Source organism: Arachis hypogaea, chromosome 4 (genome assembly GCF_003086295.3).
Source record: "Arachis hypogaea cultivar Tifrunner chromosome 4, arahy.Tifrunner.gnm2.J5K5, whole genome shotgun sequence".
NCBI classification, from domain to species: domain Eukaryota; kingdom Viridiplantae; phylum Streptophyta; class Magnoliopsida; order Fabales; family Fabaceae; genus Arachis; species Arachis hypogaea.
In genome coordinates, this window is record NC_092039.1 from 100,238,143 (window position 1) to 100,310,231 (window position 72,089).

General features: G+C 36.7%; 3 protein-coding genes across 7 annotated transcripts; 1 reads left to right on the forward strand and 2 right to left on the reverse strand.

The window, feature by feature from the left end:
* Positions 1 to 7,783: 7,783 nt before the first annotated feature.
* Positions 7,784 to 9,590, reverse strand: LOC112797050 (protein ZW2). The gene is made up of 2 exons (XM_025839797.3): positions 8,216 to 9,590; positions 7,784 to 8,046 (listed from the first exon to the last, which is right to left on the reverse strand). Exon 1 carries the CDS (start codon positions 8,980 to 8,982, stop codon positions 8,257 to 8,259), a length of 726 nt encoding a protein of 241 aa, XP_025695582.1. The 5' UTR covers positions 8,983 to 9,590; the 3' UTR covers positions 7,784 to 8,046; positions 8,216 to 8,256.
* A 4,061-nt stretch (positions 9,591 to 13,651) lies between these two features.
* Positions 13,652 to 14,605, forward strand: LOC112795076 (uncharacterized). Its single transcript, XM_025837036.1, has one exon. The coding sequence runs from the start codon at positions 13,652 to 13,654 to the stop codon at positions 14,603 to 14,605; it is 954 nt and encodes a 317-aa protein (XP_025692821.1).
* Positions 14,606 to 18,740: 4,135 nt separating this feature from the next.
* On the reverse strand, positions 18,741 to 25,883 carry LOC112797051 (phosphoinositide phosphatase SAC8). 5 transcript variants are annotated; one of them, XR_011881281.1, is made up of 21 exons: positions 25,606 to 25,883; positions 25,079 to 25,153; positions 24,456 to 24,583; positions 24,264 to 24,355; positions 24,099 to 24,156; positions 23,648 to 23,704; positions 23,455 to 23,488; positions 23,192 to 23,272; positions 22,995 to 23,101; positions 22,279 to 22,365; positions 22,102 to 22,179; positions 21,622 to 21,686; positions 21,364 to 21,462; positions 21,143 to 21,242; positions 20,947 to 21,055; positions 20,797 to 20,869; positions 20,593 to 20,686; positions 20,431 to 20,517; positions 19,856 to 19,927; positions 19,237 to 19,401; positions 18,741 to 19,109 (listed from the first exon to the last, which is right to left on the reverse strand). XR_011881281.1 is itself a non-coding variant. In XM_025839800.3 (21 exons), exons 1-21 carry the CDS (start codon positions 25,766 to 25,768, stop codon positions 18,982 to 18,984), a joined length of 1,854 nt encoding a protein of 617 aa, XP_025695585.1. In that variant the 5' UTR covers positions 25,769 to 25,883; the 3' UTR covers positions 18,741 to 18,981. The 5 variants fall into 5 exon arrangements, 3 of the variants coding, with proteins under 3 accessions (XP_025695585.1, XP_025695583.1, XP_025695588.1); XR_011881280.1 differs by having other exon boundaries at positions 19,856 to 19,936; XM_025839800.3 differs by having other exon boundaries at positions 19,237 to 19,303.
* Between the last annotated feature and the right edge of the window lie 46,206 nt (positions 25,884 to 72,089).

A 72,089-nucleotide genomic window follows, 5' to 3' on the forward strand; every position in this document is an offset into this window, starting at 1 on the left:
CCTGCGCCAATAGTTTTTGTTTTCTTTGCAATGATGACAACAAAGTTGTCCCACTTATTGTTCTCTTGGACCAATTTGTGGCCCAATTGATATCTATGCCACACAAAAATTATAATTTGATTTACCGAAAAAAAAAATTATAATTTGAGGATCACTCATTAATGTTTTTACTTTTAAGGACCAAGTTAAAAGTTTAACTAATCTGTAATCTATTTTTTTTTTTGGTGACTGAAATAAATTAAACAAAGAAAAACAAAGGAAACAAAACAAGGAACTGCTTAAATAGAGGGACAGTCCCGTTTAAGACTACTCTTAAACTCCTCCCAAGGTGAAAGAAGCTCCACATGCGAAAGTTGTAACTTCATCGCCATCTTTGCCATAGTATCTGCCACCGTGTTTGCATCTCTCATAATCAAACGAAAGTCAACACGCCAATTCCAATGCATGATATCTCTTATTTTGAGCACCAGTGGATCAATAAACCCAGAACCATCTTGAGTAACAAGATTAAATGCTGCCACACAATCCGTCTCACAAATAACATCTCGTTGACCCACATCCCAAGCTAAGAGATATCCTCTCCAAATAGCAAACAATTCTCCTTGAAGAATACTATTACTCTCAATCATTCCCAAACACCCCCTTTGCCAGCTCCCATTACAATCTCTAATAACACAAGCAAAACCAACACTATCACCCGAACCAAAATAACTAGCATCACAATTAATCTTAAAAGTACCAATGGATGGGGGATTCCAAAAACCATTTAGAGTAGAGGGAAGGGACATACGTTGTAATTCAAAAATATTTCTAAGCTCCTTTTCTGAAGTTAATGCCAGACAAATGACTTTTTCCGGAGGCCAAGTTTCATGGGGATTAAAGATGTCGTTATTCCTTGCTCGCCATATCCACCAAAGTCCCGAAAAGAACTTGAACGGGTGCTCTCTGCTATGATACAAGAACCAGTTCTTTAAATCCAAAGGATGACAAGGAATATCCAACCTTTGCCAGACAAGCTGAGCTTTTGGACAATCCCGAATACAATGTATAACCGATTCCTGGCTAGAAAGACATCTTGGACACCTATCCGATGACGACATCCCTCTTCTAAAGCGAAAACTTGCAGTAGGAAGAGCCTCCTTAAGACACAACCAAGCCAAAAACTTATGCTTTTCCGGAACAAGCTGACGCCAAAGCCAAAGCCAATTCTCCCTCTCCTCCCAACCAAACAGCTGCTTACACAACCACAAGTAACCATTGCGTGAGTCATAGACTTTGGCAGCAGACCCACTCCAATACCAACCCACTTCCGGACCTGCTTGTTCATCTGGATTGTAAGAGAGAATATTATCTTTCAGATTTTGAGATAAAGGAGAATAAAGAGTATCCAAATGCCACCTACCAACCGACCAAATATCCTGTATCCGGAGATTCGAATCAGAAATGTGGACATAATCCATCTCATTAGATAACCGTCCTTCTCTCCTCCAGCTAGAAAACCAAAAATTCTGGTTCAAATCTCCAATACACCAAGCAAACCCATCCTTCAACACTTTCCAAGCCTTGCAAAGACACCTCCAAATGGGAGAGTCCTTGTTCTTAGGATAACTAAAACAGTCATATAGAGATGATCGGTATTTGGCATCCAATAATTGGACCCATAGCTTGTTTGGCTGCTGGAAAAAAGTCCAAACTAGCTTCCCAAGAAGAGCAATATTTACACAATAAGGATCTCTAATCCCCAAACCTCCATATTTTTTTGGAGTAACCAGTACCTTCCAACTAACAAGATTCAATCCTCTTCCATCAACTTGTCCTTTCCAAAGAAAATTCCTCATCATAGACTCCAATTTACTAATGATTCCTTTGGGAAAAATAGAGACCTGCATCTGGTACGTGGGAATAGCAGCGGCAACAGAATTAACCAAGCAGAGTCTACCAGCCCGATTGAGTAAACTCCCTTTCCAGCTTGCTAGCCTACTCCGAATCTTATCCAGGACACCATTGAAAGCTGAACGAGTCACTCTAGAATGGCTAAGGGTAACTCCAAGATACTTGCCCAAATCCTGGACAAATCTGATAGAGGATACCCCAGTGAAAACCTCTTTCCTTGTTGCAGAGACATTCTTGGAGCAAAGCGCTTTAGACTTCTCCACATTAATCTTCATCCCAGATGCTTTGCAAAAAGTCTCTAAAACCAACATCACATTTTGCACTTGTCTTTTTGTAGCTTTACAGAATAGAAGCAAGTCATCCGCAAACATTAAATGGGATATTCTTGGTCCCCCTCTAGAAATAGCAACCGGCTCCCACAAGCCCAAATCAACCTGATGACTAATAAAGCATGCCAGTCGCTCCATACACAACACAAAAAGATAGGGTGACATAGGGTCTCCTTGTCTAAGACCTCGGCTAGGAGTAAAGCCATTTAGACGACTCCCATTCCAAAGAATAGATAAGGAAGAAGCAGTGACACAATTCATAATCAAATTAAGTGTAGGAATAGGAAAACCAAAGCTCTTAAGGGTATGAGCTAAAAACCTCCAGTCAACTCTGTCATAAGCTTAATCTGTAATCTATTTAAAATAGCTAGCTAAGTCTATCTTTTTTCTGAATTTGTTGATTTTTTATCCAAATTTTACTTTTCAATTATATTCATTTATCCAAACTTAAACAGTCATGGCTACATTCAAATGCAAAACAAATGCAGAACTCTCAACGCAATATTCATATATTGTATTGAATATAAATGCTTCTTTCAATTTTCATATCTTCACTCTTCGCTCTTCACTCTTCACGCAATAGCCAAATAGTATTGTAGTTTGTGCATCCCAATTAGGCTTCAATGCAGTTTTCTCATACTTTATGAATCCCCATTCGAGAAACATTTTCTGTTGTTTTGGAGATGCAAATCTATAATGCACTTCTTGTCACTTGCGCTTCCACTGGTTGGACCGCAATAGCCTGGCAGGTTTGTTCTGTTGGTGTTGTTGGCCTTATCTTCTTGGTGTCGTCGCTATACTCATGTTATTAGTAGTTTAGTACAGTCTCTTTGGCGGTAACTCCTTTTCCTTCGCTTGAAGTTTTCGATAGGGGTGACCACGGCTCTCGGATATCCAATTATACGTCTTAATTTAAACGGAACCAATTAAATTGATTTTGGAACTACCGGATAGTAGGGTTTAATTTAAACCAAATCAATGACTCTTTCTAATAATTGATTCGGATAATGATTTTCGGTTGCGGAATCCGAATCAACTCGTAAACTCGATCATATATTAATTAAATAAAAAAATTAAATATATATATGTCTTTTAATATGTTTAGATTTTAATGTCCTTAGTGTTTAATATGTTTGAATTTTAATGTGTTTTTTAATGTATTTAGTATTTAACATATTTAGATAATTTTTATTAATATTACATGTTTATTGTACTTACAAAATTTTTAAGATAAAAATTTGTTTTTTTATGAATATTTGTTTCATCGAATACCCAATTACCTGAATCGAACGAATCTATTTTTAATTAGTTTGATTTGATTCGTGTGCACACACAAAAAAACACAAATTTAAACCAAACCAAACCAAATCAATAATAATTTAATTAGTTTGATTCTAATTTCACCTTAAATCGGAATCAACCCGACTCTTGTTTACCCCTAATTTTCGTGATGACATGAATGGGGTGAAGGTAATTTCATTGCTTTTGGCTCTGTGGGTTTTGCCACTTATATCTATCAGAATTATCTTGATGATTCAAAAGCAAGAAAAAGACAAGCCCTTGAACCGAAATCACGCAATGATTCTTCATGTTGAGACTAATTAATTAGGAAACAACCAAAGATGCAATTAAATGACCCTTTTAGTTTTGGTTTTGAATCATTCGGTGCAGGTCATGGTTGCTTTAGATTTTACAGCAGGAGTTAGTATAGTTATATGGTTCTTGATCATTGTAGATTTTGATCTATATTTCATTTAGCTTCTAATAAATGTAAAGCTTATACTTTGTTTCTCAGTTAATTTATTTTAAAGTGCTCTTTCTTGGATGCTTTTGGTAATAAATTGAAATAGAAACTCGGTGATTTTTTTGGAAATGTCCAAAAGAAACGGAATTTCTTATGTTAAATCTTGTAAAGTTATTTATTCTTCCCACATTTAATGGGTTGACTTTATGGGCAAAATTACAAATGATGATGATACACAAATAAAAGGACCAATTCCAAAAAACCTAACTGAACAATTCGAAATAAAAATGTATTTAAACCTTAGCTTTCAACATTATATTTGTTTGGTTAGGATCTTTGAGACATATATACAGATACACAAATATATATATATATATATATATATATATATATATATAAAGATACATAAATTTTATAATGTGTTTGATAATAATATACAAGATACACATGTATAAATTAAATGTCAATTTTATCTTTTATGTCATATGTATTGGTAATTTCAAAAATAATCAAGAATAAAAATGTCAAAATTTGTGTCATATTTCCTATATATTATGTTTTCGTATCTCAGTTTTACGGAGGAATACTAAATACATGTATTTTGTGTCATCGTATTCATCTAAATCTGTGTTTCAGCAAACAAATAATAAATGTGTACCATCATGTCTAACAATTAGTGTCGATATCTCAACAAATACAGCCGATATAACATACATTCTCCAAAAGCAATATGCCAAATACTCCATCAGTACTCCCAACAATGTCCCAACCTCAGATTGACCATATGTGTCCTAATTGATGGGCATTCGCCTTTAATGTTATATATAGCACACATTCTCTCATAAGCAATATGCCAAACTACAGTATATATAAAAATCGAGTACTCGATTTACTTGTTAAAGAACCCACAGTAAAAGACTCCATCAGTACTCCCAACAAGATATGTTCCAACCTCAGATTGATAACATACAGGTGTGCCAACTACGTCAATTTGGCAGGTGTGTCTTAGGAAAAAAAATATTATGTAATGCTAATGAATATTAATGCCAATGAGTATTGATTCGCTGACAATACAATAACATAAGAATGAACACTTTACAACAATAATTCTTTAGTGTTGCTAGACTAGGATGGATTTAACTGTTCTCTATTATTTGATTGAATATTTCTGATATTTAGATGCTTAAAAATAGTAGTTGTTTTATCATTTGATATTTTTATGTTCTTCCAATCTCATTAAATTATTTGATGGCAATACAATTAACCACTTTACAATCAAGGATCTTTAGTGTTGATGGATTGACGTAGACATGGATTCAACTGTTCTCTGTAGACATTTGTTTGATTTTTAGATTTTAAAAGTGCATAATGCGATATTTGAAGATAGCAGCTACTTTATCATTTGGTATTCTCCAACTCTTCCAATCTTATTGAGTCATTTGATCTACTTTATCATTTGGTATTCTCCAACTCTTCTAATCTTATTGAGTCATTTGATGACAATACAATGACATAAGAATTAACTACTACTCTACAGCTAAAGATCTTCAGTGTTGTAGATTGACGTAGGTTACAATGGATTCAGCTGTTCTCTGTTATTTAATTGGAGAAATCTGTTTTGATTTTTAGATGCTTTGAAGAGAATAGCTGCTTTATCATTTGCCATTTGACTGTTCTACCAATTTTGTTTAACCATTTATGTTGTGCAGAGAGGAACCAAAACAACCTTTAGCCAAAAATATCAAACGATCTTCAGTGTTGGTGGATTCACGTAAGCTAAGATGGATTCATTTGTTCTCTGTTATTTGATTGGAAACATCTGTCAGATTTTGATTAGATACTTGAAGACAACAGCCGCTTTAACATTCCGCATTTTCCTGCTCTGCCAATCTTATTTAATTAGTTATATTGCGCAAAAGAACAAAAACAACCTTTTAGGCGAAAATATCAAAGGATTTCCAGTATTTGTGGATTGACGTAATCCAAAGGAATTTAGCTGCTATCTTTGACTAGACACATCTGACTGCCAATCTTATTTAATTAGTTATATTGCGCAAAAGAACAAAAACAACCTTTTAGGCGAAAATAGCAAAAGATTTCCGGTATTTATGGATTGACGTAATCTAAAGGAATTTAACTACTATCTTTGACTAGACACATCTGTCAGATTCTGATTCAGATGTTTGAACTTTGAAGACAACGATTGGAATTTTTCTGTTCTACCAATTTTATTTAGCCATTTGTGTTGCGTAAAAAGGAATCAAAACAACTATTTAGATAAAAAATATCATGCAATATCAATGTGTACTGATTTACAAGATAAGGAAATATATATATATATATATATATATATTTAAATTTAAAAATAAATATAAAATAATATATTATAAAATAAAAAATTATATTTTTTAAATTTTTGTTTTAGAAACCAGAGAAATTAATTATTAAAAATGATCATTTTTTATCAATATTATTAAAATTAATTTATAAATGTTTAAAAATATGAAAGATAAAAATATAAAAGATAATGTTATTTTTTTTATTTTATTTTTTTGTTGAAGGTGCTCCTTTTTTCTATTTTGTTTTTATGTGTCTTTATTTTGTTTTTGACTTTTCTTTTTTTTTCATCTCTGTTAACTATTTTTATTAAGTTGTATTTTTTTTAAATTAATAAAATATTTTTTAGTCAAATTTAATATTAAAATAATATAAATAATTATCTTAAAATAAATATTTAAATAATTAATTTAATATTTTAAACAATAAATTTATATAATTTAAAAATAAAAAGTTAAATATAAATAAACTTTATAATAAATAACTTAATTCTAAATTAATTAAAAAGAACGAGTGTACTCAAATTTATTCTATATATATTCAAAATATTTTTTTATATAAAATAATATTTTTTAGTTTGGTGTGTATACTTGTACCAATAGTCCAATATATTCTCTATACGAGTACATTGCTAAAAACAAACAAAATACTCATGCAATATGACATCTCTGTAGTCTCTTAGATAGTAAATTTTCTAGGCTTGTTTACTAACAAGTTTGTATGACCCATAAATTTTCAATCATCCTTATTCTATTGTTAAAAACTTGAGATTGAAATATTAAGATGACAAATAACAAATAGCATCAATATCTATGACAACCTTAAGCATTAATATGACCTAAGACATAAAAACATGTAAACAAGCTGTTTTTTTTTTTTTTTTACATAAACAACAAAGCTTGTTTAAAAGGATCTTTTGTCCTCTCAAATGCCAGTTGCCCGAAGCAATCTGCAAAAGAAATTCTCATAAGAAGGGAAGTAAAATATGGTAAACTTCACTCATAACTTGTCATATTAACTCATGAAATGGATCAAATCATATATGGTAAACTTCACTCATAACTTGTCATATTAACTCATGAAATGGATCAAATCATATATGTTACGTTTGGAGATAATCCCTAGACATCTCATTTGGAGATAAAATATTTTGTTTAAAACATGAATTTAATTCCTAATCACATGTTTAGGCTGAAAAAATAAATAAAAAATAATCTAAAAACATATTTATCTATTTAAAAAAGAATTATCCATGTCCAAATATTACCAGAGTCCTCCAGAATAAGCTTTTCTTAAAAGAAAAAATTTCTTTGTTTTTCTACTGTTATTTATATCATGTCTCAAAACCCAAATTTTCATATTCAATATATTCAACTATTTTACCCGATTCTCATATATATATAATAAAAGAAACTTATCCCATGCGGGGCACAACTAATTTACCTTTAAAACTTCAATAATAAAAATGGAGTTAGATAAGTATTCGAAAAGACGATGATTATATGTATCACCTCTGATATATTATATATTTACACAGGGGGAGAAAGGTGTTTATGTAAATATAATGACTCGAAATATAAACTACGAAAAACAAAAAAGGGCTAAAAGGAAAAGTGGGCGCAGCAACTGGTTGAGTTGATTGAGATCTTGGTTTCCTTGGAGTGAACCCTTGGCTTGAAGCTAAAGCATCCACTTGCATGGCCTGATATTCCTCATCATTTGCTGACTTCTTACTCCTTTGTCCTATTCATCATACAACCCAAACAAAACCATCTTTCCATTAAAAAAAAAAAAACCGAAGAAATTAAAAACTAAAAAAATAAAAACCTAAAATCAACATATAACCCAAAAAAAAAAAAGAAAACACCATTTAACGAACAAGTGGTCCAGCGGTAAACAACGAACAGCTCACCCAAAATTCTAATTATTTTTTTCAAGATATTTCATATGATTTCAATGATTTTGAGCAGCTGCCCTTTGTGCGTCCTTCTCAAACCCCAAGGACCTGATCTTAAGCTGAAGCTCAGCAACAGCTGTCAAGAAAGTAACCGCCTGATCTGCCCTCAATATCTGCAGCACATTTAATGCCGTATTTGTCCTCAGTTCATCCGCACTTGTCACAACGCTCTCCATTGCCGCACGAAGCTCGCTTGGAGGACCTTCATCTGCTTCTCTTTCTAATTCTCGGGCCTGCGTGGGCCTCGCGCGACTCAGACACGCCCTGCCATGGGTTCTCGCCGTATCAACGAGCGGCGGGCTTGCGAGGCTCTCGTGAGCCTTGGCCAGCTCGTCGTTGAGGTCTCTCTCCTTCATCCTCGTCTCCATGCTGAGCTGGCTCAGCCTGCGCCGTTGTTCGTTAGTCAAGTCGCGTACCGCCTGGTTCACGAGGTGGAATGCTTTTCCTGGCTTGAACCCGGCGATCCATAGGAACGACTTCTCCAAGGAACTGAACCACGGTGGCGAGAACACTAGGAAGATATCGCGTTGGGCGATTTTTGATTTCTCTTCGAAGTATTGCTCGTAGTGGCAGAGTACTCTGTTTATGAGTTCCATCTTATCGGAATCTCGGAGTCGATGACGGTTTTCCTGCGCAGTCAGAAGCTCTTGGTGGTAGTTTCTTTGGCGAACCATCCACTCTTCCAGGAAGGTAATGAACATCGCCGCATTCGCATCAGCCATTTGTGTTGTTCAAGAGACAGAGTATCAAATTCAATTATGGTGTAAGTGAAGTGAAGTTTGAAGAAAAGGAAGGTATGTGAGATTAGGCTTAGAAGGGAAGCATTGGCCAGAGAGCAGTAGTGGTTGGAATTTGAAGAGAACAAGGGTAATGACGAATACAGATTCATTTCATCATTTGGTAAGAGAAACAGGGGAAGAGGGGGAAAAAGGAGTGTTTTGTGTTATGTGTTGAGAGCACACAAGTGAGAGATACTTAAAGCATCAAATTACTTGGTGTGGTGGGGACTAGTTTCGGTGCAATTTGTCTTCACATGCTTTTGGTTTTGTTTTTGGGGTAAGTGTTGAATGAAGTCTTGATCACCTTGAAAAAAGAGAGGTGGCGCAAAGCGCTGAAAGTAAGGGGTAAGAGGTAAGAGGGGGGATGTGATTTTCAAGAGTTTGATGGGTAGTATTGGGTGGGCGATTGGGTTTATTATCACTATTTTGGGGGATTTTGGGATTTGAGATTTTGTATATCTAATTTACTATCTATCATGCTACATTAGAATATCATATTCTTTGTTGTTATTAGGGATGTTTATGGTGGGATGAAATCAGATTTATTTTGGTGCGAATCTAGATTTAAATATGGATAAAGTATCATTTTTATTTTTAATATTTGAGTTTTTTTTAAAATACTTTTAATATTTGATTTTTTAATTTATTCTTAATATATTTTATTTATTTAATTTTTATTTTTAATATTTTTAATTTGTATCAAAATTATTCTTAAATTTATTATTTTGTCTCTAAAAAATTATATAAAATTAATATTTAAGGATAATTTTAAGACAAATAAAAAATACTAAAACCAAAAATAAATAAAACTAAACGTAAGAATATGTTTTAAAAAAATATATAAATATTAAAGACAAAAATTAAAATAATTAAAATTTTCAAATAAAATAAAAACTTACTTGCATTCTATAATTTTATCTTTTTAACTAAACATTCCATAAAAATATTTGTTATTATCACATCTCTATTATTATTATTATTATTATTATTATTATTATTATTAGTAGTAGGTGAAACTAGTAATACCTGGTTCACGTTGCAATATCATCATAATATAATGCAAAAAAAAAAAATCCCAACAACATCACATATTGCATTAACAACTTCAATAATTTATGCATCATTCAATTAATTTTTAAAATAATTTTTAGCTCTTAGAATATTAAGAAATTACGAAATGTTAAAAAATTGAATATAATAAAAAAATTAAATATAAGATTTGATTGAAATTAAAATATAAATTGTGATTAAGTTTGTATAATATGTATTTGAGGGAGTGATGCTGTGGAGTGAAAGTTTATAAATTCGAAAGGTTGGAAGTCTATTGTTAATGTGGAATGACATATTATTTAAAATGAATAACTATTACAAAGGGGAGAAATAGTTATGTGGTTAAAGGAGTCCTGTTAAAAAATGAATTCAATTGTACTTTTTGTTTAATATATGGTGCTCATATTAGAATAGATAAACTGGCTATACAGAAAGAACTAAATTTTATAGTTGAACTATATCAAGTTTTGATATGTTATATGGGAGACTTTAATGAGGTTATTTAGATTAAAGAGAGAAAAAGTCAGGACAGATTAACAACATCGATAGAATATTTTAAGGCTTGAGTCCAAGATATGCAGTTAGTGAAATTACCGTTGAATGATCAAAAATTTACATAATTCAGAAGCTGCTCTTGCAGTAGTATTGATAGAGTTCTATTAAGTGTAGAATAGATTGAGGAGTTCCTAGAGATTCGATTAAAAGGTGGACCGAGAGGTTTGTCAAATCACTGTCCAATTATAGTTGAGAATTCCAAATTCAGAGGTGGACTACGATCTTTTCGAAACTTAGATTCTTAGTTTACACATGAGGATTTTTTAAGAATGGTTAGGGAGAAATCGAAAAATCTTGACTAAAAAAAGAATAAAAAAAAATTTTTTAAGTAGATCATCCATGAGCAATCAAAGAGGGACGATAACTGCATCCAATTTCTTGCGTTGCAGTTACCACGAGTACCATATTTTGCCAACCGGTCCGATATGCCATTAGTATTCTGATGGATCAACACAAAATGCAACTCTTAATTTTTATGGTTCTTAATCTCTACAATCTTTTGGAGAATAACTTTCTCTTCATGTTACATAGAAAAAGTTTCAATGACTTACAAGAAAGAACACATTTATTGAGTCTACTTCGCAGATAATATGATTGAAACCAATTTTTGAAGCCAACAATAATTTACACCAAATTTTATCTTTTAAAAATTTCTGTGTGAATGACACTCACACTAGACATCTTGCCAAATTTGTTATGGACTCAAAATTTGATTATTTAATTTAAAGAATTATATATAGAATAAATGGTGAATTTCGTCCTTAAAAGATCACTAATTTTTTAAATTGAACATCGAAATTTTTTTAATCAAATTGGTACTTCAATAAATTTAAGTTGGTCGCATTAGCTCTTCTATCGCTTCCATTGTTTATGGTGTCAGAATGAGAAAATAGCACGGAAGAAAAAGCAGGCTAAACTGAAAGAGAAAGCTAGAAAGAGTCGTCTGAAAAATAAGAAAAAAGTGTGTACATCAAGTTTCAAATGAGTTTTGCATCATGGAATGTTAGGGGGTTGGCGGGGATTGGCAAGTTAAGTATGGTTAAAACCTTTAGAAAGAAGTTCAATTTGCATATGCTTGGGTTGGTAGAGACAAAAAAAGAGATGGTAACTAAGTTTGATGTTATGCAGTTGTGGGGTAATGATGGGGCCGGGTGGGAGTTTGTGGAAGCGGAAGGGGCGTCTGGAGGGCTGTTGTTGATGTGGGATATGACAGTGTTTAAATCAAGTAACTGTTATAAGGGTGGTAGATGGTTATGTGTGGATGGAGTGATGTTAAAGAATAATTTTCGGTGTGCGTTCTGCTTAGTGTATGATGAGCATGATCGAGAGAGTAAGCTCGTTGTGTGGGGAAGAGTTGAGCTTCTTGTCAGGCTTATGTCAAGTCCCTCTTTGTTTTATGGGGGACTTTAATGAGATTGTTCAAGTGGAGGAAAGGCGAGGATCTACTTCGTTGCCGAGATCTGCAGTAGAGTTTAGATCTTGGATTCACGATATGGAGCTCGTGGACCTAGCTTTACCTGATCGTCAGTTTACTTGGTTCAGAGGTCAGTCATGTAGTAGGCTTGATAGAGTGCTGGTTAGTTTGGAGTGGTTAGAAGAGTTTCCTGAAACAAGATTACGAGGAGGCCCAAGAGGTTTGTCAGACCATTGTCCCATAATTATGAATGTCACAAGGTTGGGATGGGGGCCAAGACCTTTTCGGAGCCTGGATGCGTGGTTTACTCACGAGGGATTTTTGAGAATGGTAAAGGAGGAGTGGAGATGCCTAGGGGAGATGCAGTTGATGGACAAGTTGAAGGCTTTGACGCTTCCACTGGGCAGGTGGCATAGAGAGAACTTTGGTAATTTGGATAGGAGGATAAATAATTTTGAAGAGGAGATCCGGAAAGTTGATGATTTGGTGAGCAATGGAGTTCATGATGGAACCATGGAGGCTAGAAGAAAGGCACTTGTGAGCGCTTGCAAAGTATGGTATGTCAGGAAGGAAATACATTGGAAGTAGATGTCACGATCCAGGCATGCTAAGGAGATGGATAAAAATACTAGATACTTCCACAACTTAGCCTCGACTCGGAGAAGGAGTAATCGAATTGATGCCTTAAGAATCCATGGACGCTTAGTGCGGAATCCAGCTCGAATCAAGATTGCTATACGGGACTTCTATAAGGAGCTGTACCACCAGGAGAAGTCACCAAATATTGGATTTCGGGAAGGCATGGTAAGAAGAATAAATGGGGACGAGGCAACAGAACTGGAACAGATACCGAGTGCGGAAGAAGTAAAATCTGCAGTGTGGGACTGTGAGTCAACAAAAGCTCTAGGATGCGATGGATATAACATGAACTTTATTAAGAGGTGTTGGGCAGAAGTTGGGAGGGAATTCACGGATGCAGTGTTGGGGTTCTTCCATTCAGCAGTGCTACCGGCGGGGTCAAACGTCACGTGGGTGGCGCTGGCACCAAAATTTGTTGGAGCTACAGTAATAAAGGATCTTCGACCGATCAGTATGGTGGGTTGTGTTTATAAGGTCATCTCTAAGGTGCTGGTTCGAAGGATGCGGAAGGTGATGCCGGACCTGGTAGGCGAGACTCAGACTGCTTTTGTACAGGGTAGGAAATTTCATGATGGGGCTTTGATTGCTTGTGAAACAGTGCACTGGCTAAGGTCAAGGAAAAGAAGCTCAGCGATAATTAAACTGGATTTTCAGAAGGCTTATGATAGGGTCAAATGGAGCTTTGTGGATTTAGTGCTGCAAAAGATGGGCTTTACAAAGGCAGTAGCAGAGAAATTGATTTCCTTACAAAGACGATTCTTGTAGAGTACAGAGGATGGGGGGAGCGGGATACCACTAGTGAAATGGGATGTAGTGATGGCCCCTAAAAAGGCAGGTGGGTTGGGAGTGGGAGATGCGGTGGTTCGAAATACAGCTCTTCTTTTCAAATGGTGGTGGAGGTTCTCGAAGGAGGAGTGTCTCTTATGAAAGAAAGTAGTGTGCTCTTGTAATAACATGAATCCGTCTGAGATGCTACATGGTCAACCTATTCCTTCAAGAGGGGGTCCGTGGAGAGACATTTGTCAGCTACAAATTCGAGAGCCACAAATCAGAGAGCAGATGATTAGAGGCTTGTCAATGGAAGTGGGAAACGGTAGAACGATCAGGTTCTGGGAAGATGACTGTTTAAATGGTGGTGTCTTGAAGGATTTGTTCCCTAGACTCTTCTCGGTTTCAAACCTTATAGGATCTGTTATAGGTGACTACGAGTTCTGGGATGGGTTAGAGTGGATATGGAGCTTTCAGTGGAGGCGACAGTTGTTCCAATGGGAGTTGGAACTCTTGAACCAACTCCATGAGAGACTGCGTTCAGTTAAGCTAGTAACAGAGAGAGATGATAGGGTGGTTTGGAAATTTGATAGAACTGGTATCTTCTCTACTAAATCCTTTGTGCAGGTCATGCAGGATGCAGTCCTTCCGGAGGAAGTAACAAGCTATAGCTTCACTAGTGCTATTTGGAGGGGTTTCGTCCCACCAAGAGTCGAATTATTTTCTTGGTTTGTTCTGATTGAGAAGGTGAATACCAAAGAACGACTGTGCAGATTAGGGGTCATTAACCCGCTTGATAATCTATGTGCCTTATGCGGTAAGTCTATTGTGTCTGCTTTTCATCTGTTTCTTGGGTGTGAGGTCACATGGCAGGTGTGGGGTGCTTGGCTTTATGCTCTTGGACGAGAATGGTCTGTCCCAGGTACACTAAAGCAACATTTTGAGAGCTGGACGACTGTTGCACCACGAAAGGATGAGAGAAAGAGGTGGTTGATTGGATTCTTTGCTGTAATCTGGACAATTTGGTTGGAAAGAAATAATCGGGTGTTCCAGAATAAAGGATTAGCAGTTCAGGAAATCACTAATAGGTCCTTTGTGTTTTCCAACGAGTGGATTGGTGGGGCATCCTTTGGTTGTTGATGGCAATGCCGAAGATGACTCGGGATTGCGCTACCTGTTTCAGTTATTAGTACTCTTTATTTTTAGTTGTACTTATGGCTTCTGAATTCTGTATGCTCCATCTTGTGTGTTGAGCTATTTATTTCAAAAAAAAAATACACACCTGAAAGTTCTAATTGATGTGATCAGTGTAGTATTACTTAACGTGTCACATTAGTAAATTTTAACGTTATTAATAATAAAAATGACGAAAAAACTAATGTGATTAATTTAAAATCTTTAAAAAATAAATTAATTTAAAAAATATTTTTAAAAATTAATTCAAAAAATAAATGTTATTTCAGAATTGGACTACTTACGCATTATATATATATCTCGTATTCTTTCGAGAAATTTCACCCGTCAGTACTAGAAATAAACAAATTTATTTACCATTTAACCAATTTAATGTTGATTCAAAATTAGATTTTATTAGCTATCTATTAAACAGTCAAATTTTAAAAACATACACTTTTATATATTTAAATAACATAACTTTATTTTGTTTAGCCCGTTGGAATTTATAACAGTAATGATGTGGTGGGGGCATTGTGACCCATGCAAGTGGCATGCAACCCTTAAAGTGCCGCCTTTTCAGGCATTCTTGGTTTCATGCCATGTAAGACAGAGAAGTGAAGGAAATGGAGCCGAATAAGAAAGAGAAAGTATAAAAATTAAGTGTTAGTAAACTCTTTCTTCTGTTGTGGCATCAAATATTTCCTCCACATCTGAATTTGCCATGAGGTGGATAATGAAGTGATGAACCTTCTATTTTAATGTATATCCCTATAGTTACGACTTTTTTTTGTAAAATACAAAGTAACTATTGAAAGTGTCATAATGTATAATATTTATATTACTACTATTTGATTTTTTATAAAATAGTAAATCCACAGAAAGAGCTACTTTGAATTCCAAATTGCCTTGGAACAAGGTAACACCTCTTTAGTCTAAATTAAATAATATACATCATTTAATGGACCGAAAACTAGGAAAAAAAAATAGATACCATTTCTGACCAAAGCCATCATGTATTCATGTCACATTTGTATTCATGATAGTCTTAAGATTCTATTTTTTAATAAATGTATATATATTGGATTGCCTTTAGCAATGTAAATAAATATCTTCTTATACAGATCATATTACCAAAGTATGAGAAACCGAAACTGAAAATATTATATAATGCTTTCCTAACTGAGAAGGAAAAGGAAAAGAGAAGAAAAAAAAAAAGACATTTTTCGTTTAATTGTTGATGCACATCCGATGATATCACTCAAAATTAATATGCTTGAATCATCAAAATTTGTTTTCACATGACTAGATTCCCCCTTGGCGGTGAACACATTAAAAGAAAATATTTTTAGGAAACTGGTTACTACTTACTAGATTCTTCAAAATTATATTTTATGAACAACACTAAGCAATTAGTTTTTTGAAAGAAAAATTCACACAAATGTAATAATATTACTAAGTAAACAAATAAACCCCATTATTTTATATAATAATATAATTACTGTAAATTTTATCGCATATTCTAGTTACAATTTTTTCTAATTTTATAATATTGTTTTTCTATTATATTACTGATTTAGTTAATTTATGTCTTAAAAACGTATTTTGATAGTATAATAATAATAATTTTTGAAATTTTTAATAAAATATTTTTTTATAATATCCTTACTATGAAAATAGCAAAATCCTATATTTTATAGGTAGCAAACTTTCCCTTTATGATTAAGAAGATAAACCTTCTGTTTTAACCAAGATTCTCCTCTGCAAAATGTAAAATAATAATAAAAGAGAAAGGGTCTTTGTTCTGTTCTTATCTTTGGGGCTAAGCATTAGCATAAGTTGTCCCCTACTTTTCTTCTTTTTTGGTACAGTTAACTTAGTTATAACCTTTTGATTAGAAAATTTAGTCACATGAACGACGTTTGTTTTGAGATATTGAGATAAATATTATGAGATTGAGATTTAATATTATATTTATTGGTTTAAAAATTGATATTAAAATTTATTTTTGTTCTTAAAATTTTAGTATTTTTATACTTTTAAAAAATAAAGATACAGAGACTAAAATTTTTAAAGACAAAAACTGAAATTTTAATAATATTTTATATTTAAAATATTCTCATTTAATTAATTAATTTTAATTTTATCTTTTGTACAAATTAAATTAGAGTTTCATTCTTACTTTAATTTCTGTCTTCCACTTCACACCAAATATCACACCAAACAAAATATTAAAATTTATTTCAATCTCTATTTCTTAATCTCTATCTCTCGATTTCAGTATCTATCTCTTTACCAAATGTTAACTTAAAAACACCGTCCCCACATGAAAGATACATTTATTTGTAACAGAAGACCAGGAAAAGATTTAACACAACAATAATAATTCATCTGACTTTTGTAAGCCATTGCATTCGGTAGAAGAAAGACTGAAGTTATATCTTTTATGACATCATTGGTTTGGTGTCCTTTAAGTGTGAGTGTGTGTGTGTGTGAGAGAGAGAGGCAGAGCAATCTATTATGTCAATCAAAAGAATAGTTACCAACATTAAATTGGTTGAATTAGTTGGACACTTGTTTTATCTTAAATTCTTAACCTATGATTGCTTTGATAGTAAGTAATTATATAGAATAAGATATAGTGGAAGAGAGAGATATCACAATAGGGAATTTTCCATCCACTAGAACGAAGTTAACCACTTAACCTAGCAAATCTTAGTTGGCTATAGTTATTTTATTCTATCGTTCAGATATTATAAATGAATATTGGAATATCTAATTTTATGAAGAAAAGAAAACAGTAATTCACATTCCAATCCTCCCCACTTTTTCTTTTGGTAGGAAAATGAGAAAAAACATTTTAACGATAGTGAATGCATTGGTGCATAATATTCCATCCTTTTTCATACTGTATTTCACTTTATTCATTATTTTTGTTTTAAGTAATGGAACTCATGAAAATTCCTTTTCCTTCCATCATATCCCTCATTTTCCACCAATCCAAACATAGGTTAACTAAGTTTTGTTTTATATATATATATATATATATATATATATATATATATATATATATATACTATTGCCAGAAATTTACTTAAGCGATTAGTGAATTAGGCTTAAATCTTTTAACCAATGTCTTTGAAGCCTTAGACCTCAATAGTAGTGATGCAATATATAATAAAATCCTTAAAAGGGAAGATGGACATTGCACTTAACTTCTGAATAAGGATGGTTAAAACATGAAGGCAGTTAGTTAACTAGGAGACAAAAATAAAAGCATGCGAAAGCATGAATTTGGTCTATTTCACCATTTTGGTGCCTCTTTGCTGAAAATCAGCAAATGTTAGCAATCATGAGGTCATGGGCACAAGGCAAGGATGGGAGGGAGAGCAATTTTGGAAGATTGAGCATATTCGAGTTATTTTGAGACTGCTAAAGAACAAACCATTTGTGTAACACAAAAGATGATGCCAAACTTGTCAATACCAACTACACAATTTGATTATTACTATAGTAGAATTCAACAAAGTTGACAGAACATTTTTTTACCATTAACAAACAAATGTAGTTTTCAGTAAATTCTGAGAACATAAGAGAATATATGAAAAAGAAAGATAAGTTATCCTCAGTCCTCACATAGATTCAAAAGGTATGAGATAAGACATGAACTTAGCTATGTAACATGTTCAATCCCTTTGAATATCAGCTAAAAACACTCCATCAAGTAGACCATGTACCAAAGGAAAGCCAAGGGAATAATCCTATCCCAAATTAAACCGACATAATTGAAATGGAATCACTAAAAAAAAGTAAAAAATCCAACCATATACACCATAGTAGTGTAAAAACTAGAGAATGCCTTACTTTTTTTAAATAAGCCAAAAACCTTTTAAGTCTGAACTTAGCAAAAAGAAACTGATGTAAATCCATGGGGCAACTCATGATTCCTAAAAATACCAAAAAGCCTCAAAGATATCAAATTAGGAGATTATTCTATCCTTTCAATAGTTGATTTTGAATCCTAGAGAATTAGAAAAGGTTGGGAAAGCCTAATCACAACATTTCCAGCTTAGTCACAACAGTATCCACAAATGAAAATAGATTAGAAACAAAGAATTAATTTTGTATTCTGTATTTTCTTTTAAAAGAACCAAAATCTGGTCATCTCAATGGAAATCCGAGGTCCATGCTACACCAACTGATCAACAGGATGGATAGCTAACTATCAATCTTTACACAAATTATTTAACAGCATAAGCATTATATTTACAATATCAAATATGACAACACAAACTTTCTACATTCTGTTCATTGGAGGAAGCGAATAATAGTGATTACTTGTATTACAAGAGACCACACAAGCGGGGCCTTGAACAAAACTGCCTTCCATTAGCTTTGAGAATTGCCATAACCCCAGCAGTTATTCCAGCACAGATTGCAGTAGACACGTACTGGTGCACATTTCGCCCAACTACAGCACGAACGAGAAAGCAGCCACACACGTTTATATTATCAGAGAATAAAATAAAATAAAAAAGCAAGAAAAGTGTGCTTCAAGGACAATTTATTAAGGTATAAGAAAGACAAGACTACTATACCTTGCTGAACCGTCAAGGTTGTTGCTGTCAAACCACCAATTATCAACGCTGATGTCACCGGGAGGAACTGCATGGTAAGAGTTTTCTTCGTAACATGTCAATTCCAATGCCAATGAAATATTGTTGTTTATGCCATAGATGAAGTGTAATATAGTTATCTATTCCCTACGATGCACAAATATTTCATTTTTGATGAACTATGTGAATTGTATGTGGATATGCATGAAATTGGACTTCCTTATTTGTGACCAATTGTTTTAACTAAAAATAATGTTTATTTTATCTATTATTTAGAACAATTGATCATATTTAAAAGGGTAAATTACATTAACTTCTTTGTGAAATATAGGAGTACCAAGTGTCAAATAACTTGTAACTCAAGGGAGGTTAGTGTATGCTTCGATAAATGAAGGAGTTTTGTGTGTCATATCACCAAACCTCAAGGGAAATCAATGTAATTTACTTCATTTAAATTAGCAATTGAAAAAATCAGCATAAATCTTTTATTAAGATGAATATCCAGTATCTATATAAATATACATTTAATATTTTATTTAATATATGTTGCCACTTGCCACCTTTATATCTTTTCTGAACTTATTATAGTTACATATCGTACCGTATCATATTCAATACTTGTATTTGTACTTGTGAGACAAAGTGTATTTCCAGAAACTGCATTCAAATTGTGCTGCAATGGCTTGTCAAAAATTGGTTAGTTCGGTTTTAGCCATGTGCATTATATTTCGGATGAATGAAGTTATGGTGAGTTTATTTCGACATTTTTTATCCAAAATAAAATACTTTTCGGATCAATCTTTTTTCAATTTCTGTCAAAGCTAAAACAAGCGGCTTAGAATTTTTTTAGCTATATACAAAAATTTATCAAATCATTTTTCACAAAAGTTGAAACAGATGCTCCTTAATTGCATAATAATGCATCAAGTTTTGTCATGTAGTCAAATCAGCATGGTCATCACATATATGTCAACCAAGATCCCCTTAAACCAAAACCATCTTGGGTACAAGGGGAGAACAAGGAAATTCTTAAGATGACAAGTTTATATCATCTGAAACCAACTTAGAGATATGATATGGTCTTTAAAATGCAATTTCCATTTTTCTCAATTCAATACAAAATTGAAGGATTGGGAGGGTTTGAAAATAGAGAGAGTAAGTCTTGATGCTACTTACAGAAAAAGGATCAAAGCCATTCTGCCCGATTGGAGAAAGACTGTTTCGATTGACAGTATAGTGGCCACTTATTAAATCCAAAGCATCCTGCATGAGATGTATGAAACTTGTCAAAACACGATCAAGATTGAGTGGAAGATTGTGAAAGACAAATGAACTTGCCTGTCGAATTCCATCATGGAAATTGTTTAAGTAATATCGTGAAAGTGCACTCATCCCATCTTTAATCATTCCGAATATTGTTTGCTTTCCATACCTGCAGCAAAATATTCCAAAATATATCTGTATCGGAAGGAAAAATAGGAAAAGAGAATTTCAATACAGAAGTGGTACGAGTACTAGTAGTAGTAGTAGTATTTCTCATACCTCACTATGTCCCCTTTGAGGGCATGAGTCCCAGTATACTCGAGGCTTATTTCATCACCTTGTTCCGCCCACACTAAATATAAGAAATAGAATTCAAATAAGCAGGACAGTAATTCTAGAAAGACTAGAAGTTATCAAGGAATCCCTTACATGCTCTATACTTTCCATATTCTTCATCAAACATAGAAATGCACTCAGAAGGACTAAGCACCCCAATCCTCTGCAACTGTAGATTTAAGGCTTTCTGGGCCAGATAGCACTACAAATAGAGTAAAGACGGTCAAAACAATTGTCATATGTAAGCAAGTTCAAATCTTAGCAATTAATTAATCAATTATCAGCAAACCTGAGTAACATTTGTTCGATCAAGGGAATCAACACAGTTTGATCTAATAACTCCTTTCTGCTCCTCTAGTACATTTCCTTCTCTATCTATCAAGAAGTATCTGCTCAGCTGAAACAGCAGCGATTAAGAATCTGAACTATAGATTGCCAGCTTATCTGGGCTGTGGAAACTACCTATTTAACCCCCCCCCCCCCCCCTTTTTCTCTTTTTTCTGTAATCACCTTTGTTTCTCAGCATCCTCAGAGATTTGGTCATACAGGATTTCCAGATTATCAAAGTTTGAGTCCTTACAGTGGCCATGGAAATCAAATGGCACATATCTGCAGTAATCCATGTGTAAAAAAAAAAGGTTAAAAGAAAATATGATACAAAATAATCATCTCACCACAAAGATACAGTTTCTATTATACAATCAGAAGGAAATTCCATCATCACTAGAGCAATAAGTTTATGAGGAGAAAAGGATTCAACATTATCACCTCACGTTTGGCACATTTTTCATTTCAGCAGCATATGCTGCACTTAATTGACCTTCTTCGCCATGCTACAACAGTAAAATTAACAAAATATTGTTAAAAAGATAATACATAAAGTATCATGCACTTAGAAGGGGAAAATGGCAGCAGAGACTGGATGACGATTATGATTTAACTTCTAGGACATGATAAACCAAACTAAGCCAGTCCTTTTCCTGAATTCCCTGCATAAACTTTTGTAGGGAACAGAAAAGGGTGCTGAAAAATATGGAAATATTTAAACATGATATGATACAAAAGTCCCTTAACCAGCAACCAGTTTGAACCAAAACAGAAAGCTAAAGACATTCTTATCCAATCATGAATATCTTTGCCTCACAAGCATCAAGAAGCAGCAACATATATTTCGAATCACACTAGATCCGAAATAAATTTGTGACATTTTCATGGCTTAGAGTAGGAGGGGTACAGCTATAACTATACTTTTTCGGTTAGATCAATTGCTATTATCTCTCCGTATCTTTGTGATAGATCACTGAAATGACGCTCCACTACAAGTGGCTGAAGCACATGCGAAGGAGGAAAAAAAAGAAAAAGTTATTAGTATAAACCTCTTGTAGAACAATTGGAGTGAAAGCATCATCAAGAATAGAAATTTACCGTTTGCTCATGTTTAATGACACTAAGGTGTGGTTTATAGCTTAGATCAACAATCTGCTCCCACAGTAGAGGAATCGAGCCTCGAACCTGCAAAACAATTCGTTTAAGTACCAACTACAAACTAGAAGGTCAAAAAGTTGTTTGAAGATAAAAGGGTTTATATAGAAACTAGGATATCAAATGTCCATTAACCTTAGTTTCTTTTAAAATACTTGTTTACCTCCATACAACAAAAAACAAATGGTAAAGCTTTATATTCTTCAATTTGAATTAACTATATTTGAAGCTTTGGGCAAATATGACATTGAAAGTCCATCAGAAATATTTTAGAACATTTTATTTAAATGGACCTAACTTAACCATTCCCCTCCCCCCCCCCCCCCCCCCAAAAAAAAAAAACACTCAATCGGAAGATTGCCCAAGAAATTTAAAGCATGAAGTTTGCCTGATTGGACATTTGCTGGTGGCCCCACACAGCCACACCAAAGGATGGGCTCTCATATCATACTATAATAGATAAAATCAAACTCCACCCCAATAACTAGCTCAATGGGGAAGACTGAATATGCTATTATTATGAGCATTTCAACTATCTGCCTACCTAATACACGTTTTAAAATACTACATTACAACTCAGTAATATTGAAAGCATACATAACCATCTGTTTGAAGAAACTATTGAAAGAAATAACTGTAAGTTGATCAATGTATGATACCTGCAAAAATGAAGATCTGAATCGTTCAGTTTCAAGCAACTGTTCAGTTTCAATAAAATTGGCAGCATCACCTTCAAGGTTAGCTCCTCTTCTCCACATTCTTGTTCCTACACAACCATATTGCCATGTTTTAACAAGCTAAAATTTTATTATTTTGTTTATTGTTATAAGAAGAAAGCATCTTTGGCATATTGTACCTAGGCGTCGATTACATCTCCTCGAAACTAATGTTACCATCGCAAGTGAATCTTTTAGCTTCAGTTCTGCTACTTGGAAGCTTAAAACCACGTTAAGGTGGGATGTTATAGGATTTTGTATTGAATGCATTCTTACTAATTTTTACTATTTTATTTTACTAATGTTAATGAGAGAAACTTTATGCAGACAGCACGTGTGAGCTCACACACACACAACAGCACACTCAAACCTTACATACACATGGAAGGTGAAGGAAGGATATTTCCTTGTATTATGGGCACGATGAATCTGTCCAGCTGCAACCACAAAAACATTGAGAGTTAACGGGACGTGCCCTATAATCAAATTAAGAATGAGAAGACCATGTTCACTAAAACGTTGAAATACTCTCCATTTTGGTAAAAACAAAGACAATTTTCCTTCATAAAACATACAGTACAGACAAATTATCTAACCTTACACTCGATAAGCTCCTCTGAAAGATGTCTGTTCCAGATATATCTAGGGTCAGCCTGTAGTACAAAGTGGAAAAGGATACCAATATCTTTAGCAAGATTTTACTAATAAATAATTGAATTAAATGGTGCCATCAGGGACCAAGAGCATTTTCTTTGATCTTCCCTCTTCTAAATTAAATGAATGAAACTTCATGTGACATCTTAGAAAAAACTAATCAATGAAATAATAGATCAAAGTGAAGCATCTAAACAAAATGAAATAAGTTATACATGGAATTTCATCTGTAACGTACAACACAACTGAATTACACATGAATAACATGTTCATGGCAGAATGCTTCACTCTCAATAGAAATATGAAGAATACTTCAATTAAAAAGATATTGACTCAAGGATTGGACTCCGGATGACAACTATTTTGCAGAGATCAAGGATTATGTGGACAAACCTGCTTCCATAATGGCTTACTCATCCACCCTTCCACTAGCTTATTTCTTCTCTGCAAGCTGATGGATAAAATGAATTAAATCTTATGAACATCAATTTTGGAAAGATATCAATTGATGTGCTAATGATAATAACAAACTAGCAATTTAGATTATGTGATTCTTACTTCAACGTAATATCAGTTTCATACGAATAGTACAAACCCGGCGTTGACTCCACTATGTTCAATAGTGTCATGAAGTAAGCCTCATCCTTTTTCTGCGTAAAGTTATGCATATGAAACATACATATAAAACACTAATCACATGTATAAAATTGGAATGAAGCCTAAAAAACTTCTGACTAAATAAATTCTTACTTCCTGCCCAGTTGAAAACTTTAAAGCATCATTACAGGCAAGTACTCTCATAGACATCACACGATATACTGGATAGCCAAGGAAACTTCCAACTTCCTTGCAAGAGGTTATTACAACAACATACGTTCCTACACCAAGACACACATCATTGAGTCTCACTGAGTTAAAGCATGTAATGGTGATAGGGTAGTTTGGTTACTTCAGAAAAACAAATAGAATTAAAATGAAAATTAGTTCATCTCAATTATTATGATTATCTCATCATTGTTATTGATATCAATGGTCAAAACATGCATGACTAATTGACTATGTTGTATAGTTGTATGTATAAAGGATACCATTTTTTTTTTCACCGAAAACATTCAAGGTGGACAAAGATCCTCAAGGAGGATCAGGACAAAATTACATGTTAATAGCGGCAAATCAAGCATGGTCACATGCAAATATATGAATGAACACATGTAACAAATAAATTCAATTGCAAGTATAGAGCCTATCCATCCCCTTTTATCCGTTACTTCCTTGCATTAACGTATCTAGATAATCCAAAGATATACAAAAAAAAGTGACCGTGACAAGAGAAAGTATATAAGCAACTAAAGATAAATGCATATTGTACTTACCTACAACAAGTCTTATTGTTCCCACCACACCATAAATTGTTGATGTCCTTGAAGGACTTCCAGAGCATATCTCATCTGCAATTTCATTTTATTTTATTCAATCAAAATGAAATGAAATTAAGATGAAACAGTTAACTTCAAAAATGCCTATAGAGTTGGCATAACCGTAGCTGAAATACATAAGCAATCAAAAGCGAACAAAACCAAACCTCAGAACTCAAGAAGAAGTAACCTATAACTAAAATGTTCATAAATGTGAAATTGGGATATTCCATTGAATAATATCAGACAAGATATTTTCCTTCTTTACATGATAACAACCAACAACACTATGCTCTGCAATGAAATGATCTCGTTTGTTTCTAATTCAAAATAAATCAAGACAAAAAAAAAAAACACACACACACACACACACAACAACCGTAACAGAATATTTCCTGCATTTTCTTCACAACCAATTACGCAACAGCGAAACTAAACATTAAAAATTGTTCAGAAAAAAAAAAGAAAAAGAAAGAGATTAATACCATCAAGGAAATTGATGTTCCCATCGCGGCGGCTAATCCAGAAGCCTTGATTGGGCGATTGAAGGGATTTGATGACAAACTTGTCCTCGAATTCGTGCAATTCGAGTTCATGATCTAGCTTGAATCTCTCAGCTGAACCCACCAAAGAGGGTTCAATGTCCATTTTTTCAAAGGGGGCTGAGAGAAAACAAAGAACGATGTTTAATTAACAATCCAGAAAACGCAATTTAAGGTATTTATAATTTCATTTGGCCAATCATTAAAGCCTAAAGGATTTAATTTTGAGAAAGTTACACGTAACGCTACCAACTTATTTTGAAATTGGTGACAATTACCATATCAATCATGCTACGTCCGTTATTAAAATAAACATAAAATACATATTAAAATATAAATATATATTAAAAATGAAATAAATTATACATATATTTACATAAAAATAAATAATAATTAATTTTAATGATTAATTTTAATATATAAATAATATTTTTGTTATCATATACTTTCAATAATTAAAATTACATGGCCATAAATTAGTATAAGCATAAATAGAATACTTTATAAAATATAGGTGTTGCTAATATATTTTTCAAGAGTAAATTTTTAAAAGTAACATTTTTGTACATATACTCATCAAGTATGTATTAATTGTAACCGCGGTAAAAGTAACATTTTTTACACTTATTTATTAGTTTTTTAGTGGAGATTAATCTTTTAAAAGAAAATAATAATAATAAATAGTTTGATAGTTTACTTGTAAATTTATTTTACCCTTAAGAAGCTCTAACGTGTACGAAAATAGAAATAAAATAAAATAAAATGAGATAACTGTTATGGAAAGTGAAAAGTTAAAATGTTTTGGATTAGCTAAGCCACGTGTTGAAGGAGCAAGTAAGACCTTAATACCCAATTTCAGTAATTTTGTCCAATTGAATCTTTAGGCAAATCTAAGAACTTAAGAACAAAACTTAGCCTCATCTGATTTTGTCTATATTTAACTTGGAAGCTTTATATCGGGATTCTCTCGTCCCATACAATGACACAGCTTACAAGTAAGTAATGCGCCGGTCTATCTCTATCAACGATTATGGTCGTGGTTTTTTTTAGATAAATAAAATAAATATTAAATTTACACGCATGGAATACTGGATTAGTTTACGATTATTCCCTCATATTTCGTCTTGAACATTAACAAATTTCTTATAAATATATTTTGTCCTTAACATAGATAGGATAAGTAAAGAATAATTAATCATATATTTAGTTTGACAGAATAAGACGAGTAAATTTTTATAGTAGTTTTGAGATTTATGTAAATATGCAATATCGTCTTTAAGATATTGATTTTTTTATTGTAGTCTGCCAGATAGAGTTTTGAGCACTTATAATAGTCTCTGGACATATTTCTAATAATGAGTCATCACTAAAGTGCTGACGTGGTGACGTTTTGTCATGTTGGAGGGATCTAACGGCTAGTTGAGCTGGCAAATTTTTAATTTGTACACATATTGGTCCTTCCCATTATATTTAACCCTAAATCTCCAAATTTTCATAAAGTTTATCTCTTTTTTTTGTTCATCGCTCTCTTCTCATTCTTTCGTCTGGGCTCTTGCTTATGTCGATGATGGGTGATGGTAGCATGATGAGCGGATAATTTATACGCTTTTTGGCATTGTTTTTAGATAGTTTTTAGTAGGATCTAGCTACTTTTTAGTATATTTTTATTAGTTTTTAAGCAAAATTCACATTTCTGGAATTTAGTATGAGTTTGTGTATTTTTCTGTGATTTCAGGTATTTTCTGGCTGAAATTGAGGGACCTGAGCAAAAATCTGATTCAGAGGCTGAAAAAGGACTGCTGATGCTGTTGGATTCTGACCTCCCTGCACTCGAAATGGATTTTTCGGAGTTACAGAAACCCAAATGGCGCGCTCTTAATTGCGTTGGAAAGTAGACATCTTGGGCTTTCCAGCAATAGATAATAGTTCATACTTTACTCGAGTTTTGATGACGCAAACTGGCGTTCAAACGCCAACTTCCTGCCCTATTCTGGCGTTAAACGCCAGAAATAGGATACAAGTTGGAGTTAAACGCCCAAACTGGCTCCAAAGCTGGTGTTTAACTCCAAGAAAAGTCTCTATACATGAAAGTTTCAATGCTCAGCCCAAGCACACATCAAGTGGGCCCCGGAAGTAGATTTCTGCACTATCTACCTTAGTTACCCATTTTCTGTAAACCCTAGCTACTAGTTTTAGTATAAATATTACTTTTTCTCATTGTATTAGACGTCTTGGTTATTCTGGTTCCCCCTCTAGGGCCGAAGCCAATGAACACCATTATCACTTATGTATTTTCAACGGTGGAGTTTATACACAACATAGATTAAGGTGTGGAGCTCTGTTGTTCCTCGAGTATGAATGCAAAGTACTATTGTTCTTTTATTCAATTCAAACTTATTCTTATTCTAAGATATTCACTCATACTTTAATCTGATGAATGTAATGATCCGTGACACTCATCATCATTCTCACTTATGAACGCGTGCCTGACAACCACTTCCGTTCTATTTGCAATAGTTAGAGTGTATATCTCTTGGGTTTCTAATCAACGATTCACATCGACTCCCCTCTGACAATGGGGCATCTGAATCTGAGATTAGAACCTTCGTGGTATAGGCTAGAATCAATTGGCAGCATTCCTGAGATCCGGAAAGTCTAAACCTTGTCTGTGGTATTCCGAGTAGGATTTGGGAACGGATGACTGTGACGAACTTCAAACTCATGACTGCTGGGCGTAGTGACAGACGCAAAAGGATAACTGGATCCTTTTCCAACACAAGTGAGAACCAACAGCTGATTAGCCATGCGGTAGCTGTGCCTAGTATTTATCACCCGAGACGAGAAATTTGACAGTTGATTAGCCGTGCAGAAACCGTAGAGGACCATTTTTACTGAGAGGACGGGAGGTAGCCATTGACAACAGTGATCCCCAACATACAGCTTGCCATGGAAAGGAGTATGAATGATTGAATGAAGACAGTAGGAAAGCAGAGATTCAGAAGGAATAACACATCTCCATACGCTTATCTAAAATTCCCACCAATGAATTACATAAGTATCTCTATCTTATTTTATGTTTTATTTATCTTTTAATTATCAAAACTCTATAATCATTTGAATCCGCCTGAATGAGATTTACAAGATGACCATATCTTGTTTCAAGCCGACAATTTCCGTAGGATCGACCCTTACTCACGTAAGGTATTACTTGGACGACCCAGTGCACTTGCTGGTTAGTTGTGCGGAGTTGTGAAGGAAGTGTTGAGATCAAAATTTCGTGCACCATAGCACTGCAGGTGGAAGCTCTATTCGTTCCCCATCTAACTGGAACCGGACGAGAACGCAAATAAGAGCAGAAGATCGGGATTGCCAGAAAGGTGCGGTTGTGGCTGCCGGTTAGTTCTCAGATGGTCTTGTACAGATTCGAATCTAAACAAACCATTTTATAGTTGCCCCAATTATAATGTGGGTTAGAAAAGTTACTTGTGTTGTTATGATTGTCCTTACCTCATTGTTCTTCTGTTGTTCTTGTTTGAAGTTTGATCGTTTCTTGGTTACAGACAAGTAGGAAGAGATGGTGTGACTTTTTATCTGGTCAGATTCTGGGAATGATGAATAGGTTGATAAGTCAGAATCTTGTGGTGATGATTATGAAGTGAAGGGAAACTTTGATTGGAGGCTTCGGAGTTTGGAGGAAGATGTCCGGATGCAGAAAGTGAGTACCTAGTTGTTAGTGTTAGTTGTATCTGTGTTGATGGTGTTGATGGTTATCCTGTATTGTAAATGATGAATGAGTTGGTAGTGGGTTTCCTATGAACAATAGATGTAAAAAAAGTCCTTGTTGATGGAATGAAAATGTTGTTTATTATGAAATTATTATTTTTTTATGTTTGTTCATGAAATTAACCAAAATCAGTAAATGAATCTGCTGGCAACAAAAGTGATTGAAAAACCACAAAGCATAGTGTATTAAGATAAATTCCATTGTTCAGTAAAAAATAGCAAATGACAAAGATAAAAGGTAGCCAAAGAACATGAAGCTGCTATGAATAGTTTCATCAAAAGCAAGACATCACAAAAGAAGCATAAAGGATCACAATTCACCATCTAGTCGTTGTCTATTGGAAAAGCCTAATTACACAAAACAGAAGTCCCTATACAGATTTATCTAATGTCTTCAATTCTTCTTTATTAGAGGCTTAAACCCTGGAGTTGGGACGAACTTCATTAAGTTGGCAAATTTTGTTGATGTTGCTAAAGACGCACCCTGCAAGGGATTCACTGTTGGAGAGGTTGTCAGTAGAGAGGATTTTCTTCTTAGTGATAGCTTCAAAGGATTTTTCATACCAGGATCCTATATAAAAAGAAGTTGGCATTAAATATAATTGAGTAGTCCACTTAAATCATAAAAGCATAAATATATAAATATTTAGCTACCTGTTGAGAATCTTCTGCCACAGAAGTAGTTGGCTGAGATATCTCGATCTCCAGGGGTTGTGAAACGGGATTGCTTTCCCCATCACCTTGGTCACCATCATCTTGGGGCTGCTCAACTTGTTGCTCAGGCGCAGGATGTCCTTCATCTTTCAGCCGCTTTGGTAGCAACGGCAGCATCAACCACCCTCTTCTTTTTGCAGCCTCTCTTTGTATGTCCCTTTTCACAACAGAAACTGCAGGTAAAGGTCCCTAACTACCTTTTTAGATGTACACCATCTCCACTGTTACTCAATAGTTTTAGATCAACTTTAGGCTTTTTTGTTCCAAAACCACTCTTCTCATCTACATCCATCCTCCTTTTCATCTTGAGTTTTCCAGGTTTTGTCTTGATTTTAGGGGCATGTGGCCTATTGTAGTCCTCTGCTTGCTCCCGTAGTGGTTGCCCAGGAATTGGATGAATGTGATGATTATACGTTTCTCTGTATGATTCCATCGTAAGCCATTTGTTCACATGAGAGAGGGCAGCACATGCGTGCACACACAGAATACCTCCAAGGTGCCAAACAGTGACATGAACCATGATAATTGTTATGCATAAAATAATTTCTATGCATCAGATAATTGTTATACACAAGCAACTTACCTGTAAGCATCCAAAATTGGCAGATACATAATCTTTTCCTATGTCCACGACATGGTTAGTTGGGTGTCCATGCACTTCAAATTTTTCATATCCGTTATTCCCGGTCCAGATAGGCTTCCAATTCTTAGACTCTTTTCTAACCTTCTCCAGTCTACTCTTTATAACCAGTGTGAGCTTTTCAATGTGATTGTTCAATTTTACCTTGTTCTTCGCAATGGTGCGCATAACAAACATTCTTACCTCCTCCAGCAATGTTATAATCAGCTTGGCTCTTGCATCCTTGATCTTAGCATTGAACACCTCACATGCATTGTTACATATGCTATCCAACTTCGGCTTATAGCTGAACAAGCTTCTGGTCCAAGCATCTATTGGCCACTTATCTAAATATGCCCATGCATCCTCATTTAGTCTTTTTATCTTGTTAAGTCCATCCCTGAACTCTTGATAAGTTGTTATCCTTGCACATTCCCACAAAAGACCCCGTAGCTGTAAGTCCTTCCAATTCTTGTTGAAATTTTTCCATAAATGCCAGACACAAAAATAGTAGTGCACGTCGGGCATCACCTCTTTCACCACCGATATCAGTCCCTCCCCATAAAAGTCCCTAACCTTTATAATCGATCCCCATAAAAGTCCCTAACCTTTATCCAACATACACATAACAGTTCATGAGATTAAGTATATAACAAGTTTACACGACATCCTGAATAATCAGACAACCAATTCCTATTAGTCACATCTAACAACAATCTTTTAATAACAGCACAATTTCATTCCTAATGAACCTATAATCATCAATATCATCAATATCTCATAGAATCAAATTAGCACAAAAAGTAAAAGTTCTCCATATTTTTTGCATATGTGATATGAAACACCAGTCATTATCTTTGTAGTAGCCCAAGTCCTGATGAAGCAACTTGGTGCGCGAAATTGTGAACAATACTTTTCACAACTCTCATAATCCCCGGTCATGAACCCCAAAAACTTGGTAGTTCAGTACCATGGCATTACACAACTTCGCACAACTAACCAGCAAGTGCACTGGGTCGTCCAAGTAATAAACCTTACGCGAGTAAGGGTCGATCCCACGGAGATTGTTAGTATTGAAGCAAGCTATGGTCATCTTGTAAATCTTAGTCAGGCAAACTCAAATAGTAATGGTGATGAACGAAAATAACACAAAGGTAAAGATAGAGATACTTATGTAATTCATTGGTAGGAACTTCAGATAAGCGCATGAAGATGCCTTCCCTTCCGTCTCTCTGCTTTCCTACTGTCTTCATCCAATCCTTCTTATTCCTTTCCATGGCAAGCTTGTGTAGGGTTTCACCGTTGTCAATGGCTACCTCCCATCCTCTCAGTGAAAACGATTGCATATGCTCTGTCACAGCACGCGGAATTCAGCTGTCGGTTCTCGGTCAGGCCGGAATAGAATCCATCGATTCTTTTGCGTCTGTCACTAACGCCCCGCCTGCTAGGAGTTTGAAGCACGTCACAGTCATTCAATCATTAAATCCTACTCAGAATACCACAGACAAGGTTAGAACTTCCGGATTCTCTTGAATGTTGCCATCAGTTCTTGCCTATACCACGAAGACTCTGATCTCACGGAATGGTTGGCTCGTTTGTCAGACGAGCACTCGGTTGTCAGGCGATCAACCATGCATCGTGCAATCAGGAATCCAAGAGATATTCACTAGAGCCTTGATTGCTTGTAGAACAAAAGTGGTTGTCAGTCACCTTGTTCATGAGTGAGAATGATGATGAGTGTCACGGATCATCACATTCATCAAGTTGAAGAACAAGTGATATCTTAGAACAAGAACAAGTGGAATTGAATGGAAGAACAATAGTAATTGCATTAATACTCGAGGTACAGCAGAGCTCCACACCTTAATCTATGGTGTGTAGAAACTCCACCGTTGAAAATACATAAGAACAAGGTCTAGGCATGGCCGAATGGCCAGCCTCCCAATGATCTAAGAACTAGATGTCCAAAGATGATCTAGAGATCTAAAGTGATCAAAAGATTTAAATACAATAGTAAAAGGTCCTATATATAGAAAACTAGTAACCTAGGGTGTACAGAGATGAGTAAATGACATAAAAATCCACTTTCGGGCCCACTTGGTGTGTGCTTGGGCTGAGCAATGAAGCATTTTCGTGTAGAGACTCTTCCTGGAGTTAAACGCCAGCTTTTATGCCAGTTTGGGCGTTTAACTCCCATTTTGGTGCCAGTTCCGGCGTTTAACGCTGGAAATCTTGAAGGTGACTTTGAGCGCCGGTTTGGGCCATCAAATCTTGGACAAAGTATGGACTGTCATATATTGCTGGAAAGCCCAGGATGTCTACTTTCCAACGCCGTTGAGAGCGCGCCAATTGGGCTTCTGTAGCTCCAGAAAATCCACTTCGAGTGCAGGGAGATCAGAATCCAACAGCATCTGCAGTCCTTTTCAGTCTCTGAATCAGATTTTTGCTCAGGTCCCTCAATTTCAGCCAGAAAATACCTGAAATCACAGAAAAACACACAAACTCATAGTAAAGTCCAGAAAAGTGAATTTTAACTAAAAACTAATAAAAATATACTAAAAACTAACTAGATCATACTAAAAACATACTAAAAACAATGCCAAAAAGCATACAAATTATCCGCTCATCACAACACCAAACTTAAATTGTTGCTTGTCCTCAAGCAACTGAAAATCAAATAAGATAAAAAGAAGAGAATATGCAATAAATTCCAAAAACATCTATGAAGATCAGTATTAATTAGATGAGCGGGGCTTTTAGCTTTTTGCCTCTGAATAGTTTTGGCATCTCACTCTATCCTTTGGAATTCAGAATGGTTGGCTTCTTTAGGAACTCAGAATCCAGATAGTGTTAATGATTCTCCTAGTAAAGTATGATGATTCTTGAACATAGCTACTTATTGAGTCTTGGCTGTGGCCCAAAGCACTCTTTCTTCCAGTATTACCACCGGATACATACATGCCACAGACACATAATTGGGTGAACCTTTTCAGATTGTGACTCAGTTTTGCTAGAGTCCCCAATTAGAGGTGTCCAGGGTTCTTAAGCACACTCTTATTTGCCTTGGATCACAACTCTTATTTCTCTATAATTTTTTTTCGTTTTCTTTTTCTTTTTCTCTTTTTTTTCTCTTTTTTTTTGCTTTTTCTTGCTTCAAGAATCATTTTATGATTTTTCAGATCCTCAGTAACATGTCTCCTTTTTCATCATTCTTTCAAGAGCCAACATTCATGAACCACAAATTCAAGATACATATGCACTGTTTAAGCATACATTCAGAAAACAAAAATATTGCCACCACATCAAGATAATTAAACTATTATAAAATTCAAAATTCATGCAATTCTTTCCTTTTCAATTTAAGCACGTTTTTGTTTAAGAAAGGTGATGGATTCATAGGACATTCATAACTTTAAGGCATAGACACTAAGACACTAATGATCACAAGACACAAACATAGATAAACATAAGCATAAAATTTGAAAAACAGAAGACTAAAGAACAAGGAAATCAAAGAACGGGTCCACCTTAGTGATGGCGGCTCTTTCTTCCTCTTGAAGATCCTATGGAGTGCTTGAGCTCCTCAATGTCTCTTCCTTGTCTTTGTTGCTCCTCCCTCATGATTCTTTGATCTTCTCTAATTTCATGAAGGATGATGGAGTGTTCTTGGTGCTCCACCCTTAGTTGTCCCATGTTGGAACTCAACTCTCCTAGGGAGGTGTTTAGTTGCTCCCAATAGTTTTGTGGAGGAAAGTGCATCCCTTGAGGCATCTCAGGGATCTCTTGATGAGAGGGGTCTCTTGTTTGCTCCATCCTTTTCTTAGTGATGGGCTTGAGGTCATGCCTTCTCAGTTGAACTGGCTTTCCTCTTGAGTTTCTCTTCCATTGAGCGTCCTCTTCACAAATGTTTATGAGGACTTGGTCCAACCTTTGATTAAAGTTGACCCTTCTTCATGGCCACAACTTCATAGAAGTGGTCTTGATGCACCCTTGAGATGAATCTCTCCATCTCCCATGACTCGGAGGTGAAAGCTTTTGCTTTCCCTTTCCTCTTTCTAGAGGTTTCTTCGGCCTTGGATGCCATAAATGGTTATGGAAAAACAAAAAGCAATGCTTTTACCACACCAAACTTAAAATGTTTGCTCGTCCTCGAGCAAAAGAAGAAAGAAGAGAGTAGAAGAAGAAGAAATGAGGAGAAAGGGAATGGCTTTGTATTCGGCCAAAGGGGAGGTTTGGGTGGAAAGTGGTTTGAATTTGAATGGTGAGGTAGGTGGGGTTTTATGAAGGATGGATGTGAGTGGTGAAGAGAAAGATGGGATTTGATAGGTGAGGGGTTTTTGGGGAAGAGGTATTGAGGTGATTGGTGAAGAAGAGAGAGAGTGGTAGGGTAGGTGGGGATCCTGTGGGGTCCACAGATCCTGAGGTGTCAAGGAAAAGTCATCCCTGCACCAAATGGCATTCAAAAACACGTTTTGAGCCAATTCTGGCGTTAAACGCCGGGCTGGTGCCCATTTCTGGCGTTTAACGCCAGGTTCTAGCCCTTTCCTGGCGTTTAACGCCAGTCTGGTGCCCTTTCTGGCGTTAAACGCCCAGAATGGTGCCAGACTGGGCGTTAAACGCCCAACAGCTAACCTCACTGGCGTTTAAACGCCAGTGGGTGCGTCCTCCAGGGTGTGCTATTTTTCTTCCTGTTTTTTATTCTGTTTTTGCTTTTTTCATTGATTTTGTGACTTCTTATGATCATCAACCTACAAAAAAGAGAAAATAACAAAATAAAATATAACATTGGGTTGCCTCCCAACAAGCGCTTCTTTATTGTCATTAGCTTGACAGAGGACTCTCATGGAGCCTCAGAAATGCTCAGAGCTATGTTGGAACCTCCCAACACCAAACTTAGAGTTTGAATGTGGGGGTTCAACACCAAACTTAGAGTTTGGTTGTGGCCTCCCAACACCAAACTTAGAGTTTGACTGTGGGGGCTCTGTTTGGCTCTGTTTTGAGAGAAGCTCTTCATGCTTCTTCTCCATGATGACAGAGGGATATCCTTGGGCCTTAAACACCAAGGATTCTTCATTCACTTGAATGATCAACTCTCCTCTATCAACATCAATCACAGCCTTTACTGTGGCTAGGAAGGGTCTGCCAAGGATGATGGATTCATCCATGCACTTCCCAGTCTCTAGGACTATGAAATCAGTAGGGATGTAATGGTCTTCAACCTTAACCAGAACATCCTCTACAAGTCCATGGGCTTATTTTCTTGAGTTGTCTGCCATCTCTAGTGAGATTTTTGCAGCTTGTACCTCAGAGATCCCTAACTTCTCCATTACAGAGAGAGGCATGAGGTTTACACTTGACCCTAAGTCACACAAGGCCTTCTTGAAGGTCATGTTGCCTATGGTACAAGGTATTGAAAACTTCCCAGGGTCCTGTCTCTTTTGAGGCAGTTTTTGCCTAGACAAGTTATCCAGTTCTTTGGTGAGCAAAGGAGCTTCATCCTCCCAAGTCTCATTTCCAAATAACTTGTCATTTAGCTTCATGATTGCTCCAAGGTATTTAGCAACTTGCTCCTCAGTGACATACTCATCCTCTTCAGAGGAAGAATACTCATCAGAGCTCATGAAGGGCAGAAGTAAGTCCAATGGAATCTCTATGGTCTCATTTTGAGCCTCAGATTCCCATGGTTCCTCATTGGGGAACTCATTGGAGGTTAGTGGATGCCCAGTGAGGCCTTCCTCAGTGGCGTTCACTGCCTCTTCTTCCTCCCAGAATTCGGCCATGTTGATGGCCTTGCACTCTCCTTTTGGATTTTCTTCTGTATTGCTTGGGAGAGTACTAGGAGGGAGTTCAGTAATTTTCTTGCTCAGCTGTCCCACTTGTCCTTCCAAATTTCTGATGGAGGACCTTGTTTCAGTCATGAAACTTTGAGTGGTTTTGATTAGATCAGAGACCATGGTTGCTAAGTCAGAAGTGTTCTGCTTAGAACTCTCTGTCTGTTGCTGAGAAGATGATGGAAAAGGCTTGCCATTGCTAAACCTGTTTCTTCCACCATTATTATTGTTGAAACCTTGTTGAGGTCTCTATTGATCCTTCCATGAAAGATTTGGATGGTTTCTCCATGAAGGATTATAGGTGTTTCCATAGGGTTCTCCCATGTAATTCACCTCTTCCATTAAAGGGTTCTCAGGATCATAAGCTTCTTCCTCAGATGAAGCTTCCTTAGTACTGCTTGGTGCATTTTGCATTCCAGACAGACTTTGAGAAATCATATTGACTTGTTGAGTCAATATTTTGTTCTGAGCCAATATGGCATTCAGAGTATCAATCTTAAGAACTCCTTTCTTCTGACTAGTCCCATTGTTCACAGGATTCCTTTCAGAAGTATACATGAATTGGTTATTTGCAACCATTTCAATCAGTTCTTGAGCTTCAGTAGGCGTCTTCTTCAGATGAAGAGATCCTCCAGCAGAGCTATCCAAAGACATCTTGGACAGTTCAGAGAGACCATCATAGAAAATACCTATGATGCTCCATTCAGAAAGCATGTCAGAAGGACACTTTCTGATTAATTGTTTGTATCTTTCCCAAGCTTCATAGAGGGATTCTCCTTCCTCTGTCTGAAGGTTTGGACTTCCACTCTAAGCATACTCAATTTTTGAGGTGGAAAGAACTTTGCCAAGAAGGCATTGACTAGCTTTTCCCAAGAGTCCAGGCTTTCTTTAGGTTGAGAGTCCAACCATGTTCTAGCTCTGTCTCTTACAGCAAAAGGGAATAGCATCAGTCTATAGACCTCAGGGTCAATCCCATTAGTCTTGACTGTGTCACAGATTTGCAAGAACTCAGCTAAAAACTGATGAGGATCTTCCAATGGAAGTCCATAGAACTTGCAATTCTGTTGCATTAGAGAAACTAATTGAGGCTTAAGCTCAAAGTTGTTTGCTCCAATGGCAGGGATAGAGATGCTTCTCCCATAGAAATCGGGAGTAGGTGCAGTAAAGTCACCCAGCACCTTCCTTGCATTGTTGGCATTGTTGTTGTTTTCGGCTGCCATGTGTTCTCCTTCCTTGAAGAATTCGGTTAGGTGCTCTAAAGAGAGTTGTGCTTTGGCTTCTCTGAGCTTTCTCTTCAAGGTCCTTTCAGGTTCAGGATCTGCCTCAACAAGAATGCCTTTGTCTTTGCTCCTGCTCATATGAGAGATAAGAGAACAAGAAATGTGGAATCCTCTATGTCACAGTATAGAGATTCCTTAAAGTGTCAGAGGAAAAGAAGAGTAGAAGACAGAAGTAGAAAATTCGAACTTGTCAAAGGAGATGAGTTCGAATTTTGCATTAAGGGATAGTGTTAGTCCATAAATAGAAGGATGTGAGAAGGAGGGAAGTGATTTTCGAAAATTAAGTAGAAAATTTGAAAACATTTTTTTTTTGAAAAACATTACTTAATTTTCGAAAATGAAAATGGAAAAGAAATCAAGTGATTTTTGAAAAAGATTTTGAAATTAGAAATCAAAATGATTTGATTGAAAACTATTTTGAAAAAGCTGTGGTTAAGAAGATATGATTAGTTTTAAAAAGATGTGATTGAGAAAATATGATTTGAAAAACATTTTAAAAAAGATTTGATTTGAAAATTAAAATCTTGACTAACAAGAAAAGATATGATTCAAACATTAAACCTTTCTCAACAGAAAAGGTAACATATTTGAAATGTTGAATCAAATCATTAATTGATAGTAAGTATCTTTAAAAATGGAAAGAAATTGGTTTTGAAAAAGATTTGATTGAAAAATTGATTTGAAAAAGATTTGATTTTGAAAAGATTTTGAAAACTTAGAAAAAATTTGATTTGAAAACAAAATCTTCCCTTCTAGCCATCCTGGCGTTAAACGCCCAGAATGGTGCACATTCTGGCGTTTAACGCCCAAAATGCTACCCTTTTGGGCGTTAAACGCCCAACCAGGTACCCTGGCTGGCGTTTAAACGCCAGTCTGTCCTTCTTCACTGGGCGTTTTGAACGCCCAGCTTTTTCTGTGCAATTTCTCTGCTGTATGTTCTGAATCTTCAATTCTCTGTATTATTGACTTGAGAAGACACAAATTAAAAATATTTTTGGATTTTTAATAATAAGAACAAATCAAAATGCAACAAGAATCAAATAACAATGCATGCAAGACACTAAACTTAGCAGTTTGCATACTACTGACACTAACAGGATGAAAATGCATATGAGACACACAAAACACTCAAGTCAATAGAATTCAAAGATCAGAGCACGAAAATTATCAAGAATTACTTGAGAATCCTTAATACACATGAATGAATGCATGCAATTGACACTAGACTTAGAACGAGACACTAGACTCAAACAAGAAATTTTTGAATTTTATGATTTTTTTGATTTTTTTGTGTTTTTCGAAAATTAAGTGGAAAAAGGTATCAAAATTCTTAATGAGAATTCCAGGAATCAGTGCAATGCTAGTCTAAGACTCCGGTCCAGGAATTAGACATGGCTTCACAGCCAGCCAAGCTTTCAAAGAAAGCTTCGGTCCAAAACACTAGACATGGCCAAAGGCCAGCCAAGCCTTAGCAGATCACTGCTCCAAAAGCAAGATTGGTAAAGATCAACAAGCTCTTGTGATGATAAGTTGAAACCTCGGTCCAATGAGATTAGACATGGCTTCACAGCCAGCCAGACTTCAACAAATCATCATGAAACTCTAGAATTCTTCTTCAAGAATTTCGAAAAAAATAAATACCTAATCTAAGCAACAAGATGAACCGTCAGTTGTCCAAACTAGAACAATCCCTGGCAATAACGCCAAAAACACTTGGTGTTGTTGCCGGATCTTGGCACTGATGTTTCCAAAAGCTTGCTCAAAACTTGAACAATCCCCGGCAACGGCGCCAAAAACTTGGTGCGCGAAATTGTGAACAATACTTTTCACAACTCTCATAATCCCCGGTCATGAACCCCAAAAACTTGGTAGTTCAGTACCATGGCATTACACAACTTCGCACAACTAACCAGCAAGTGCACTGGGTCGTCCAAGTAATAAACCTTACGCGAGTAAGGGTCGATCCCACGGAGATTGTTAGTATTGAAGCAAGCTATGGTCATCTTGTAAATCTTAGTCAGGCAAACTCAAATAGTAATGGTGATGAACGAAAATAACACAAAGGTAAAGATAGAGATACTTATGTAATTCATTGGTAGGAACTTCAGATAAGCACATGAAGATGCCTTCCCTTCCGTCTCTCTGCTTTCCTACTGTCTTCATCCAATCCTTCTTATTCCTTTCCATGGCAAGCTTGTGTAGGGTTTCACCGTTGTCAATGGCTACCTCCCATCCTCTCAGTGAAAACGATTGCATATGCTCTGTCACAGCACGCGGAATTCAGCTGTCGGTTCTCGGTCAGGCCGGAATAGAATCCATCGATTCTTTTGCGTCTGTCACTAACGCCCCGCCTGCTAGGAGTTTGAAGCACGTCACAGTCATTCAATCATTGAATCCTACTCAGAATACCACAGACAAGGTTAGAACTTCCGGATTCTCTTGAATGTTGCCATCAGTTCTTGCCTATACCACGAAGACTCTGATCTCACGGAATGGTTGGCTCGTTTGTCAGACGAGCACTCGGTTGTCAGGCGATCAACCATGCATCGTGCAATCAGGAATCCAAGAGATATTCACTAGAGCCTTGATTGCTTGTAGAACAAAAGTGGTTGTCAGTCACCTTGTTCATGAGTGAGAATGATGATGAGTGTCACGGATCATCACATTCATCAAGTTGAAGAACAAGTGATATCTTAGAACAAGAACAAGTGGAATTGAATGGAAGAACAATAGTAATTGCATTAATACTCGAGGTACAGCAGAGCTCCACACCTTAATCTATGGTGTGTAGAAACTCCACCGTTGAAAATACATAAGAACAAGGTCTAGGCATGGCCGAATGGCCAGCCTCCCAATGATCTAAGAACTAGATGTCCAAAGATGATCTAGAGATCTAAAGTGATCAAAAGATTTAAATACAATAGTAAAAGGTCCTATATATAGAAAACTAGTAACCTAGGGTGTACAGAGATGAGTAAATGACATAAAAATCCACTTTCGGGCCCACTTGGTGTGTGCTTGGGCTGAGCAATGAAGCATTTTCGTGTAGAGACTCTTCCTGGAGTTAAACGCCAGCTTTTATGCCAGTTTGGGCGTTTAACTCCCATTTTGGTGCCAGTTCCGGCGTTTAACGCTGGAAATCTTGAAGGTGACTTTGAGCGCCGGTTTGGGCCATTAAATCTTTGGCAAAGTATGGACTGTCATATATTGCTGGAAAGCCCAGGATGTCTACTTTCCAACGCCGTTGAGAGCGCGCCAATTGAGCTTCTGTAGCTCCAGAAAATCCACTTCGAGTGCAGGGAGGTCAGAATCCAACAGCATCTGCAGTCCTTTTCAGTCTCTGAATCAGATTTTTGCTCAGGTCCCTCAATTTCAGCCAGAAAATACCTGAAATCACAGAAAAACACACAAACTCATAGTAAAGTCCAGAAAAGTGAATTTTAACTAAAAACTAATAAAAATATACTAAAAACTAACTAGATCATACTAAAAACATACTAAAAACAATGCCAAAAAGCATACAAATTATCCGCTCATCACAACTCAAGAAACCATTCACATGTCTCTCTATTCTTCACTCTGACAATAGCCCAAGCAATTACATAGATATGGTGATTTGCATCTAACCCGACGGCTGACAAAATCTGGCCACCAAACCTTGTCTTCAGGATTGCACCATCCAAGCCTATCAACGGACGACAGCCAGCCTTAAACCCGTTTTTATAGCCACTTAAGCACACATACATCTTATCACAGGTAACTTCACTGTCTGGTTATGGTGTGGTACAAATTTGCACAGTAGAATCGGGATTGGTTTTTAACAACGTCATACCGTAATCCCGAACTATCCTATATTGCTCTTTCTCATCACCATACACCACACTTCTAGCATCCATTAATGCCCTTGAGATTGAGTTTTTATTCAGTGTCAAATCAAACCATGTCTTGAAGTAAGTTGTAGCCTCGCAGTGTCTAAAATTTGGATACTTTCTCACCTTCTTTACAAGCTTGCTGCATACGTAATTTTTGTTGGCAACCCTATTCTTGTCTTCTCTTGGACAAGTGTGGTCATCGTTAAAAGTTTTAATTTGCCAACACGTGTCCTCATGGTCTCTTGATGCATAAGCCACCCATAAGCACTCCTTGACCTTACACACTGCCCTACACCTAATGTTATCATTTTTTACTAGCTTTATGCTCCTACCCTCTTGGATTGTGTATTCCGTCACAGCTTCTCTAAATTTCCACTTTGTTCCGAACTTCATGCCGAACTCAAGATGCAGTTCTCCAAACCTTGCACCCCCCTAATCAGTGGACATGCCTCTTCAGAATCATATCCTTCTTTCAACTCATCTTCTGAATTTGAAGGAGTATTCATCTCCTCTGAATGCCAAGAATTGATGCCATCTGAGTCAACACTTGGGTCTAGTTGACGGAGGAAAAATGTCGGTAATGATTTTCACAAAAATATCACGTTGCAAGTATAGTTCTAAACTGACAATTAAACCTCAATCAACGTTTAGATTGTTGTCACTTAAGCAAACCCAATAAAATTAACCGAAGTATTTAAACCTCGGGTCGTCTCTCAAGGAATTGCAGGGAAGAATGGTTATTATTGGCTATGAAAAGTATATTTTTGGGTTTTGTAATAAGAAACAATAAAGTAAAATGACAAGAAAATAAACTAATAACAAAGAAAGCTCTTAGCAAGGAAAGAGAATTAGAAGTCCTATCCTCATTATCATTATCAATTGTGATGGTAAATGTAAATTGCTTTCACTTAGTTATCATCTAACAAATGAAGAAAAGTCAAGCGAGAAAAATTGACTTAAGTTCACAAGTCTGAATCAAAGACTAGATTTAGTGAGACTCAAGTCATCTAACAACTTTCAATCACCAATCAACAAAAGAATTTTGATAACTCAAGAGTCTCTAATTAATCAATCTAAGTCAAGAACATAAAAATCTAAATTAAAATCCACCCAAGCATTTTATCAAACACTTAGAAGGCATAAAATAAAAACATAGAAAATTGAAAAGACATAGGAAATTCTAAGACTAACCAAAACAAAGAAATAACCATAATAAAGCAATTGAACAATAAGAAACATGAAACATAAATTGCATTAATGAAAATTAAGAGTAACACATGAACTCATAAACTATATTAGCAAAATAAAGGAATCAATAAGGGAAGTAGATAACTAAAGTGTTAGAACAAATAAAAATAAGAGAAAACTAAATGAAAATAAGACTGAAACCTAAACCTAAGGAGAAATTGGAAGAAGAAACCCTAAACCTAGAGAGAGGAGAGAGGAGAGAGCCTCTCTCTCTAGAATTCTACATCTAAAACCTAATATGTGTATGAATAAAAAGTGAATGATGGATGATTTCTCCCCTGATTCGTCCCACTCTGCAGCTTCTAAACTTCATTTTCGGGCATGTTACGCTTGTCAAGCGTACGCATTAGCCATGCGTACGCGTCGCTGAACGAATTCCTCATCATGCGTACGTATTATCCACGCACGCGTTGCTTGCCTGCTGCACCGGTCATGCGTCCATGCGTACGCGTCGAGGCTAGCTTCCCAAAACTTCAATTTCTTGTGTTCCTTCCACTTTTGCATGCTTCCTTTCTATCCTCTATGCCATTCCTGCACTATAAATCCTGAAAACACTTAACAAACATATCACGGCATCAAATGGTAATAAGAGATATTTAAAAATTAGCGATTTTAAGGCCAAAGAAGCATGCTTTCAATCATAGCACAAATTAGAAAGAAAACTTAAAAACATGTAATTTACATGAATAAATGTGAGAATAGTTAACAAAATCCACTTAATTCAGTACAAAATAAACCATAAAAAAGTGGCTCATCCCTAGTCCATCCTCTACACCTTCAGCAGCACTACCCACAAATCCAAGATCAATTTCATCATCGCTCACCTCCTGAACTAGATCGTCGTCTTCAAGCAATATCTTCTTCTTCCCTTTAGACACTGGATTAATATTTTTGGAATGCATGTTTGCTTGTACCATGTTTCTCCTAATCCTACTCCCAGCTTTAGCATCATTCCTTGCAGCATCAGAATTATAGAAACTTTCTTCATCAAGGCCTGGCTTAAACAGGCTATCTTTTTCACTGTCACAGGAGTCAGAAGACACTTCAAAGAGAACTTCATTGTTAAACACTTTTCTCTTGAATCCTCTAGCAGCAGACCTTGTATAGGGTCTCCTGGAAATACTTGATTTCTTGGACATTTTTTATTTGTTGCTCTTATCTGATTTAGTGCTCTAACTGGGCTTGGTGAGCTGGCTGGTTGTGGTGGGCATGGTGGGTTTAGTGGGCTTAGTAAGTTGGATAAATCTGTTGGGCTTCGTTGCTTTGAGGGGATTGGTTGTCTTGGGAGGGTTGGTTGTCTTGGGAGGATTAGTATTTTTTGTAGGCATCTTGGACTGATTTGGAGTCCTTAACACTGATAGTGGCTGTGTGACTTTAGATGTAGTGTGAATTTTCTTTTTAGAGTGTGATGGTTGTGTTTGCCATGGAGATGTCTTGTTTTTAATGGGACTAGATTTGCAAGAACTATTGGGTACAGAATTTGGGGTTGAAGCAACTATGAATGCATTAGTCTCATTGAGTGGGGCACTCCCATCAGCATCTGTAGTAGTATTACACCCCTTCTCACCATCATCAGCCAAATATACAACTGTGTTATCTCCCTCTAATACCTCTGGCACTGACACTCCATACTCGAAATATACATCAATCACTCCCTCATTTGTCCTAGTACAATTCACCATCTCTCTTATCTCTTTGTCACTGTTTACATTTCTCAACTCATTATCCAAGCCTTTTTCAGGAACATGCCACCAGCAATGTTTTATGTCATTGTACCCAAGCTTCTTATAGTAGTTTCATATAAAGAAGACATCAAGAGTATCAGTCTCTAGATCACTTACATTGGTCGAACCATCATCATAATTAAATAATCAATATATCACAAAAATTTAACATAAATTCAATCAAACTCAATCAATAATCAATCACAACATCAATTCACTTATCCAATATAAATGTAACCGGTGAGTGATGAGCGGATATTTTATACGCTTTTTGGGGGTAATTTCATGTAGATTTTAGTATGTTTTAATTAGTTTTTAGTAGAATATTATTAGTTTTTAGGCAAAAATCATATTTCTGGACTTTACTATGAGTTTGTGTGTTTTTCTATGATTTCAGGTATTTTCTGGCTGAAATTGAGGGAGCTGAGCAAAAATCTGAGTTAGGCTGAAAAAGGACTGCTGATGCTGTTGGATCCTGACCTCCCTGCACTCGAAATGTATTTTCTGGAGCTACAGAAGTCCAATTGGCGCGCTCTCAACGGCGTTTGAAAGTAGACATCTAGGGCTTTCCAGCAATATATAATAGTCTATACTTTGCGCGAAGATAGACGACGTAACTTGGCGTTGAACGCCAAGTTCATGCTGCTGTCTGGAGTTAAACGCCAGAAAAACGTCATGATCCGGAGTTGAACGCCCAAAACACGTCATAACTTGGAGTTTAACTCCAAGAAAGGCCTCTACTCGTGGATAGCTTTAGTCTCAGCCCCAGCACACACCAAGTGGGCCCCAGAAGTGGATTTCTGCACCAATTATCTTAGTTTACTCATATTCTGTAAACCTAGGTTACTAGTTTACTATTTAAACAACTTTTAGAGACTTATCTTGTACCTCATGACATTTTCAGATCTGAATTACATACTTTTGACGGCATGAGTCTCTAAACTCCATTGTTGGGGGTGAGGAGCTCTGCAGCGTCTCGATGATTTAATACAATTCCTTTGTTTTCCATTCAAACACGCTTGTTCTTATCTAAGATGTTTATTCGCGCTTAATTATGAAGAAGGTGATGATCCGTGACACTCATCACCTTCCTCAATCCATGAATGTGTGCCTGACAACCACCTCCGTTCTACATCAGATTGAATGAATATCTCTTAGATTCCTTAATCAGAATCTTCGTGGTATAAGCCGGATTGATGGCGGCATTCATGAGAATCCGGAAAGTCTAAACCTTGTCTGTGGTATTCCGAGTAGGATTCTGGGATTGAATGACTGTGACGTGCTTCAAACTCCTGAAGGTTGGGCGTTAGTGACAGACGCAAAAGAATCAATGGATTCTATTCCAACCTGATTGAGAACCGACAGATGATTAGCCGTGCTGTGACAGAGCATAGGAACGTTTTCACTGAGAGGATGGGAAGCAGCCACTGACAACGGTGACACCCTACATAGAGCTTGCCATGGAAGGAGCCTTGCGTGTGTTGAAGGATTTCAAGGAAGAGTTGAAGTTCAAAGGATAAAGCATCTCCAAAACTCGAACATATTCCCCATTACTGCACAACAAGTAACGCTATTATTCCCTATTATTTTCCTTACAATTTTAAATACTTTGACTTCTTACAATTAAATCCAAATAACCTTGTTGACCTCCTAACTAAGATTAATAAAATAAACATTGATTGCTTCAAACCAAAAATCTCCGTGGGATCGACCCTTACTCACGTAAGGTATTACTTGGACGACCCAGTGCACTTGCTGGTTAGTTGTGCGAATCACAAATTCGTGCACCAAGTTTTTGGCGCCGTTGCCGGGGATTGTTGAGTTTGAACAATTGAAGGCTTATTTTATTTCTTAGATTAGGAATAATTTATTTTTGTTGTTATAGAGTCATCAAATTTTGATAGGATAGTTTCTTTTCAAAAATTTCTCTTCAAAAATATTATTTTTCTTAATTAATTGTTAATTTTTCGTGAGTTTAGTGTCTTATTCTAAGTTTGGTGTTAATTGCATATTTTATATTTTCTCTAAAATTCTCGTGTTAGTGTTCTTGGTTCTTCCTTGATCTTCAAGTTGTTCTTGATAATTGGTTATGCCCTTTGGAACCTTTTTCAAAAATAATTTTTCTTAGATTTAATTTTGTGCCAAACTTTAAGTTTGGTGTTTTCTTGTTAATCTTTTTATAATTTTCGAAAATTTTATAAAAGTTTTCTAAAAATTTTAAGTTTGGTGTTCTTCCTTTTGTTCTTGGTGTTCTTGTGAATCTTCAAGGTGTTCTTGAGTTTTTCTTGTGTCTTGATCTTAAAATTTTTAAGTTTGGTGTTCCTTGGTGTTTTCCCTCCAAAAATTTTCGAAAATAAGGAGCATTAGATCTAAAAATTTTAAGTCTTGTGCCTTTTGTGTGTTTTTCTCTTTCATCATAAAATTCAAAATTCAAAAAAAAAATTTTATTTTCTAACTAATTTTAAAACTACATTTTCGAAATTTTTATATAAATTTCAGATTTCAATTTCAAAATTTTTTCGAAAAATTTTCACAAAATATTTTTAAAATTCTTTTTATATATTTCGTTTTTATTTATTCCACTTTTATAAAATAAATAAATTCAACATATAAATTATCTCTTGTATTCCATCATGGAAGTAAGTATGAATGAACAGTCCAAGAGGACTCTGGGGTCATATGCTAACCCCACTACTGCTTCATATGGGAGTAGTATCTGTATACCCTCCATTGGAGTTAGTAGCTTTGAGCTGAATCCTCAGCTCATTATCATGGTGCAGCAAAACTGCCAGTATTCTGGTCTTCCACATGAAGAACCTACAGAGTTTCTGGCACAATTTCTGCAAATTGCTGATACAGTACATGATAAGGAAGTAGATCAGGATGTCTACAGATTATTACTATTTCCATTTGCTGTAAGAGATCAAGCTAAGAGGTGGTTAAATGACCAGCCTAAGAACAACATAAAAACATGGAAACAGCTGTCAGAAAAATTCCTGAATCACTATTTCCCTCCAAAACGGATGACACAGCTAAGGCTAAGCATCTAAGGCTTCAAACAAGGAGATAATGAATCCCTTTATGATGCCTGGGAGAGATACAGAGAGATGCTAAGAAAATGCCCCTCTGAAATGTTTTCAGAGTGGGTGCAATTAGACATCTTCTACTATGGGCTTACAGAAAAAGCTCAGATTTCTCTAGACCACTCAGCTGGTGGATCTATACATATGAGAAAAACAATTGAAGAAGCTCAAGAGCTTATTGATACAGTTGCCAGAAATCAGCATCTGTACCTGAGCAGTGAATCTTCCATGAAAGAAGAAGCTAAAACAGTAACTGCAGAATTCAGTCCGGTGGATCAGGCTAATGAATTTAATCAGCAATTAGACTTTCTAACCCAGCAGCTAGCCGAATTCAAGGAAATATTACAGGAAACAAGAATGGCTAACAGAAATATGGAAGTGCAATTAAAGCAGACAGAAAAGCAACTGTCAAAGCAAATAGCAGAAGAATGTCAAGCAGTTCAATTAAGAAGTGGGAAAACATTAAATACCTCACTTCAAAGCAGCAGGAAACCAGGAAATGAACAATTGGTTACTCAAAATCCCTCTGAGGACATTCAGAGCCCAGAGAGGAATAAAGCTGGCGCTGAACGCCCAGACCATGCTCATTTCTAGCGTTCAACGCCAGAAACAAGCATGAATTCGGCGTTGAACGCCCAAAGGGAACATGGTTCTGGCGTTCAAACGCCAGTAACAAACAAGGAGGTGGCGTCTAACGCCACTCTAGCCCCCACCCCTGGCATTCAAGTGCCAGTGGGGGATCAGTCACATACAAGTGCTGATGACAACCCTTCTAAAAAGGCTTCCCAACCCACTTCTGTAGGTAATAAACCTGCAGCAACTAAGGTTGAGGAATACAAAGCTAAAATGCCTTATCCTCAAAAACTCCGCCAAGCGGAACAGGATAAGCAATTTGCCCGCTTTACAGACTATCTCAGGACTCTTGAAATAAAGATTCCGTTTGCAGAAGCACTTGAGCAAATACCTTCTTATGCTAAGTTCATGAAAGAGATCTTAAGTCATAAGAAGGATTGGAGGGAAACTGAAAAAGTTTACCTCACTGAAGAATGCAGTGCAGTCATTCTGAAAAGCTTACCTGAGAAGCTTAAAGATCCTGGGAGCTTTATGATACCATGCACATTAGAGGGTACTTGTGCCAAGCAAGCTTTATGTGATCTTGGGGCAAGTATCAACCTAATACCTGCATCTACTATCAGAAAGCTTGGTTTAACTGAAGAAATCAAACCAACCAGGATATGTCTTCAACTTGCTGATGGCTCCATTAAATACCCATCAGGAGTGATTGAAGACATGATTGTCAAGGTTGGGCCATTCGCCTTTCCTACTGACTTTGTGGTGCTGGAAATAGAGGAGCACAAGAGTGCAACTCTCATTCTAGGAAGACCTTTCCTAGCAACTGGCCGAACCCTCATTGATGTCCAAAAAGGGGAAGTAACCTTGAGAGTCAATGAGGAGGAGTTCAAGTTGAATGTTGTCAAAGCCATGCAACATCCAGACACCCCAAATGATTGTATGAGTGTTGATATTATTGACTCTCTGGTAAAAGAGGTCAATATGGCTGAGAGTCTCGAATCAGAGCTAGAGAACATATTTAAAGATGTTCAGCCTGACTTGGAGGAATCAGAGAAAATAGTAGAACCTCTGAAAATCCCTCAGGAAGAGGAGAAACCTCCTAAACCCGAGCTCAAACCATTACCACCATCCCTGAAATATGCATTTCTGGGAGAAGGTGATACCTTTCCTGTAATTATAAGCTCTACCTTAGAGCCACAGAAAGAGGAAGCACTAATTCAAGTGCTAAGGACACACAAGACAGCTCTTAGGTGGTCCATTAGTGATCTTAAGGGCATTAGTCCAGCCAGATGCATGCACAAGATCCTATTGGAAGGTGACGCCAAGCCTGTGGTCCAACCACAAAGGCGGCTGAACCCAGCCATGAAGGAAGTGGTGCAAAAGGAGGTCACTAAATTACTAGAGGCTGGGATTATTTATCCTATTTCTGACAGCCCCTGGGTAAGCCCTGTCCAAGTCGTCCCTAAAAAGGGAGGCATGACAGTGGTTCACAATGAAAAAAATGAACTGGTTCCTACAAGAACAGTTACAGGGTGGCGTATGTGTATTGATTATAGAAGGCTCAATACAGCCACCAGAAAGGATCATTTTCCTTTACCATTCATAGACCAAATGCTAGAAAGACTAGCAGGTCATGAATACTACTGCTTCCTGGATGGATATTCAGGTTATAATCAAATTGCAGTAGATCCCTAGGATCAGGAGAAAACGGCATTCACTTGCCCATCCAGAGTATTTGCATACAGAAGGATGCCATTTGGCCTGTGCAATGCACCTGCAACTTTTCAGAGGTGCATGCTCTCAATTTTCTCTGATATGGTGGAAAAATTCCTGGAAGTCTTCATGGATGACTTTTCAGTATTTGGAGACTTATTCAGCTCCTGCCTTAACCACTTAGCACTTGTTCTGAAAAGATGCCAAGAGACTAACCTGGTTTTAAACTGGGAAAAGTGTCACTTTATGGTGACTGAAGGAATCGTCCTTGGGCACAAAATCTCGAACAAGGGGATAGAGGTGGATCAAGCTAAGGTAGAGGTGATTGAAAAATTACCACCACCTGCCAATGTTAAGGCAATCAGAAGCTTTTTGGGGCATGCAGGATTCTATAGGAGGTTTATAAAGGATTTTTCAAAAATTGCCAAACCTCTGAGCAACCTGCTAGCCACTGACACGCCATTTATCTTTGATAAAGAGTGTCTGCAGGCATTTGAGACCCTGAAAGCTAAATTGGTCAATGCACCAATCATCTCTGCACCAGACTGGACATTACCATTTGAATTGATGTGTGATGCCAGTGACCATGCCATTGGTGCAGTGTTGGGACAAAGGCATGACAAGCTTCTGCACGTCATTTACTATGCCAGCCGTGTTCTAAATGACGCACAGAAGAATTACACAACCACAGAAAAAGAGCTACTTGCAGTGGTTTACGCCATTGACAAATTCAGATCCTATTTAGTAGGATCAAAAGTGATTGTGTACACTGATCATGCTGCTCTTAAATATCTACTCACAAAGCAGGATTCAAAACCCAGACTCATCAGATGGATGTTGCTTCTGCAAGAGTTTGATATAGAAATAAGAGACAGAAAAGGGACAGAGAATCAAGTAGCAGATCACCTGTCCCGAATTGAACCAGTAGAAGGGGCGTCCCTCCCTCTCACTGAGATCTCTGAAACTTTTCCGGATGAGCAACTCTTTGCCATCCAGGAAGTGCCATGGTTTGCAGACATTACAAACTACAAGGCAGTAAGATTCATACCCAAAGAGTACAGTAGGCTACAATCAAAGAAATTGATCACAGATGCAAAGTACTATCTTTGGGATGAACCATATCTCTTCAAGAGATGTGCAGACGGAGTAATCCATAGATGTGTGCCTAAAGAAGAAGCGCAGAAAATTCTATGGCATTGCCATGGATCACAGTATGGAGGACATTTTGGAAGTGAGCGAACAGCCACAAGAGTCCTCCAATGTGGCTTCTACTGGCATACTCTCTAGAAAGATTCCCGAGCTTTTGTACTTAATTGTGACAGTTGCCAAAGATCTGGCAATCTGCCTCACAGTTATGCCATGCCTCAACAAGAAATCTTGGAGATTGAGTTGTTTGATGTATGGGGTATTGACTTCATGGGACCTTTCCCACCATCATACTCAAACACTTATATTCTGGTGGCAGTGGATTATGTATCCAAATGGGTGGAGGCTATTGCAACACCCACTAATGACACTAAAACAGTGTTAAAATTCCTCCAGAAACACATCTTCAGCAGATTTGGTATCCCTAGAGTATTAATCAGTGATGGGGGCACTCATTTCTGCAATAAACAGCTTTACTCTGCTCTGGTACGTTATGGAGTTAGCCACAGGGTAGCTACTCCATATCACCCACAAACTAATGGGCAAGCTGAAGTCTCAAATAGAGAACTTAAAAGAATCCTGGAACGGACTGTAATTAACCGTAGAAGGGATTGGGCAAAGAGCTTGGATGATGCTCTGTGGGCATACAGAACAGCGTTCAAGACCCCTATAGGGACCTCTCCATACCAGCTTGTGTATGGAAAGGCATGTCACTTGCCAGTGGAACTGGAACACAAGGCATACTGGGCAACCAGATTCCTAAACCTTGATGCCAAATTAGCTAGAGAAAAACGTCTACTCCAGTTAAATGAGCTAGAGGAATTTAGACTCAATGCTTTCGAGAATGCAAAAATATATAAGGAGAAAGCAAAAAGATGGCATGATAAGAAATTGTCATCCAGAGTCTTTGAGCCGGGGCAGAAAGTTATGCTATTTAATTCTAGGCTCAAATTATTCCCCGGGAAATTAAAATCCCGGTGGAGAGGCCCATATGTAATCACAAGTGTATCACCATATGGATACATAGAGCTTCAGGATAATGACTCTAACAAAAAGTTCATTGTTAATGGACAAAGAGTTAAACATTATCTTGAAGGTAATTTTGAGCAAGACTGCTCAAAACTGAGACTTAATTGAAACTCAGTAACAGTCCAGCTAATGACATAAAAGAAGCGCTTGCTGGGAGGCAACCCAGCCAAATCACAAAATTTAATTTTATTCATTTTTCTCATTGATCAAGTTTTACAGGTAGATGCTAGAGTCTCTTCAAAAGGTGAAATAGCAATTGATTGAAGTCACAGAGTTACAGGAAAAATTGAAAGCTCACTGGTGTGAAAAAGCCAGTAAGAAACAATTTGGGCGTTGAACGGCCATAAGAAGCACCCACTGGGCGTTCAACGCCAGTAAGGGTAGCCATCTGGGCGTTAAACGCCAGAAAGGAGCATCCTCTGGGTGTTGAACGCCAGAAGGAAGCACCTTCTGGGCGTTTAACGCCAGATTGTTAGCATCCTGGGCGTTCAGAAAAACGCCCAGTGACAAAGGCCTTCCTGGCGTTCAACGCCAGAAAGATGCATCAGCTGGGCGTTGAACGCCCAGGAGAAGCAGCATTTGGGCGTTAAACGCCCAAAACATGCATCGTTTGGGCGTTTAACGCCAGGATGGTGGGAGGAGGTACAAATTCATTTTTCTTTATAATTTTTCTAAATTTTTATGTTTCAATTCATGATTTCTTGCATAAACATGTTTCAAAATATCATCTTTCAATTCCAACAATTTTAATCCTAATTTCTAAAAATCCATGTTTCAAAAATTTTAATATATCTTAATCCATAAAACCAAATTGTTTTCCAATCCAACTCTTTTAAGTTTGTTTTCAAAAACTCAGTTATCTTTTTATAAATCTTTTCAAAATTAAAAATTTAGATCTTTTTTTTTTAATTCAAATCTTTCTCTTTTTAAATTATATCTTTTTCTTATCATATCTATCTTTTATAAATCATATCTTCTATCTTATCTCTTTCTTATTTTCGAAATTTCCCACCCCCTCCCTATATATTGAATTCGGCACCCCTCTCATCATCATCATACCACACTTGCTCTCCTCCTATTCCTCTTCTTTCTTCTCTTTTGCTTGAGGACAAGCAAAACTCTAAGTTTGGTGTGTTTATCCGTGATCACAAAATCATACTTATTAAAGATCATGGCTCCCAAAGGAAAGCAAACCACCCCAAGAGGAAAGAAAGAAAGCATTCCAAAGCCACTTTGGAATCAAGGGAAGTTCTTAACTAAAGAACATTCAGACCATTATTACAAAATAATGAGTCACAGATCAGTGATCCCGGAAGTCAAATTTGATCTGAAAGAAGATGAATATCCGGAGATCCAAGAGCAAATTCGAAACAGGAATTGGGAAATTCTGGCCAATCCTGAAACGAAAGTGGGAAGGAACATGGTTCAGGAGTTCTATGCTAATCTATGGCAGACAGACAGGCAAAGAATAATTGGAGCTGCTCTCTTTGACCATCGGACCTTAGTCAGAGGGAAGATTGTTCATACCAATCCTGACAAGATCAGGGAGATATTTAAGCTTCCCTAACTGAAAGATGACCCAGACTCTTTTAATAGGAGAATGATGAGGGTGAATAAAGGTCTGGACAAGATTCTGGAGGATATATGCATCCCTGAAGCCAAGTGGACCACCAGCACGACTGGCGTCCCAGTTCAACTCAAAAGAGAAGATCTAAAACCAGTAGCCAGAGGTTGGCTAGATTTCATAGGGCGTTCCATATTGCCCACCAGCAACCGTTCTGAAGTTACTATTAAAAGGGCAGTAATGATTCACTGCATCATGCTGGGAAAAGAAGTAGAAGTCCATCAACTGATCTCATGTGAGCTATACAAAATAGCAAACAGGAACTCCAAGGACGCCAGATTGGCCTATCCAAGCTTAATTTCTATGCTCTGCAAGGATGCTGGAGTGAAGATGGGAATAACAGAGTATATCCCAGTTGAGAAGCCAATCACTGGAATATCAATGGTCAGACAACAGCAACAAGATAATTCAGCCAAGAGGAGAGCACAGGAAGCCCTCCCAGAACTACCCCAATTTGAATATTGGGAACATCTTGAGGCTTCTATTTCCAGATTGCAAGAAGCTATGGACCAAATAAAGGAAGAACAGAATAATCAAAGTAGCATGCTTTGCAAACTGCTTAAGGAACAGGAAGAGCAAGGGCGTGATCTAAGGGAGCTGAAGCGCCAAAAATTAATCCTTGAACAACACCCCAAGAATTAGAGGAACATTCCCTCCTCAAAACAAAAGGTTGTTGAGTTCCAATTTTTCTGCTTTAACTTAGTGATAGCGTTATTATTATAGAAATTCACCTTAGGAGATATATAGTAGTAGTAATCAGTATATCTATTTTGATTTTATTTCCAATTAAGCTATAATTTATTTTCCTCATCATCATCAGGCATGAATAAAGTAGTAGATTTTTTTTTTAGAATAAAGAAGTAATTTATATTTTTCGAGTTCTTAATAATAAAAATTATAATTAATTATGTGTGGTGGCAATACTTTTTGTTCTCTGAATGAATGCTTGAACAGTGCATAACTTGTACTTTGAATTTGATGAATATTGGCTCCTGAAAGAATGAGGAACACGAAAAATATTATTGATGATCTGAAAAATCATGAAATTGATTCTTGAAGCAAGAAAAAGCAGTCCATTCAAAAAAAAAAAGAGAAGGAGCAGTAGAAAAAGCCAATAGCCCTTAAAACCAAAAGGCAAGGGTAAAAAGGATCCAAGGCTTTGAGCATCAGTGGATAGGAGGGCCCAAGGAAATAGTTCCAGGCCTAAGCGGCTAAACCAAGCTGTCCCTAACCATGTGCTTGTGGCATGCAGGTTCAAGTTACAAACTTGAGACTGAGTGGTTAAAGTCGTGATCCAAGGCAAAAAGAGTGTGCTCAAGAGCTCTGGACACCTCTGACTGGGGACTCTAGCAAAGCTGAGTCACAATCTGAAAAGGTTCACCTAGTCATGTGTCTGTGGCATTTATGTATCTGGTGGTAATACCGGAAAACAAGGTGCTTAGGGCCACGGCCAAGACTCATAAAATAACTGTGTTCAAGAATCAACATACTACACTAGGAGAATCAATAATACTATCTGAATTCCAAGTTCCTATGGATGCCAATCATTCTGAAATTCAAAGAATAAAGGGAGATGCCAAAACTGTTCAGAAACAAAAAGCTACAAGCCCCGCTCATCTAATAAGAATCTGAGCTTCATTTAAAACTCTAAAATATTATTGCTTCTTAATTTCTGTTAAAACCTATTCTATTTATCTAGTTGCTTGAGGACAAGCAACAGTTTAAGTTTGGTGTTGTGATGAGCGGATATTTTATACGCTTTTCGGGGGTAATTTCATGTAGATTTTAGTATGTTTTAATTAGTTTTTAGTAGAATATTATTAGTTTTTAGGCAAAAATCATATTTCTGGACTTTACTATGAGTTTGTGTGTTTTTCTGTGATTTCAGGTATTTTCTGGCTGAAATTGAGGGAGCTGAGCAAAAATCTGAGTTAGGCTGAAAAAGGACTGCTGATGCTGTTGGATCCTGACCTCCCTGCACTCGAAATGGATTTTCTGGAGCTACAGGAGTCCAATTGGCGCGCTCTTAACGGCGTTGGAAAGTAGACATCCAGGGATTTCCAGCAATATATAATAGTCCATACTTTGCGTGAAGATAGATGACGTAACTTGGCGTTGAACGCCAAGTTCATGCTGCTGTCTGGAGTTAAACGCCAGAAAAACGTCATGATCCGGAGTTGAACGCCCAAAACACGTCATAACTTGGAGTTTAACTCCAAGAAAGGCCTCTACTCGTGGATAGCTTTAGTCTCAGCCCCAGCACACACCAAGTGGGCCCCAGAAGTAGATTTCTGCACCAATTATCTTAGTTTACTCATATTCTGTAAACCTAGGTTACTAGTTTACTATTTAAACAACTTTTAGAGACTTATCTTGTACCTCATGACATTTTCAGATCTGAATTACATACTTTTGACGGCATGAGTCTCTAAACTCCATTGTTGGGGGTGAGGAGCTCTGCAGCGTCTCGATGATTTAATACAATTCCTTTGTTTTCCATTCAAACACGCTTGTTCTTATCTAAGATGTTTATTCGCGCTTAATTATGAAGAAGGTGATGATCCGTGACACTCATCACCTTCCTCAATCCATGAACGTGTGCCTGACAACCACCTCCGTTCTACATCAAATTGAATGAATATCTCTTAGATTCCTTAATCAGAATCTTCGTGGTATAAGCCGGATTGATGGCGGCATTCATGAGAATCCGGAAAGTCTAAACCTTGTCTGTGGTATTCCGAGTAGGATTCTGGGATTGAATGACTGTGACGTGCTTCAAACTCCTGAAGGTTGGGCGTTAGTGACAGACGCAAAAGAATCAATGGATTCTATTCCAACCTGATTGAGAACCGACAGATGATTAGCCGTGCTGTGACAGAGCATAGGAACGTTTTCACTGAGAGGATGGGAAGCAGCCACTGACAACGGTGACACCCTACATAGAGCTTGCCATGGAAGGAGCCTTGCGTGTGTTGAAGGATTTCAAGGAAGAGTTGAAGTTCAAAGGACAAAGCATCTCCAAAACTCCAACATATTCCCCATTACTGCACAACAAGTAACGCTATTATTCCCTATTATTTTCCTTACAATTTTAAATACTTTGACTTCTTACAATTAAATCCAAATAACCTTGTTGACCTCCTAACTAAGATTAATAAAATAAACATTGATTGCTTCAAACCAATAATCTCCGTGGGATCGACCCTTACTCACGTAAGGTATTACTTGGACGACCCAGTGCACTTGCTGGTTAGTTGTGCGAATCACAAATTCGTGCACCAGTGAGAAATTACCAAAATTCTACCTCATACAAAATTAAAATAAAAAAAATTTTGGAGAAGTTTTTTGACCAAGTTGATGAAGTAGAAAATGTCAAAAATTATTTGTGCCTTCTAGAACTCCAATTGACCAAACTCAAGGAGAAGAAGAACTACATTACCGTCAATTTCTGCCTAACAAAAGTGACACCAATATATAAAGAAGAAAGATACAAACACTTTAATCATATTAGATTTTTTATTGAATTTACATATTACAAGAAATAAAACCCAGAAATTTGGTATCCATGAAGGACACGTTCTTTCTCACTCTCGGCATCTTCCTTTCTTTTTCTTGGAAGTTCAGTTCAGTGGTGAATGAAGGGACACGAAGATGGTCAATGATGATTATGATTAAGTGGCATTGGTTATATATATGTATACATGCATTATAAGTCACGTTTCATTTATTTTTACTTAGTCCCTTTCTTTCTTTTTTCCCAAATGGTTTCATTGATGATGATGATTAATTGGTGATAAGTGTGATTATTGACTAAGTGTCATAGATCATTAATAAGGGGGTTGGATGTCAAAGTCTAGAGCCGCTGAGTCAGCTATTCAAGTTATAAATATCTTAAATGGATAATTATGAAAAGTGGATATATTAAAATACAGGTAATAATATATTTAGGAGTTAAATATATATGAGTTACTAATATAAATAACATTAGTAGCTTAAGGATGAAAGATATTTGATGAAGTATTAGCAACTCTAAACTAATCAAAAAATACCGATAATTACTTATATCGACAAATATCGGACTTGATAATAATAATAATAATAATAATAATAATAATAATAATAATAATAATAATAATAATAATAATAATAATAATATCTAGACTCTATTATAATTATAGCATATAAAATAAATTAATATATATTATCATTTATTTTACTTTGAAACTCGGAATTGACTCATCGAACTAAAACTAATTGCTGAGAATAACATTTTTCGAAAAACATCGTGTTGGCATAAAAATTCGGATTGTTACATCTATCAATGTGGACAAGTTCTTGAAGAACACTGGCAGGGGCGATAATGTGCGGTGGCCGACTAAGATACAAACTTGATATAACGGGGGTGGGGAGGTTGAGCTAAGGAGGGAATGATGGTTGATGAGCGGATAATTTATACGCTTTTTGGCATTGTTTTCATATAGTTTTTAGTAAGTTTAAGCTACTTTTAGGGATGTTTTCATTAGTTTTTATGTTAAATTCACATTTCTGGACTTTACTATGAGTTTGTGTGTTTTTCTGTGATTTTAGGTAAATTCTGGCTGAAATTGAGGGACTTGAGCAAAACTCTGAAGAAGGCTGACAAAAGGACTGCTGATGCTGTTGGAATCTGACCTCCCTGCACTCGAAATAGATTTTCTGGAGCTGCAGAACTCCAATTGGCGCGCTCTCAACGGCGTTGGAAAGTAGACATCCAGGGATTTCCAGCAATATATAATAGTCCATACTTTATTCGAAGAATGACGACGTAACTTGGCGTTGAACGCCAAGTTCATGCTGCTGTCTGGAGTTAAACGCCAGAAAAACGTCATGATCCGGAGTTGAACGCCCAAAACACGTCATAACTCAGAGTTCAACTCCAAGTAAAGCCTCAGCTCGTGGATTGATCAAGCTCAGCCCAAGCATACACCAAGTGGGCCCCGGAAGTGAATTTATGCATCATTTACTTACTCATGTAAACCCTAGTAGCTAGTCTAGTATATATAGGACATTTATCTATTGTATTAGACATCTTTGGTCTCAGTTTTGTTTTATTCTTCATCCTAAGAGATCATTGATCACGTTTCAGGGGGCTGGCCATTCGGCCATGCCTGAACTCTTTTGCTTATGTATTTTCAACGGTGGAGTTTCTGCACACCATAGATTAAGGGTGTGGAGCTCTGCTGTACCTCAAGTATTAATGCAATTCTATTATCTTTTATTTAAATCTCTCTTATTCTTATTCCAAGATATTCATTCGTACCTAAGAACATGATGAATGTAATGATGAAAGTGACGATCATTATCATTCTCACTTATGAACGCGCGTGATTGACAACCACTTCCGTTCTACATGCAACAGAGCTTGAATGCGTATCTCTTAGATTCCCCAACAGAATCTTCGTGGTATAAGCTAGATAGATGGCGGCATTTATGAGGATCCGGAAAGTTTCACCTTGTCTGTGGTATTCCGAGTAGGATCCTGGGAATCCGGAAAGTCTCACCTTGTCTGTGGTATTCCGAGTAGGATTCCGGTAATGAATGACTGTGACGTGCTTCAAACTTGCAAGTGCTGGGCGTTAGTGACAGACGCAAAAGAATCAAGGGATTCTATTCCAGTAGGAGCGGGAACCAACCAGTGATTAGCCGTACTGTGACAGAGTGCGTGAGCATTAGTTTTCACTGCGAGGATGGGATGTAGCCATCAACAATGGGTGATGCCTCCAGACGATTAGTCGTGCGAGTGACAGCCGCATAGGATCATTTTCCCGAGAGGATTGAAAGTAGCCACAGTTGATGTTGAACCCCTATACAAAGCTTGCCATGGAAAGGAGTAAGAAGGACTGAGTAGAAGCAGTAGGAGAGCAGGCGTCCTTGAGCCATGCAGCATCTCCATTCGCTTATCTGAAATTCCCACCAATGAATCTGCATAAGTTTTCTATCCTTTTTATAATCTATTCTCTTATTTCTATTTTCAAAACCCATAAACCATTTTAACCTGCCTAACTGAGATTTGCAAGGTGACCATAGCTTGCTTCATACCAGCAATCTCTGTGGGATCGACCCTTACTCACGTAAGGTTTATTACTTGGACGACCCAGTACACTTGCTGGTTAGTTGAACGGAGTTGTGATAACAACTGGTGCCACAATAATGATTTCATACAACTTAAAGAACAGTGATCACAATTTCGTCCACCAAGTTTTTCGCGCCGTTGCCGGGGATTGTTCGAGTATGGACAACTGACGGTTCATCTTGTTGCTCAGATTAGGTAATTTTCTTTTCAAAAATCTTTTTCAAAACTTTTCTTTTATTTTTCGTTTTTCTAACCATGTTTTTCGAAAAAATTAAATAAAAATACAAAAAAATTAGAAAATCATAAAAATCAAAAATATTTTGTGTTTCTTGTTTGAATTTTGTGTTAATTTGTAAGTTTGGTGTCAATTGCATGCCTTTAAAAATTTTTCTTGCATTTTTCGAAAATCTCATGCATTCATAGTGTTCTTCATGATCTTCAAGTTGTTCTTGACAAGTCTTCTTGTTTGATCTTGATGATTTCTTGTTTTGTGTCTTTTGTTGTTTTTCATGTGCATTTTTTTTGCATTCATATTTTTCATGCATTAAAGATTTCTAAGTTTGGTGTCTTGCATGTTTTCTTTGCATCAAAAATTTTTCAAAAATGTGTTCTTGATGTTCATCATGATCTTCAAAGTGTTCTTGGTGTTCATCTTGACATTCATAGCATTCTTGCATGCATTCATTGTTTTGATCTAAAAATTTCATGCGTTGAGTATTTTTGTTGTTGTTCTCTCTCATAATTAAAAATTCAAAAATAAAAAAAATATCTTTTCCTTATTTTCCTCCAAATTTTCGAAATTTTGGATTGACTTGGTCAAAAAATTTTAAAATTAGTTGTTTCTTACAAGTCAAGTCAAAATTTCAATTTTAAAAATCTTATCTTTTCAAAATCTTTTTCAAAAATCATATCTCTTTCATTTTTTTTATTTTCGAAAATTTTAAAAATTATTTTTTCAAAATCTTTTTCTTATCTTTTATACCATATTTTCGAAAATTAGCTAACAATTAATGTGATTGGTTCAAAAATTTGAAGTTTGTTACTTTCTTGTTAAGAAAGGTTCAATCTTTAAATTCTAGAATCTTATCTTGTAGTTTCTTGTTAGTTAAGTCATTTTTAAAATTAAATCTTTTTCAAAATATCTTTTTCAAATATTTCTTTTTATCTTTTATCTTATCTTTTTCAAAAATTTTATCTTTTTCAAAATTTGATTTCAAAATATCTTATCTAACTTCTTATCTTCTTATCTTTTTCAAAACTTGATTTCAAATCTTTTTCAAATCAACTAACTAACTTTTTGTTTGTTTCTTATCTTTTTCAAAACCAACTAACTACCTATCCCTCTCTAAATTTTCGAAAATTCTCCCTCTCTTCTTCAAAAATTCTTTTTGTTTTAAATCTTAATTTTAAACTTATCTTGTCTTTAATTTTCGAAAATTACTAACCTCTTTTTCAAAATTATTTTCGAATTTCTCTCCCCTTCTCTTCTTTTATTCTATTTAATTATTTAATTACTAACACTTCTCTTCACTTCTCTTCATCCAAAAATCCGAATCTCCATCTCTATTCTTTCTTATACCCCTATCTTCTTCTACTAACATAAGGGAATCTCTATACTGTGACATAGAGGATTCCTTTTTCTTTTCTTGTTTTCTTCTCTTTCATATGAGCAGGAACAGGGAAAAGGGCACTCTTGTTGAAGTTGATCCAGAACCTGAAAGGACTCTGAAGAGAAAATTAAGAGAAGCTAAATTACAACAATCCAGAAACAACCTTTCAGAAATTTTTGAACAAGAGAAGGACATGGCAGCCGAAAATAATAATAATAATAATGCAAGGAGAATGCTTGGTGACTTCACAAAGCCAACATCCAAGTTTGATGGAAGAAGCATCTCTATTCCTGCCATTGGAGCCAATAACTTTGAGCTTAAGCCTCAACTAGTTGCTTTAATGCAACAAAACTGCAAGTTTTATGGACTTCCATCTGAAGATCCTTATCAGTTTTTAACTGAGTTCTTGCAGATCTGTGAGACTGTAAAGACGAATGGAGTTGATCCTGAAGTCTATAGACTCATGCTTTTCCCTTTTGCTGTAAGAGACAGAGCTAGAATTTGGTTGGATTCACAACCTAAGGATAGCCTGGACTCCTGGGATAAGCTGGTCACTGCCTTCTTGGATAAATTCTTTCCTCCTCAAAAGCTGAGCAAGCTGAGAGTGGATGTTCAAACCTTCAAACAAAAAGATGGTGAATCCCTCTATGAAGCTTGGGAAAGATACAAGCAGCTGACCAAAAGATGTCCGTCTGACATGTTTTCAGAATGGACCTTATTAGATATATTCTATTATGGTCTCTCTGAATTTTCAAAAATGTCATTGGACCATTCTGCAGGTGGATCTATTCACCTGAAGAAAACGCCTGAAGAGGCTCAAGAACTCATTGACATGGTTGCAAACAACCAGTTCATGTATACCTCTGAGAGGAATTCCGTGAATAATGGGATACCTCAGAAGAAAGGAGTTCTTGAAATTGATGCTCTGAATGCCATATTGGCTCAGAACAAAATGTTGACTCAACAGGTCAACATTATCTCTCAAAATCTGAATGGATTGCAACATGCATCCAACAGCATTAGAGAGGCAGCTTCTGAAGAAGCTTATGATCCTGAAAACCCTGCCATGGCAGAGGTTAATTACATGGGTGAACCTTATGGAAACACCTATAACCCATCATGGAGAAATCATCCAAATTTCTCCTGGAAGGATCAACAGAAGCCTCAACAAGGCTTTAACAATGGTGGACGCAATAGGCTGAACAATAGTAAGCCATATCCATCATCTTCTCAGCAACAGACAGAGAACTCTGAACAAAATACTTCTAATTTAGCAAATATAGTCTCTGATCTATCAAAGGCCACTTTTAGTTTCATGAATGAAACAAGATCCTCCATTGGAAATTTGGAGGCACAAGTGGGCCAGCTGAGTAAGAAAGTCATTGAAACTCCTCCCAGTATTCTCCCAAGCAATACAGAAGAGAATCCAAAAGGAGAGTGCAAGGCCATTGATTTAATCAAAATGGCCGAATGCATAGGGGAGGAGGAGGACGAAAATCCTAGTGAGGAAGACCTCCTGGGATGTCCTCCAAGCAAGAAGGAGTTTCCTATTAAGGATCCTGAGGAATCTGAGGCTCATACAAAGACCATAGAGATTCCATTAAACCTCCTTCTGCCATTCATGAGCTCTGAAGACTATTCATCCTCTGAAGAGGATGAAGATGTGACTGGAGAGCAAGTTGCTCAATATTTAGGAGCTATCATGAAGCTGAATGCCAAGCTGTTTGGTAATGAGACTTGGGAAAGTGAACCTCCTTTGCTCATTAGTGAACTAGATACTTGGATTCAGAAAACTCTACCTCAAAAGAAACAAGATCCTGGCAAGTTCTTGATACCTTGCACCATTGGCACCATGAGCTTTGAAAAAGCTCTATGTGATCTTGGGTCAGGAATAAATTTTATGCCACTCTCTGTAATGGAGAAGCTAGGGATCATTGAGGTACAACCTGCCTTGTTCTCATTACAACTGGCAGACAAGTCATTGAGACAAGCTTATGGAATAGTAGAAGACGTGTTAGTAAAGGTTGAAGGCCTTTACATCCCTACTGATTTCATAATCTTAGACACTAGGAAGGAAGAGGATGATTGCATCATCCTTGGAAGACCTTTCCTAGCCACAGCAGGAGCTGTGATAGATGTCAACAGAGGTGAGTTAGTCCTTCAATTGAATGGGGACTACCTTGTGTTTAAGGCATATGGCCATTCCTCTGTGACAGAAGAGAGTAAGCATGAAGAGCTTCTCTCAGTTCAGAGTCAAGAAGAGCCCCCACAGTCAAACTCTAAGTTTGGTGTTGTGAGGCCACAACCAAACTCTAAGTTTGGTGTTAAGATCCCATATCCAAACTCTAAGTTTGGTGTGGACAACTATACAACATTGACCTAATCACCTTGTGGCTCCATGAGAGCCACTGTCAAGCTATTGACATTAAAGAAGCGCTTGTTGGGAGGCAACCCCATTTTATTTAATTTTTATTCTATTCTATATTATTGCTATTTTGTGTTTTATTAGGTACATGATCATGAGGAGTCACGAAAAAATCAAAAAAATTAAAAACAGAGTCAAAAACAGAAGAAAAAAATTTTTCACCCTGGAGGACGCACGGGCTGGCGTTCAACGCTAGTAAGGTGCATCTGGCCGGCGTTCAATGCCAGAACAGAGCACCATTCTGGCGCTGAACGCCAGAAACAAGCAACATCCTGGCGCTGAACGCCAGGAATGTGCCCAGAGAGGAAAAACTGGCGCTGAACGCCAGTAACAAGCATGAAACTGGCGTTCAATGCCAGAAACATGCATTACATGGGCGTTGAACGCCCAGAACGTGCACCAATGGGCGTCTAAACGCCAGAATGATGCACGAAGGCATTTTACATGCCTATATGGTGAAGGAATGGTATTTCTTTTCATCTCAGGATCTGTGGACCTCACAGGATCCCACCTACCTCGCCCTCTCTCTTTCCATTCATGGTCATTCCTTCTATTTTTCATTCACCACCTACAACTATCCACTCTTCCCCATACACCCCACCTACCTTTACAATTCAACTTCTCTTTCCCACCCAATCCCACCCTTATAGCCGAATCTATCTCCCCTCACTCACCTCCATTTTCTTCTTCTTCTTCTTCCTCTCTTCTTTCTTCTCTTGCTCGAGGGCGAGCAATATTTTAAGTTTGGTGTGGTAAAAGCATAGCTTTTTTTTCTTTTCCATTACCAGCAATGGCACCTAAGGCCAGAGAAACCTCAAAGGGAAGACAAAAGCTTCCACCTCTGAGTCTTGGGAGATGGAAAGACTAATATAAAGCCGTCTTAGCTCAGTGGTAGAACATGTGGCTGCAAATCAAGAGATCCCTGAGATACCTCAGGGGATAAGTTGTCCTCCACACAAATATTGGAAGCAACTAAGGGTAGAAACACCAAAATTATTAGGAATCATTCAACAGAAACAAGGAAGAGACATAGAGGAGCTCAAAAAGCACCATTGGACCTTCAAGAAGGAGCCACCCTCACTCAGGTGGATTCATTCCTTGTTCTTTATTTCTTTCTATTTTCGGTTTTTAATGTTGTGTTTATCTATGTTTTGTGTCTCTACTTCATGATCATTAGTATGTAACCATGCCTTAAAGCTATGAATAAAATCCATTAATCCTTCACCTCTCTTAAAAAAAAAATGTTTTAATTCAAAAGAACAAGAAGTACATGAATTTCGAATTTATCCTTGAATTTAATTTAATTATATTGATGTGGTGGCAATACTTTTTGTTTTCTGAATGAATGCTTGAACAGTGCATATTTTTGATCTTGTTGTTTATGAGTGTTAAAATTGTTGGCTCTTGAAAGAATGATGAACAAAGAGAAATGTTATTGATGATCTGAAAAATCATGAAATTGATTCTTGAAGCAAGAAAAAGCAGTGAAAAAGCTTGAAAAAAAAATGGCGAAAAAAAATAAAAAAAAAGAAGGAGCAGTAGAAAAAGCCAATAGCCCTTAAAACCAAAAGGCAAGGGTAAAAAGGATCCAAGGCTTTGAGCATCAATGGATAGGAGGGCCCAAGGAAATTAAATCCAGGCCTAAGCGGCTAAATCAAGCTGTCCCTAACCATGTGCTTGTGTCATGAAGGTCCAAGTGAAAAGCTTGAGACTGAGTGGTTAAAGTCGTGATCCAAAGCAAAAGAGTGTGCTTAAGAGCTCTGGACACCTCTAACTGGGGACTTTAGCAAAGCTAAGTCACAATCTGAAAAGGTTCACCCAGTTATGTTTCTGTGGCATTTGTGTATCCGGTGGTAATACTGGAAGACAAAGTGCTTAGGGCCACAGCCAAGACTCATAAGTAGCTGTGTTCAAGAATCAACATGCTTAACTAGGAAAGTCAATAACACTATCCGAAATTCTAAGTTCCTAGAGAAGCCAATCACTCTAAACTTCAAAGGAAAAAGTGAGATGCCAAAACTGTTCAGAAGCAAAAAGCTACAAGTCCCGCTCATCTAATTAAATTAATATTCATTAATATCCTGAGATTTATAGTATATTCTCTTCTTTTATCCTATTTGATTTTCAGTTGCTTGGGGACAAGCAACAATTTAAGTTTGGTGTTGTGATGAGCGGATAATTTATACGCTTTTTGGCATTGTTTTCATATAGTTTTTAGTAAGTTTAAGCTACTTTTAGGGATGTTTTCATTAGTTTTTATGTTAAATTCACATTTCTGGACTTTACTATGAGTTTGTGTGTTTTTCTGTGATTTCAGGTAAATTCTGGCTGAAATTGAGGGACTTGAGCATCAAGAACACTCCATCATCCTTCATGAGATTAGAGAAGATCAAAGAATCATGAGGGAGGAGCAACAAAGACAAGGAAGAGACATTGAGGAGCTCAAGCACTCCATAGGATCTTCAAGAGCAAGAAAGAGCCGCCATCACTAAGGTGGACCCGTTCCTTGATTTCCTTGTTATCTATTCTTCTGTTTTTCGAATTTTATGCTTATGTTTATCCATGTTTGTGTCTTGTGATCATTAGTGTCTTAGTGTCTATGCCTTAAAGTTATGAATGTCCTATGAATCCATCACCTTTCTTGAATAAAAATGTGCTTAATTGAAAAAGAAAAAGAAGTGCATGAATTTTGAATTTTATAACAGTTTAATTATTTTGATGTGGTGGCAATAATTTTGAACCCTGGACACCTATAATTGGGGACTTTAGCAAAGCTGAGTCACAATCTGAAAAGGTTCACCCAATTATGTGTCTGTGGCATGTATGTATCCGGTGGTAATACTGGAAGACAGAGTGCTTTGGGCCACAGCCAAGACTCAATAAGTAGATATGTTCAAGAATCATCATACTTTACTAGGGGAATCATTAACACTATCTGGATTCTGAGTTCCTAAAGAAGCCAATCATTCTGAATTTCAAAGGAGAGAGTGAGATGCCAAAACTGTTCAGAGGCAAAACGTTAAAAGCCCCGCTCATCTAATTAATACTGATCTTCATAGATGTTTTTGGAATTCATTGCATATTCTCTTCTTTTTATCTTATTTGATTTTCAGTTGCTTGGGGACAAGCAACAATTTAAGTTTGGTGTTGTGATGAGCGGATAATTTGTATACTTTTTGGCATTGTTTTTAGTATGTTTTTGATATGATATAGTTAGTTTTTAGTATATTTTTATTAGTTTTTAGTTAAAATTCACTTTTCTGGACTTTACTATGAGTTTGTGTGTTTTTCTGTGATTTCAGGTATTTTCTGGCTGAAATTGAGGGACCTGAGCAAAAATCTGATTCAGAGACTGAAAAGGACTGCAGATGCTGTTGGATTCTGACCTCCCTGCACTCGAAGTGGATTTTCTGGAGCTACAGAAGCCCAATTGGCGCGCTCTCAACGGCGTTGGAAAGTAGACATCCTGGGCTTTCCAGCAATATATGATAGTCCATACTTTGCCCAAGATTTGATGGCCCAAACCGGCGTTCAAAGTCACCTCAAGAAATCCCAGCGTTAAACGCTGGAACTGGCACCCAAATGGGAGTTAAACGCCCAAACTGGCACCAAAGCTGGCGTTTAACTCCAAGGAGAGTCTCTACACGAAATTTGCTTCATTGCTCAGCCCAAGCACACACCAAGTGGGCCCGGAAAAGGATTTTTATGTCTTTTACTCATTTCTGTACACCTTAGGCTACTAGTTTCATATAAGTAGGACCTTTTATGATTGTATAGATATATCGGGGTAGCTATCTTCATTTTTATGCTATCTTAGATCTTTGGGAGGCTGGCCATTCGGCCATGCCTAGACCTTATGCTTATGTATTTTCAACGGTGGAGTTTCTACACACCATAGATTAAGGTGTGGAGCTCTGCTGTACCTCGAGTATTAATGCAATTACTATTGTTCTTCCATTCAATTCCGCTTGTTCTTTATCTAAGATATCACTTGTTCTTCAACTTGATGGAGGTGATGATTGACGCCCATCACCATTCTCACCCATGAACAAAGTGACTGACAACCACTCTTGTTCTACTAGCATTCGAGGCTCTAGTGAATATCTCTTGGATTCCTGATTGCACGATGCATGGTTGATCGCCTGACAACCGAGTGCTCGCCTGACAAACGAGCCAACCATTCCGTGAGATCAGAGTCTTCGTGGTATAGGCAAGAACTGATGGCGGCATTCAAGAGAATCCGGAAGGTCTAACCTTGTCTGTGGTATTCTGAGTAGGATTCAATGACTGAATGACTGTGACGTGCTTCAAACCTGTAACTTACTGGGCGTTAGTGACAGACGCAAAAGAATCATTGGATTCTATTCCAGTAGGGGAGGGAACCACACCGGTGATTGGCAGCACTGTGACAGAGTGTGTGCATTAGCTTTCACTGCGAGGATGGGAGGTAGCTGCTGACAACAGTGAGACCCTACACGAGTTTGCCATGGAAAGGAGTAAGAAGGATTGGATGAAGACAGTAGGAAAGCAGAGAGACGGAAGGGAAGGCATCTTCATACACTTGTCTGAAGCTCTTACACCAATGAATTACATAAGTATCTCTATCTTTATCTTTATGTTATTTTCGTTCATCACCATTATCATTTGAGTTTGCCTGACTAAGATTTACAAGATGACCATAGCTTGCTTCAATACTAACAATCTCCGTGGGATCGACCCTTACTCACGTAAGGTTTATTACTTGGACGACCCAGTGCACTTGCTGGTTAGTTGTGCGAAGTTGTGTAATGCCATGGTATTGAGCCACCAAGTTTTTGGAGCCATTACCGGGGATTATGAGAGTTGTGAAAAAGTATAGTTCACAATTTCGCGCACCAGTAGACCTGGATCAGATCTGGGACATTGCTCACAGAGATACTGCTGTATTCCAGGGTTGGCAAATTGATACCTCCAGCATCGTGATGTAGTAGCTGACACCGCTGCCTTCTCTTCAACCCCACCATCTGAGGTCATTCAGCCGTGGGTACCAACGTATGTGTCTCTCCCTATGGTGGGCCAAAGTTACTAGGAATCATCATTACTTAGGGCACAATATGCTACACCACCTTTAATGGACTATGGTCAGACAATGGATCTATAATACTCACAGCAACTACCTGGTAGCCACAATACTACTAGTATCCACTATAGCCATAGTTGTATCCACCACCTCCGTTGGATCCATAGGATCCTCTACTATAGTTGTATGTGGCACCTCTATCATCACAACTTTAAAGACCTACCCACCAGATTCGACCACTAACATGCGGCACAACTAGTCGTCAGCATCATCTGCCTCCCCCTCCCCCTCCCTCTCACCCTATTGTTATTATTATGTGTTTAGTATGTTTGTTATGATTATTTGTATCTCAACTTGATATTGAATGTATAGTTTGAGATTATGTTTGTTTGTTATTGAATTCATTAAACCATAGTTATTATTAGGTATTAAGTAAGTTTATTATGCTTATTGGTGTTACAATGACATGAATGTGTTTTGTATATAGTTAAAATTATTGTCTCATATGTATCATGTCTGCACATCTAACAATTTTTTATGCATATATCTCGTCTCTGGCATAGATGAGATACGTTAAAAAGGATGGCAATATTTTATGTCATCTACAGATACATTACTAATTCATCCTTACTTATTCAATCATATAAAAAATTTGTCTCTATTAACAGAATACTTATAATTACTCTGTTGGTTCCTATAGTTTTGCAACATTTTCAATTATGTCCCTATACTTTTTTTCTTTTAATTGGGTCCCTGTACTATTTTTTTCAATTAGGTCTCTCTTGGCAGTAATTGGCTTAATTTTATAGGGGTTCAACTGAAAAAAAATTAGTGCAGAGATCCAAATAAAAGGAAAAAAAAGTATAGGGACCCAATTTAAAAGAAAATTGGTGCAATGACTCAATTGAAAGGAAAAAAAGTACAGGGATTGATAAAACCCAATTTGACGGTTTATCTTATTGAGCTTCGCTTTGGGTTTTATCAATCCCTGTACTTTTTTTCCTTTCAATTGAACGCGCATAGTACGCGCACGCGCTGTTGTTGCCACCTGGTTCACTTAAAGCAAAACGTGGCCAGCGAATTCTAAAGCCTTGTGGGCCCAATTCAACTCATTTCTGATGCTATTTAACCCAAGGAGTAAAGAGGGGAAACACAAGTTAGTTACCATTAGTTTAGTTTAGCTTAGTTTTGGAGGGAAAATTAGTTTTAGAGAGAGAAGCTCTCACTTCTCTCTAGGATTAGGATTAAGTTTAGTTCTTAGATCTAGATTTTAATTCATCTTCTTCTACTTCTATCTTATCAATTCCTTCTTGTTACATTCATTCTTCTTCCATTCTTTTATTGTAATTTCCTTTATGTTGTTCTTATATTTTGTTGTAGATCTACTATTGTTCCTTCCATTTTCTTTCAATTCAATAAGAGGTAATTCATGATAATTGTTCTTCTTTGCTTTTCTATTGTTGATCTCTTGCCTTTGTAGTTAGATCTCTCTTTAATTCTTGCAATTTATGTTGTTTACTTCTATTGCACTTTATGTGTTTGTTGAAATGTCTCTTATAGATATAGTATAGATTTTGTTCCTCTTGGCCTAGGTAGAGTAATTAGTGACACTTGAGTTATCTAATTCCTTTGTTGATTGATAATTGGAGAGATTGCCAATTGGTTTGGAGTGCACTAAAGCTAGTCTTTCCTTGGGAGTTGGCTAGGACTTGTGGCTCAAGTCAATTCATCCACTTGACTTTCCTTTATTTAGTAAGGGTTAACTAAGTGGTAGCAATGAACAATTCTCATCACAATTGAGAAGGATAACTAGGATAGGACTTCTAATTTTCATACCTTGCCAAGAGCCTTTTATAGTTGTTAGTTTATTTTCATTGCCATTTACTTTTCATGCTTCTTATCCAAAACCCCAAAACACATCACAACCAATAACAAGACACTTCATTACAATTCCTAGGGAGAACGACCCGAGGTTTGAATACTTCGGTTTATAAAATTAGGGTTTGTTACTTGTGACAAACAATCTTTTGTATGAAAGGATTTTTGATTGGTTTGGAAACTATACTTGCAACGAGAATTCATTTGTGAAATTCTATACCGTCAAAAACCCAATCATCAAAATGGTGCCGTTGCCAGGGATTGCAATGGTGTTATGTTATTGGTTATTGTATATATGTGAATATTGTGAATATGTTTGCTTTTTGCTTCTTTGTTAGTTTTTAGTTTGTTCTCTTTATTTGTTACTATTTTTTGTTTTTGCCCTCTCTTGCTAGCATGAATTCTCACTTTGGCTATGAGTGTGATTACAACTATGTTGTAGGTAATGAGAGCTTCAATGAGAATGTGTATCAAGAATGGGACAATCAAAGGTGGGAGGAGTCATATGCATATGATCAATCCTCATGGCAACAACCCCCACCAATGCACTATGAAGAAGAGCCATTCTATGATGCATATCAATCAAATGGCTATGGTGAATCTCCTTGTGACTTTCAAGAACCACCACCATATGCCTATGATCCATATCCTCAACATAACTCTCAACCATACTCACAAGCCCCTTCTTACCAACCACCTTCATATGACCCTAATCCATATCCATCCTACCAACAACCATATGAGCCATATGAACCACATATAGAGCCACCACAATTCCAACATCAACATTTTCAAGAGCCACCTCCTCCACATTATTACCAAGATGAACCACCCCCAACATATGAAAATTTTCAACCACAAGATGAATTCTACCTTCCACCACAACCTCACATGGAAGAATATTCATGTCCATCGATCCAAGACCCATATGATCCCTATCATGATATCCAAGCAGAACAAGAGTCAAGGGATCGTCTCAAGGAAGCATTGGATCAATTTCAAGCAACCATGGAGTGTGTTGTGCAACAAGTGGAAAGAGTGGAGAATATTGAACCACCACAACTCTACCAAGAAGAACCATCTTCCTACTATGAACCTGATGAG

Excerpts from the sequence above, each read along its gene's own strand:
- LOC112797050 (XM_025839797.3), bottom strand. The coding sequence starts at position 8,982 with ATGGCTGATGCGAATGCGGCGATGTTCATTACCTTCCTGGAAGAGTGG.
- LOC112795076 (XM_025837036.1), top strand. The coding sequence starts at position 13,652 with ATGAATCCGTCTGAGATGCTACATGGTCAACCTATTCCTTCAAGAGGG.
- LOC112797051 (XM_025839798.3), bottom strand. The coding sequence starts at position 25,768 with ATGGACATTGAACCCTCTTTGGTGGGTTCAGCTGAGAGATTCAAGCTA. Across the intron at positions 23,705-24,098 it reads GTAAGCCATTATGGAAGCAG|GCTGACCCTAGATATATCTG; the intron begins GTTTGTCCACAT and ends TTTGTACTACAG. Across the intron at positions 20,518-20,592 it reads TCCATGATGGAATTCGACAG|GATGCTTTGGATTTAATAAG; the intron begins GCAAGTTCATTT and ends CATCTCATGCAG.